Source organism: Etheostoma spectabile, chromosome 2 (assembly GCF_008692095.1).
Source record: "Etheostoma spectabile isolate EspeVRDwgs_2016 chromosome 2, UIUC_Espe_1.0, whole genome shotgun sequence".
Taxonomy (NCBI): Eukaryota; Metazoa; Chordata; class Actinopteri; order Perciformes; family Percidae; genus Etheostoma; species Etheostoma spectabile.
This window is the reverse complement of record NC_045734.1, coordinates 28,682,619-28,750,921: the sequence shown is the minus strand read 5'-3', so window position 1 is coordinate 28,750,921 and position 68,303 is coordinate 28,682,619. Positions and strand designations below refer to the sequence as shown.

Here is a 68,303-nt window from a genome sequence, read left to right as displayed (position 1 = left end):
TCATGGTAAAAAAAACAAAACATATTTGTCATTCTAATGTTCATTGACAACGTTTACAAGTCGGCTCAGCCTCAAACCACAGCACCTGTGGGATGCAATCAGGGGAGCTGAGGCTGTGGCAGTGGGGTGTGGTGTGGTGCATCTGTCTGGGCTGGCATGCAGCTGTAGAGCTGGCATGCTGCTGCAGTCGCAGCTGCAGGTAATTGGGTCGTCAGTGCTAATGTCTATTTACCTCTCCTGCAGTGAAGCTGGCGCGGCTCCCTGCTGCTGTCTTCATGCACTGGCGGAACAGTCTCTGGACCAGACCGCTTCGTGGCACACCATTCACAGTTAGCCTCACAGTTAGCCACTCTCACTCTCTCCAGGTGGAAATTCTGGCGTGCATACATGTGCCTTCTGATGACCTGATCTGGCTGTCTTTTGACTTGCCTGCCTTCTTGCCTCACTGCAGTGATAATTTGCTTGCATGGTCCGCCAGCCATTGTTGACTATCTAGATCATTTTCACACAGACCACTTTTGATTGCACCTCCTGAGTCAGCTTTATGGTACCAGATCTGCGGGCTCCAGAGGATAGCGCATTGTGTTTAAAAGGTTTAGTCAAACTGAAATTAAACTGCATGTTTTTCCTGCTACAGCATACAGATCAACATGTGCTGTCCTTCTTTGTTTTGGTTTTGGAGTTCCCTACCACGTCCATATAGCAGCTAGTCTCGTGGTCTTGCATTGCCAACTCTAGCTCCACAGCGCTGTGGAGTAAGGTCGGGCTCCTCCACATTTACATTGCTGGATAGGAGGGAAAAAAAAACGGCCTGGGTTGTACGCTTTTCTTTAAACCAGTCAAAATCCTCCTGGGTGCAGCAAAGCTTTGGTTTTGGTGGAACATTTGCAGCCCGATAAAGTAAAACGCCACGTAAAATATTAAATAAACTGTTCACAAAATACAGTGACGAGCGATTTAGATTAGTTGGACACATGGTTAAAGGTAGATTGCCCTTACCAGTGTATCGCCATGTGTACTTTATCCATAGCGAATCCCCACCAATCAGTCCCAAAACGTCCCAGTGGGATTGTAAACGCCGTAACGTTAAACACATTCCTTGTAAATCTTTACCAGATTAGAACCAAGCAGGCCTGTAAATGTTGCATGATTTAAATTTTTTTAAAAGAGTGTAGCTCAAACTCTAGTTCAGAGTTTGTTGTTTCCCGAAAGAGAGTTTTGGAAGGCAAGGGACGTCCGGCGGAAGATCTAGTGGTGCCGGAGCTTCCGGCAATTATGCAGTAAACAAACTGTCGTCAATCCAGATAATATATACAGTCAACTGCAGTTGCATTAAGTAAATTTTCATCATTTTATTAATGGCTGTCAGTATCACTGACAACACATACAGAGCAGATTTCAAACCACCATGCCTTGAAGCTTATGTACTGTATCCTTGGTCTATGAGGAAATGCTCTTGGAGCCACAGAGGATTTCTCACATTTTAAACATATTGCAATATTCTGCAAAACATTGCAATTTATAACCTTTAAGTGAGTATACATAGAGCTTAAGTCAGTCAGTCAGTTCATTAGGTAAATAAATTAAAAATTAAACCAAGCTCAGAGAAGAGGTAGAGGAGGCACAGCCTGGCCTTCAGGTCCTCTTAATAAGGGTAAACAGAGATGGAGGTTTTGTCTCCATTGTTACGACCACATTCACACACTTACACACTTGAATCTATACATAGCAGATGAAGGGTGCATGCAACGTGCCAGTGGCGATACAAAATTACAATTAAAACTGAAATTAATGTTAAATGTGTAAAGAAAAAAGAATTAAAAAAAGGCTTAATGCCAGAAGGGCTGATTGTGATTGGTTTAAAGAAATGCCAATGAACCAGAGCACGTTGTTCTCCCATCCATTGTGTGTGGACTAGTCAGACCCTCTATTGCAGTGCTGTGGAGGAAGGTCTGGCAAAGGTCTGCAACATTGTTTTAGCCTGTGTGGTTCTGCACAGCATCACACAGGAAAACAGGGTGCCATATGTGTAGAGCCAGATGACCCAATGCCCAGAGAGCAGTGTCCAGCACAGCCCCAACTGGGGGCTATATGAAGGAGACTGGATATAGCTCCTCGCTTTTAAAAGGTAGGCTAGAGTGTTATGCTTGGCAATGATTTTCAATACAGGAAACATGACAATGCAAAACATTTTTTTTTAAGGTTTTTGTTACTCTCTCAAAGTGTCGTTAATGGACACAAGTGAACGATTTCTTTCTACCCTTCCGACATATTTCGGCTTAGCCCCTCTGTTGTCAAGAGACAAGGTCAGGGTGGTGGTCCAGCACGGGAGGGGGGGGGGGGGGGGTGTAGGAGGATACGCTCTCTCCCTCACAGATGTTGCCTGGCTCTGACTCATGAAAAAAACACACTGCATAAACTCTGCTACTGTGTGCTTATTTATATATAGGAACACCTACATGTAGGTCTGAGAGATTGCACTATACGCCTGTTTATTACTATTAGGAGTGTAGCACACAAACATGTATAGATTAAACAAACTTCAGCTGGAGTCCAATTTACCACAGCAACAATATTGACCGCATCAGTGATCTCTTTCTATTCCGCATTCTTTCTACAGCCTTCAATACCAGTGTTCAGGCTGCCAAACAGGACATGCGTTAGTGCAAATGAACTGGAGATCTCCAATCTCCACCTCTGAAAAGTACCGTCTGGCCGTGTTGTAAACAGTAGGGACGACGCCTCAAAACCCAGAATGTATTGGGGCGTGATATTTAGGGGTAGTTACTGTTCTTGAAAGAGTAACGAATGATTAGTTACCCTTATTCAAAAGGGTAGTTTTCAGAAGGGTAAGTACCCTTTTTCAGAAGGGTAGTTAAAGGGTAGTAAAGGGTTCTCTTTCAAAAACAGTCCTTTTTTGTGTACCTTGTTTTAAGTGTTACCATGCATTGTGTACCTTATTGTAAGTGTTACCATGCATTGTGTACCTTATTGTAAGTGTTACCATGCATTGTCTTCTGTCCAAGCAAAACCATTGCAATATGACCTCCCGGTAATGGTAACTCACTAATACAGCTCGAAAAAAAAAAAAAGACAGAAACTGGAAGTTACAAATAGCAACTACGTGTTAGAGGGTAAAGGAGCGAGTGCCTTACGTTTTTGTTTTTTTAAAGCAAACTGCACGCTTCTCTTGATTTCCTGATGCTTGAGGAAGGCAGGTTTCCTTTCATTTCTCGTCCTCCACAGCCATGGGCGGATTCTGAAAGCTCTTGTTACTTCTCTCAGTTCCTAATCTCCACATCGTATTGTACCTCAACCTTGCTTGAGTCCCTTTACTTGACTTCAATGAAATGAAGAGGCTTTTCTTTTTCTTTCATTCAATGGGACAAGTACAAAGTGCAGAAACCTTGTTTTCACCAGCGTTGGGGAAGTTACTGGAAAAAAAAAGTAGTTACATAAAATTGTGTTCTTAAAGCTATAGTGCGTAGTTTCTGTCTTCCCATGAGCAATCCTAAGTAAAAACACTGTTGTTGCATCCACATGACGCAAGCCTTCCGCAGTGGCACACCACCCCCACCCCTCCTCCAAACAGTTGCCTGTAGCCAAGGAGGACTACACCATTTTGTAAACATAGCCATTCTGAGAAATACAGAGACAGTTTTAAGGAGCTGACGGGCTTAATTAGCTTCATATCAAGTCATTTAGGAATGACATGAATGTAAAGGCTGTTCATTTATATAAAATAGTTAAAATAATATAAAACTGTAAAATATAAAAAAGTGCATTATATCTTTAACAATCAGTCTTTGCTCATTACTCTACCGTTATGTTACTTTTTTCAACCGGTCAACCAACCCTTACCTTTCACTGGTATATAGCATAGAATTTGTCTGACAGATGGTGGTGGCAGCATTTATGCATTCATGAAACTGTTGCACAACTGATCTTGACACCTGATTCCCATTATGTGTAAGGTGAAATTTTTCTTTTGACATCATTTTGGACGTGTGCATGTCTTCTGTTCCGAGTGCTTTGACACAGTGTAGCCTATTGCGTTGGGCGGGTGATTCTGACCCAGCTGACATGTCACTGTAATATTCTTGTCTTGATGTGACATCAATTTTATTTTTTAACAGTGAGAACATCTTTGCTCGTCAAAGCATCCAGCCTTCTTTGTCATTTTGTACATTTCATAAATCGTTCTTCCATGGCAGTTACAGCGACAATGAGCAAAGGCAGAGTCATTTTACCTCGACTGTCATTGACATTAGGGATAAATGTGATGCATCCCAGCACAAATGCGAAGATTTTATATTGTGTAGCATGAAAAGAGAGTGTTCAGCAGTGCAACATATGTAGTATTATTACTGAAAATCTAAATTCTTTACACAGCAGTGCTTTATTCGACTTTTACAGGGTTGAGTATTGTGTGACCCCCAAAACTGATGACACAACAACAAGTTGCACACGTTTAGCAACTGAAATAAATATCCCCCTTCAATGCATTTTGAGACAATTGCATGTATTTGAGATAAAATGAACCAATTATTCACCAAAACATTTGTTAAAACCAATTGGTAATTTTTTTTTTTTTAAAATAATTGATTAGTTCTGCTTGGAAAATCCGCAATTCCTTGAGTTCTGTTAGCTTATGTATTGGTATGTGTGCGTATGTGCTTAATATGCATGTTTATTCGTCTCTCAGGAGGAAGCAGGGGGAAGCAAAGGAGGAAGAAGATATAAAGCATAACATCTGGTGCATCACATCTGCCCCAGGCTTGCTCACCATAGGGAATCATTAGAGAACTCACATAGACACAAACACACGTGACTGACAGAGTCCTTCATCCAACTAATAAAGGAAGGAATCTCTGTGAATGAGTGAGTGAGTCCTTCCGGCGCTTTGTCGTTTTGCATGACCCATGCATGCATGATAGACGTCCCAGTAGGTGTGCGTGAAAAATGTCACACATCACACTGAAGGGCCAGGGAAGTCAGCAGTGAGCCGCCTGCAGCCGGCTACCGGTATCTGTTTGGAAATGAATACCTCTTCTGTGTATTTCATCATTAACCAAACTCACACAAGCAGATATCCTACAAGTTGCAACTCAAATTGTGTAAATTTGGCATGCTTACTAATAATTTCACCATTCCTTATTCAATCAATTTTTTAAGCACGCCAACCTTGTATAACTACTTTACCTTAAACTGACATTATAGCCAGCAGTGGTCAAAGCAAGCGACTAATATGCCTGTTTGGAAATTAATACTGTATGTAGTCCATCTCTCCAAAGGTCCTGACACGGTTCGGCAAATAGTTCAATAGTCAATGAAATCCAACCCATAACAGTCGGTGTGGCTGTCTGTCTCTGGTGCGTGCCAGACATCCCCGGTTCCAGCTCACTACTGCATTTAAAAAGAGAGTATAATTAGTCAATAAGCACCAGCTGTGTCAATCAACTCACCTGACATAGCTCTCATGCTCCCCCCTCCCCCCTCCCCAGACCTCTCTCCCCTGCTGCTGATGCATACCATGCCCAAATCCACAAATAGGCTACCTCCGCTCAGGACTCGGGGTAAATAAAAAGCAGTATTCATAATCATTCAGCCAGGGGTTAACGCGGATCAGAAAGATCTGGAACCTACAATTAGTAAGGAAATCAATCTAATCACACATCAGTGTTTCATTTGTGCACCGCCGTTAGTCTGTTAATGAGGCAAACGTCTGCGTCCCTGCTAAGTCACATGTCTGTTGTTACAGTAGAACAGTCAAGTGTCCCTGCTTAGGTCACATGTCTGTTATTACAGTAGGACAGTTGAGTGTCCCTGCTCAGGTCACATGTTTGTTATTACAGTAGGACAATTGAGTGTCCGTGCTTAGGGCACATGTCTGTTATTACAGTAGGACAGTTGAGTGTCCCTGCTTAGGTCACATGTCTGTTATTACAGTAGGACAGTTGAGTGTCCGTGCTTAGGTCACATGTCTGTTATTACAGTAGGACAATTGAGTGTCCGTGCTTAGGTCACATGTCTGTTATTACAGTAGGACAGTTGAGTGTCCCTGCTCAGGTCACATGTTTGTTATTACAGTAGGACAGTTGAGTGTCCCTGCTCAGGTCACATGTTTGTTATTACAGTAGGACAGTTGAGTGTCCGAGCTTAGGTCACATGTCCGTTATTTTAGTAGGACAGTTGAGTGTCCCTGCTTAGGTCACGTCTGTTATTACAGTAGGACATTGCAGTAGGACATTACTGATAAAACTACAGGTCATGTCAGTACAGTAGGACAATTCATGATCATCATGACATCCTTTAGTACAAGTCATCTTTTCAAATGTTTTCTTCAAGGTGGAGCTATTTTAACCGTGATATTTTGTGAGTAAATCTGCAGCGTAACCAGTAACATTTCTCTGGCAGGTAAATTTAGTAGTACAACATTTCCTTCTGAAGTAGAAGTACACAGAACGTCAGTAGTGGATTGTTGGGTTATTAAGTGCTTTGGGGGCTTTCTCTAAGTTATTTCGGGGTTCTGGAGATACTGCAAACAGCAACACCACAGGCCAAGCAATCAGCCTGTTCTAAACAGGCGCTTTTGAACGGGCTCTGCATTAAGATATCAGATGGTAAACTGGATAGATGGATGGACTGCTGAATGACAAATTCCAAACACACACGCACACAAAGACTAATATCATGCAGGCCTGCTGAGAGTGATGTGTCGCATTGCACATTTCAATGCAGCCACGAGCTATGATCACTATCAACCAAGCTGGCTTTGATGTACAAGCTCTCATTCCCCGTGACTCTGTCTCCGCTTTGTCTCACAGTAATCTAGATGACTACCATTCCATGAGAATGATGAAACATGGTTGTGCGTTTGGGTGTGTGCTGAGCATTTTCTGTTACTGCTCTGTGTGTTTGAGTGAATGTGTTTGCACATTGAGCGGAGATAGTGGCTCATTTGTGGCGTCATTGCCCGGTTGCACAATTAGGCTGGAGTTTTGGAAACATCAAAGGCTTGAGACTAGAGGCAGGAAGACTTTTTTCATCACCCCTTATCATTGTTTTACATAATTGCTTTATCACAGGGCGGGGGAGGGGGGGCTCTAGTGTGTGTCTAATTTGCTGTATGGACTGAAACCAACATATATCACTGAGAAATGGCATTGTGCGTCCCTACTATTCTTTATCAGACAAACATATGCACTACCCCACTGTGCACACAATTGTAGAAATGCAGTCCTTTAGCAAGTGTCAATGGAAGTAGTGGATATTTCTCAGCAGCCAGCCTCAACATATAATTACACAAGTCAAAAGGCACGCATATAACGCACAACCATATTACGCAAGTCTAGGTCTAACCTAAGCTATAACTCATTATTGACTAGGTAATTTAAGTATACACACATATACAAAGGAAGTGCATTGAAATTCTAAGACATTAATAATAATAATAGTTTAGCATTTCGGTGTGACCTGAGACATAGAAAACAATATTAAGCAGCTCAACCAACAGACCTTAAACAGACAAAACATGAATTAGAACAGACTTCAGTGGTCAGGTGTCTGTAGTGTCGCGTCAGACTTGCACCAAAAGAGCAAAACCGACGATATCTGCCAACCACCAAATGGGAGACAGACAAAGTTTGCCACTAGCTAGTGAACATAGAAAAGCATACATAGCATAGGATATTGGAGCTAAAGAGTCACGTATTTCCCTTTGACGTTGGTGGAGAATAAAACAGATCTAAAAGGAGACAAATTGAATAACAGTACATATGCTGGGTGGACACAAACACCATTCCAATGTAAATGTTGCTCAGTATCTGCTAGATGTGTAGAAGGGCAACTGTTTGCTAACAGGTTTGCCATATTAACTTAAAAAAGTGATAATATGTCAGTGTTTGGTTTACATTGCACCCAAGTGGCTGGGTATATTGGGTCTTATATCTGTAGTTTTGGCCAGCCATTCTATCAGTAATTCCGGCCTGCAGATTTAGCTGACAGCCTGTGCTTTTGCAACGCCAATAACAATAAGAATTGTGTCAGAAAGCTACAAAAAATAACTTTTTATGAACCTCTGTTTTCATGGGTCTCGGGAGTTTAGCTGAGTGGTTCCACTTATTTCAAAACACTAAACACTGACTCCCACATTAGAGACACACAAGTCCAATAATGTAAAGACTGACTGTCACATATTGAGCTTGGAGACTTTCACAACCTAATGTATGCTTTGACATGGGGAAGTTCAGCGTTGAGAAAAAGTTTTTCACAAGGTTATGGAAAGGAAAGTTCTTCTTCTTGGCTTTTTTAAATTCTTTATCATGTACAGTGACCCCTGCAGTTCCTCCATGATTCCAAAAAATGCCTCTGACTATTCTATTATTCTATTTCTCTTGCACACAACTGAGCACCAGCAGCTTGCACCATGAAGTAATGCCCCGCTGTCCAACACATGCCCAGATTCATTGATACTTCACATTTTATAATTTCAAACTTAAAGCATCTTCTAGAACACAATTGCTGAAACAATAATAATAATGCATGCGTCTTCTTTGCTGCCTCCATGTTGTGCCTACAGGCTTTTCAAACACATTTTGAACTGCATGGTATCAGCCAATGCCAATGCAAATTATCAACAGTTGAAAACTGCACTTAAGAAAGCTGGGCTAGGCAGTTTTTTTTTACCGTTGACAAAAACTTCTATATCTCGTCTCGGCTCTGTTTTCAGCCTTTAGAAAACCTAGCCTGTGACGGGAGACTTTGGTCAATCACAGGTCATTTTGGCTGAGAGAGAGCGTTCATATTGGCTGTTCTGTTCATGCATATGCCTGTGTGAAAGAGAAGGAGAGCTGCAGGAAGAGGTCTCACTCGACTTCAAATGTTGTTGTTGCTTTAATACACACTTAAAAAAAAGAACAATCTAGACAACTCACTAATACAGACCCACATCAAACCTTCCATTTTCCTCCCCCCTGGGCCAAAAAAGAAAATCACCTACCATTTGTTATATTATGCATTTTTCTTTACTTCCTTCCCTTCTTTATCCTGATTGAAATTATTCCAAGTCAGCACTTACTTTCAATCGCTGATATTGGCCACAAACCAGTCAAGAGATCTAGGTGTAGTCATGGATACATATCTACATTTTAACATCCACATTGAAACAATTATAAAATCAACGTATCATTACCTTGAGAATAAATCAAGAACTGAAGGACTAATGTCTCCACTTCTCCATGTCTATATCTTCAGTAGGCTCGACTATTGTAATTCTTTCTAAAAAAAAAAAGCCAGCTGTGGCTGATTCAGAGCTTTGCTGTCAGAGTCCTCACTGAGACCAGGATAATGGCTCACGTCACTCTAGTTCGTAGATCTGATTACACTGGCTTCCTCCATGTCAAACAAAATGGAATTTAAAATACTACTGTTTATTAAGCACTGTATGATAGGGAGCCATAACATAAGTGTCTTATAAGGGTAATGTCCAAAGGCCCTTTTAGGCCCTCCCTAGACCCAGGGCCCGGGACAATTGACCCTGGTATACAACAGGTGTCGTTGACCCTGGTCCTCAGGGTCAAAAGTAAACATGGAAAAGCAGCATCGTTGGAGCAATTTATTCATATCTTACACTGCACTGTAGCTGCACTTTAATTTGTTGGAGACTATTTCATGTTTTATTGTATTTTAGCTTTTTCGTGTTATTTATTGTATTTTTTAAATTCTTTAAAATCTAATGCATGTCTTTTTTAATTGACTTTTGATTCTTGTCTTAAAGGAGAATTCCGGCCTAAAATGAACCTAGGGGTTAACACTACATGGGCACAGAGTCAACAGTTCTCTGGGATAGGATTTCATGCTAATAGAATATGAACAGTTTTTAGCGCAAACTGCAAATTACCTTATAACATCAGTCGTCGGGGTACGTGAAAGTAATAAGAAATCGCCATTTCTATACACAATAAGAAGGCTCAAAATAGCACCCCACTTCCTCGGTAGCATGATGAGGGTCCTTACATGTTCACCAAAGAGTTGAGAACTTTGTGTGTACAGAATTTGAATTTCCCCTTGGGGATCAATGAAGTATCTATCTATCTATCTATCTATCTATCTATCTATCTATCTATCTATCTATCTATCTATCGACAGTTTATTAAAAAGATATTTTAGAAAGACAGTACCATTCGGATACAGGCAGGCGCCGTCTTGGGAAAACATGACCATGTCATGACCAGCCAAACGACAAAGGCCATGCTTGGGCTATGTTACTGGTTACACTCATGATGACTAGTGTTATATGATAATTAGTTGTTAGAGCTAAACATGGTCACATTCTATTAGCATGACATGTTCCAGAGAACAGTCGACTCTGCGCCCATGTGTTATTAACCCCTAGGTTCATTTTGCGCCGGAATTCTCCTTTAAGACAAGAAATAAAAGTCAATTAAAAAAAAAAGAAGGATTGTCTCAGACTACTTCAAATGTTGTTTTGCTTCATACCCACTGCAGCTTTAAGACACGCTTAAAAAGAACTCACTAGTACAGGCCCACATCATACCTTCCATTTTCCTTCCCCACAGCCAATAAAAAAAAAATCACTTACCATTTGTTAAAATATACATTTTTCTTTATTTCATTCACTTCTTTATCCTGATTGAACTTATTCCAAGTCAGTACTTACTTTCAATCGCTGATATTGGCCACAAACCAGTCAAGAGATCTTGGTGTAGTCATGGACTCAGATCTACATTTTAACATCCACATTAAAACAATTATAAAATCAGCGTACCATTACCTTGAGAATAAATAAAGAACTGAAGGACTAATGTCTCCATGTCTCCACTTCTCCATGTCTATATCTTCAGTAGGCTCGACTATTATAATTCGGTCTTTTTAATAAAACAATCAGGCAGCTGCGGCTGATTCAGAGCTTTGCCTTTATGTCTCTTGTTAAGCACTTTCAATTGCCTTGTTGTTGAAAGCTGCTACACAAAATAAAATTTGCCTTGATACGCACCGCAGATCTCTGAGCCGGTACAACCTAATCTGCTGGATCTGTTAATAACATTCAGTCATTTGGTATTAATGATGAACTGTTAATGTTCCAGTGCTATTGTTTATAATTGAATTATGTAAGTTAAATGTTGTAAGTAATTGCTCCCTTCCTTGTGGTGGTCCAGCCTCCTCTGTGGTTGACAGATGCCTCTCATGTATGTCTCAGCAGTGACTGCTGCTACTCTGTCATCTTTAGTTGACACTGCAGTGGAACTCAGCCCCCCCCCCCCCCCCCCTCCTTTGGCACTGATGTCTCTTGTGTGTGCTGCAATCCTTTTTTTTTTTAATCACTTTCATATAGATCTATTTTCCTTCACCTTCTTCACAGTTGTTATTATGTGTGACAGCGGTTGGTTTAGCAGTACCTCCACCTCAGGAAGGTTATCTGTAATTTATCTCTCACATTTTTTCCCCACAACTCGTTCTATATAAAGGCTTCTATGGCTACCTAAAGACACAGTGAGTGAGGGATTTTGTTTGCCCAGTAATACTTGGACATGTCACTCTCTGCGTGGCTTTCTTGGATTTTTATTTCAAGTCTGAGGCACAAAGGTAGACAGGATGATCCGGAGGAACAGGCGAAGGCATGAGGGTAAGAATGTCAGGGTAAGCTCATCAGTAGTCTCAAATTGCCAGACCTATCTCCACAGCGCTGCGGAGTAAGGAAAAAACACTATAGGTCGTTTTAATTTCATTAGACCAATTACAATCGTCATAGGCGGTGCTAAGCTCCGGACGCAGCGATGGAAGGACTTTGTTTTGGTGGAAAATTGGCACCCTGCAAAAGACAGACCCACATATGTTATGTGAAGTCAACCCGTTCTCACTCCCAACTCAAAAAACATTGAGGCTTGGTCAGTGGTTCTTAGCGTCAGATACCGATGTAAAAATCATGCTTTATCGTCTGCATTGAATGCAGCGGGCCTAGCAACCACTCGACCGCGACACTGTAAGATGACCTAGTATCAAGTTAGCGGGTAATCCGAAAATCTGCGTAAAGGAGGTAGGTTGGAGTGGTGGATGGGTCAAACAAAAACAGGACTTTCAGCCAGGAGACCGGGGTTTGTGTCCCATTCTTGTCCCACGTATCTCTGAAACTTACATGTTGGAACCCCACCAACAATCTTTCCCTAGACCACACTGGTCTTGTTCTGACTAAGCATGTCTGAACATGATTCCAAAGGGCTAGACGCTAAAGGAGAGTTTTTATGTCAATAACAAACAACAAAGGCTCCTGACCAAGCATCGCTTTGGGAGTGATAAAGTGTTGGCTATTTAGATTAGCTGGAAACATGGTTAAATGTAATATGCTCTTAATGGTGTATCCCTGTGTGTATTTTGTCCATAGCCCGTCCCCACCAATTGGTCCCAAAACGTTCAAGTTACATAGTAAATTCCATGAATACATTATTTATGAATCATTTCAATCCTTCCCCAAAAGAACCAAGCAGGCCTGCCTTGTTGCACGATCCAAATTTTCTTCAAAACTTGACATTTTTGTTTGTGGTTCCTCAAGGAAAAAGGATTTTTTAGAAATTCAACACATAGCGAGTGCAAGGTGAGAGCCAAAACCTGACATCAGGCGCACTTTAATAATAATTTATGGTCTTTTCTTGTTTATTTGACGAATGTTCTTATTGTTGTTATTGTAATTTTGTTGTCTTTATGCTGTCTTTTTTATCTATTTTTTATTTCTTTTTCTTGCTAAAACTGCTGCTGGAACTTTCTATTTCCTTGCGGGAGTCATCCCAACAGGATCAATAAAGAGAAGTCTAAGTCTAAAGTCTAAGTCTAAGGCTTTCTACTGGAAATGTAGCCTACTTCCGTTGATCCAGACCAGCACATCTGAGACAGAGTAAGGCTGGTCATGCCTTCACCCAGCCCTCTAGGGCATCAAGCCTCAACCATCCCTGACGTGACTATGTGCGATGTATACAATTTCAGCTCTTAAAGGTGATATCGCTGGTTTCTAGCGAGTTGGTTTATTTCTACATGGTGACAATGTCGACATCTGTCCTATCATGACAGTCAGGAAATGTGTTTTCTGCCTCTCCGCTGCCGGCCCATTCTCATTGGTTTTTGAATGGGAGATTGTTCTATTGTTCTTCTTTCAAGGCAGTCGGTTTAATTCGTCAGTGAAAAGCACAGTTGTACTTCACAACGTAATGATTAATTTAAGCCATAATGCAGCATGTACAACACCAGGGCCACAACTCTGAAGTGCAGCAATAATCATATTAAGGACACCAGGTCTGCAAATATAGTTAAACAAAAATTGTATGCAAAGACTATCTCAGAAATCTTTTTATTATCTGAATGAAATTCAGGAATTAGTATCTTTAAGAATCCAAGGACTCAGTTGGCAATTATATATAATATACTATTATATCAAGTAGGAGCTATGATAACTAATATTACTAGATATTTAAAAAATATAACATTGATAATTAGATGTTTTTCCACACTCTGTATAAGCTTTCTTTGTTCAGAAGGTGAATACCTCATTTTGGAATAGAAACTCTACACTACAACATGATGCCCACCCTGTGTGACAGCCCCCGCCTCCCAGTGGGAACGCCACGAGGTTGATTAAGAATCTGATTTCAGAACACACTATTGCAGTATTATTATGATCAGTAAAACAATTGATGTTATTGGCGTACCTGTGCAAATCCAGTTTATTGTCGTTATAAAGCATCATGTCCAATTTAGTTCCACTAATAGCATCTTTGAAAACGATAAAGGGGTCCTGCACGGTGCAATTACGATGAGAGCAGAGCATAGCACATTTGAAGCGTAAAAGCATTCTATTTGACTATTCTCCAATGTAAACCAAAACCCTGCACAAAGATTGCACTTCAAAAAGACAGCAGTGGCAGAAAATGTCTGTGTATTCTCATATTCCTTTAGAAACAATAAACACCGTCTTTTAACTTCCAAACTCTCCACGGTGGCTAGGCAGCGACTCACGCAGCTCGGGTGAGGCAAGGATCTTTGAAGGAGAGCGAGAGGAAGCGAAAGAGACAGTCTCTGAAAATAAACATTTCTCCTGAGATGCAGTGTTTTTGTGTACGTATCATTTTGATGACAACAATTCTCTTTGACTCTAAATGTGTGCGTGTGTGTGTGTGTGCCACAGTGCAATATTCACCAGCTATTACATCAAATTTTAAACCCTCTTGAAGTGCATGCCTGTATTTGTGTGGCATAGAAACCACATGTTTTGCTTCAATTTACTTCAGTTTATCCATGTAAGTAGATGTAATATTAGTATTTTATGTTTTACACAATACAAAAAAACCCACTCAGTTTACTTCAGCTGAGCAATGTGAATAGTTATATCACTTCAAGGACAGACTGGGAGGAAAAGAAAATGGCCCCAGGCTCTCAAAGTCGTACAGATCCACCTGTTCAAAGACGCACCATCACTCAATCATGCCATGAAACGCTAAACATAAACAACTCCTTGAAGTATTGCAAGGGATTGCACGAAAGAAAGTCAGACCCAAACACTCGCCATTAAACATTTTAACGGTACAACATTCTGAAGTGTTTTTTTTTTTTTTTTTTAAAGAGATATGTGCTCACTAGCAGTAACATGTAGTTTGAATTATTGAAGCCCTCATTGACTATTTTCTCAAACTTCAAATAGATCATGTACTTTTAAAAACCAGGACTACGCAAAGACAACTATTCTTCCAGTAGTGGACTGGTCATCCGGGTAATTCCCAGTCGACTGCTTCACGATTGGGAAGATTCAATGAAAAAAAGCTGCTTCTGTACATTGTTGTAGCAGTGGAAAAATAATCCTTCAACAATAAATTGGATTCTAAATGATTGCGATTGCTGTTGTGACTGACGTTACTGCTTCTAATCTGAACCTTTTTTCAACCGTTCTAAAATATGCGGATTGGCTTTCTTGCCTAGAGTATGGTAAAAACAATTGTTGATGTTAGAGCCAGTAGGTGATTAGCTTAGCATAGCATACATTTGTGAAGCAGTGACATATAGCCTACATACTGTACAGATAGCCTTAAACATCTGCCTTAAATGTTCACGTGTGGGCTTTAAAAGTACATTTTAGTTCAGTTTAATCAATACACCAAAAACAAATCTAAAAATGACAATCTGTGGTTTTAGAGGCATTGATTATGGAACTATTTCTTGACAAGACCTCCACGAAGTCACTGCTGCCAGCCGGTTCCTCCAACAATAGTTAAAGCATGTAACTCCTTGTGAGCATTAGATTCATGGGTAGGCATATTTTTGAACATTGTAAAGAGCCAAGCTGACTGTTTCAGTACAAAGCCCCGTACTTGGTTACATCACGATAAAGCATTGATGTGGTATCAAACCTCTCAACATAGAAAATGTATTGCAAATGTAAATGCAATGTGTGTTCCCAAAAATGCAAAAGAAACAACGAAGTTGTAAAACAACATCACCAGACCATCAAACCAACAGCTGTCTAATTCTGATGTGAATGGTTATTCATGATAACTACTAAGAAGAGCTAGATAGATAGATCTGATAAGGTTGAAAGGGAGATGAGTGGGAAGCTGGGAAAAGAATGAATCAGGGCCAAGACACATGTGGTAATGAATGAGAGAGAACCTGTATTCATGATTCAGTTATATTCAAGGCTTGCCCATTGCACCAGGCAACGCAGTAAACCGCTGGCAGAGAGTAAAGGCGGGAAAGTACACAACCAATTTTTTTCCCCATGTTTCCAGAAATCTAAAATATCTCTACTGCCACTTTTTCAACTCTGAGGGCTTTGATGTACAAGGTCCGCCGGACGTTTTGAGGTCTGCATGACACGCCATCAAAGCCCGGTTTGTTCCTAAGCCCTGGCTGCCACCTCCTGTGTCATTTTTTGCCTGTCCTTGACAGCATGCAGGTGTCAAAACAGAGGGAGAGACACACTTAAAGATACGCGTGAACATCACACAGCTTGGAAAGGGAAAATGTTGGCCCAACTGTAAGAAAGAGTGAGGGGTATGGACAGAGAGAGAGACGTGCTCCGTCCCCATGCATGGTTAACGCATATGTTTTAATAAGTGGGCGCCATACCACAATGCATTGCAAATTTCTCTCACCTAGCAAACAACAATCAACGTGAATTCATTCATAAAGCTCGGGAAATTAATCGATTTGTAGGTAAGGGGATGTCAAATAGCTGGCTCTTGCTGGATTGTTGTTTTGGAAGAATAAGGTAATGCTGCCATAGCAACAATAGTGTAGGTTTAATATTTGCAACATAACTATTGGTGCAGAGAAAATGACGATGTGTAGTGTGGGATGGTATTTCTTTTTCCTTCTGCAGCTGATGACCTCTATATAGTCAGGGGTGTAGCGGTAAAAAAAGAGGTGGGTAAACTATAAATTCTGTGATCAGGTGGACCACAACGCGTTTACCAGTTACGTGGACCACGTCCTATCCTGATGACATCTCTGTGTCTCTCCATTCTCAATTCCTTCGTCCTCTCCTTCTCTCTCAAAATGTCCCGTCTCTGTTTCTTCAGTCTCTGTCTTTCTTACCTCTTTTCCTCCTTGCTCCTCATCTCCATATCCCTCCTCTGTAAATCTCCTCTCTCTGTGCTCTCTGCATCATCTATCTCGCCTCTGTCTGTAACATTAAAGTTACATTGTGTAACGTTAACAGTTGTTCATTCTCAAAATCTGTATTGCTCTTCACAAACCTGTCCTTTTTTATGAATAGTGACCACCGCCATCAATTTCAAGTATTCATATTGGCTTGCAATTTGACATTTACGCTTGCATGAACTGGGGTAGACGCTCCAGAATCACGCGCCATCTTGAAATCCGTTTGCCGGTAAGGGACATACAGGACATACTGCTCCGCCGAGTGCTGTTCACTCAGTGGCCTTGAGAATATTATTTTACTGCCGACAGATTTGAAAGCCTGTTGGCCCATTCTCGAGGACATGTAACGGAGTTTAAAAAGAAAATTAAAAGGACAACACGACAAGACCAAAGTATAATATTGGAGTGGCTTTTCCAAGAAAGAAGCTCATAAGGAACAAGGATTTTAAAAGGGACGCCAAAGTTGCCTGATTTCTTCTCTAAAAAGGTAAATCTGCCTATTTGTGTAAATTAGAAGTTTTATAGTTGCTACTATAACATGGTTGTGCATTAAAATCGAACGTCCTGGATATTTTTCCTCACGTCAATGAGGAAAATGGATTGTCTACCTTGTAACGTAAACGTAATTATAGACTGTGTCATGATTTCCCTGGCAGACATGGAGATACTAAGAGCTAATTTCGGTGTCATTGACATTGTTCATGCTGTTCAGAGAAAGATATTAAACACACAAACCTCCATTGCTTCTCTCCTATGCTGTAAACATTTCCTTACACTATTAAGATACAGTACAAAATATACAGAATAACAATAGCACTGATACTTTACTAACATCAGCTTGCATTTGTTTGGGAACCTGATAGCTGATATTAGCAATGAAATGGTAAGAAAGTGAAATTTCAGTTGTCATGCACAATATCACCGCTAGATTTGAGAAATTCTTGCACAATGTAGCTTAAGTTAAAATGGAGAAAAGGCAGTTTAGCACACCAAATCAAGTAGCCGGACACATTACAAGGCCTATAAGCTAACCCTTTCAGATAAACCATTGAAATAAATGATTTAGTATGCATGCAATGTTTAGGTATCCAGTCTGAATGCCATAACCTATCTACACCTTTACATTAATTGACTTAATACTGTCTCTGTGGCAGTACCATTTCGAGAAGGGCAAGGGGGAGGGGGGGGCTCCCCGTCGATCATTTCAAATGGTAGCCAGTCAGTGAAAAATAGCCCAGTTATTTCTCTAATGACTTTATTATGTCTGTGATTTAAAGCCATGTAGCATCATCCACAATTAGTTGTGAAGACATTGCACTCTAGATTATGTGTTATGGGTGAGCTAATGATGATAAATTAAACTATTTCAGGCTACAGCAAAAACACAGTTGGTTAATTAGCTGACTAGCAAAAGGAGCTTGTTGTCATAAACGTTCAGTGGCTCAAATGCCAGAGAATGCATGGAATTACATCCAGTTATGAATGTGACAATATATCCTGAATTTTACTTGTAACACGGGCTAATGGGAAAAGGTAGAGGTGGCTTGTTTAACTTTGTGTCTGAAAGAGTTAACCTAATCAACGCCGTGGCTTGTTAAGTCAGTGGCATAAATCTACCATGAACCTACATCATCTACAATGAATTAACCTCAAAAACATGAATTTGAGTACCGTTTTCTGAGCTCGCTCACTTTGGGATTGTAACCGAGGCCGTTTGCTGGCATCAGGAGGAGAACGCCGTCTTGACGGTGCTTAGAAAACTGGCGGATATCCATTTTTAAAATCCATTCATACATGAGACGCGATGTAGCGTAGGCTAGTGACAGACGAATCTTTGATTCAGTCTGCTATGCAAGCGATTGGTCAACACTGATAGCAAGCTACCATGATGTATGTCCTCATTCTCATGACAGCTACTAACACAAACAATGAACGCTGGCGGGTATCCTCACAAAATGGAAGAAGCGGGAGGATGCCATGATCTCTGAGGGCGGGGTGCTGTGTCTTGACTACATCTCCTCATTCTCAATACTACAATGCAGCGCAATATGGATATACTTCATCTTAGGTTTCACAACCTACGCAACTAATAATGAACAATGTGAAACCAAAACGACATAAGTTTAATTTAGAATGCTTGTGACTAATATCTGAACACTAGAGGTGAATATACAATTTCCTCAATTAAGAGGTGGATAAACACCCTTTGGAGGTGGGTAAACGCCATTTCCGAATTTCCAGAGGTAAACAGCGTTTAGCCTCCACTACATCCTTGTGTATAGTCCTTTAGATAGAAGTCCCCGATAGTGAGTAGGGAATACTGAACGAGTGAATAATTCCGGACACAGGCCCTGCATTTCATTTCCCTTAAATTGCGTCCCCGGCTCCTTCTCTTGCCTCCCTTCCTCGCATCTTTGTCCATCCCACTGAGGAAGCATGGGAGATACGAGATGAAATCACGCGAGGAGAGAGGAAACGCGGCCGTGTGTTTTGAGAGGGACGGGACGTCCTTTCCTCCGAAACTTCATGTTAATATGTCAGCTGTATGGGCGGGGTTAGCGACGTCTTTCAGGTGCACGACTTCCAGGAAGGCTGCTCTCGTGTGTCCTCTCTCATAGTCTTGTGTATCCTCGCTCTTAGCTCCTCGAAGATCCTTCCTCGACCCTCAATCCTCAGAATATTAGATATCAATCAATCAACATTTATTTATATAGCACTTTACAGCACCAGCAGGTGTCCAAAGTGCTTTACATCATCAAGAAAACAAACACAACATTCACGTAAAAGAAAAACAAACAAAACAAACAAACAGACAAAGCATAAAAAACAGTAAGACAGATGAAGTAACCTATAATCATCAGAAGAAGAGTTGTTACACCACTACTGTGTATTAAAAGCCATTCTAAATAAATAAGTTTTAAGTTTTGATTTAAAATGAACAACATCCGTTATAGTGCGAATGTCTGGTGGGAGCTTGTTCCAGAGTTTTGGGCCAGCAACAGCGAAAGCCCGATCGCCCCACTGCTTGTACCTCAACCTCGGGACTTCTAGAGTCCGTAGATCGGAAGACCGCAACAACCGATTTTGCCCACCCAAAGTTAAAAGCTCGGACAAATACTTTGGGGCAAGGCTATTTAGGGCTTTAAAAACAAACAATGAAATTTTAAAATCAATTCTAAAACGCACCGGAAGCCAGTGTAGAGTAAAAAGAACGGGAGTAATGCGTGCACTCCGAGAAGTATTTGTGAGAAAGCGAGCAGCGGCATTTTGCACAAGCTGCAGACGTGCGATGGATTTTTGATTTAGGCCACCATAAAGAGCGTTGCAATAATCGAGACGTGAACTAATAAAGGCATGAATAGCCCTTTCCAAATCGTGCCTGTTAAGAAAAGGCTTTACTTTAGCCAGGAGACGAAGTTGGAAAAAGCTTGTTTTGACAACATTGCTTATCTGTTTGTCAAATTTCATGCTACAATCAAATCAGATATAAGACCTTTAGGACGGCCTTCACGAAGGAGGGCCAGCAAGGGAAGTGAGATGCAGCCAGGGTCAGTCTAGGGGAGTAGAGGAAGAGCTTGTGACATCAAAAACCTTAGTAATGGCGTCACAAGCATTTCCTCTGTCACAAGCTGAAGGTCGGAAGGCATGAGAGACTGGGGATGATAAAAAGAGACATGGATTTTCAGTAGATGGACATGATAGAATAACAAAGCGAGTTACTGAGTCATTCAATTCAAGTGTCTCTTTAATGTCATATAAAGCATGTTGTACTTACTCAGGTGGGCTAAGCTGCCCACCTGACAGCCACCTACACCTTAAATCTGCTTTTCGTAATCTCCTCAAGCAGAGATGTGTCGCTGGCCTAAAAAAAAAAAATATATATATAAATATATATATATATATGCTGGTCGAGAGGACATTTATTACACACTATACTCCTGATAGTCAGTGTTTGTAACCATAGCAACAGGTGGCTGGCTAAGAACCGTGCTTTTGTAAAAAGGCTGCACAGGCTTGGCGAGAGGATGGCAGGCTGCTTTGATTTCCATAGAGGTAGTGCGATGGTAAGACTACACTCTGCAGTACAAAGTCATCCTTTAATGTTGGAGAGATGTAATTTACATACTATTACCTCAAATGTAAATAAATCCTGGATTTGCAACAATAGATTATAACTTAAAAGTGAGGTTTAATTTATTGATTCAATGTGGACATCAATCTCAACAAATCTTTTTGTCCTTGTTAAATGTCATCACAACAGTTTGAAGGATGCAACTGGAGTAGAATTATTGGAGCAAAATAAAAATAAAAAACACTCATATTACATATCAATGAATAGCATACATCAATAGCATCATATTCATAGGCAAGGCCAGCTGGACATTTGTATAGCACATTTCACCAAGAGGGCAATTCAAAGTGCTTTAAATAAAAAGATCAAAATAAGATACAGTGCAGTACAAGAAATTAAACGTTAAAGAGCAGTTAAAAACAGTTGAAATAAAATACAAAAATTAAAGTTATATTGCAGTAAAATAAATTATACATGAAAGAGCAGTTACATATATAAAAGCAGATAACAGCAGATTTTAGGCTCCTAGTGTGGGACAGTGTATAAGCCGATGCCCCACACACACGTTATTGGAGCCAATAACCATTTTATGGAAACCTAAACTTTGTTGACCAATAACGGTAGGCACTCTATACAGGAAGAACCAAATGTCTTTACCATCTCATCCATCCACCACGGGCCCCGCAGGATCATGGGAGTTTGTACTCTGGTTACCCTTAACCAAGAGTGGAAGTACTTCTCTTTCCACTACAATATAGGCGTCACTATAAGGCTCATAATTACAATTCATACACCCTTTTGTGATACAGTGTCATGCTTATGCATAAACATAACACTGTATCACAAAATAATGATTTTAGAAATGTAAAAGAAGAAAGCTCTGCCGGACACTCTGTAGGTTCTGTTTTCCGCACCATTAACTATGATATGTTGCTCACGTATCTCTACAATTCTGATTGGACTACAGTTCCATGGACAGATCTACTTCCTGTTCTTCTAACGGATCTGGGGGGAGGGTGGGGGGGCAGTATCAGGTAATTAATGGATGACTTGGAGGACCGTCTGATGCTCAGTTAGTCAACCGAGATTATAACATTGTGAAACAAGTCTTCTTATTTTGTAATTTATATTCAATTCCGGCTCCTGATAACTTCTCCTACAAATTGTAATATCATGAAGGAAAAACATTTAAGGCATTGATATAGGTCATGTACACAGCATATTCTGGTTGGTTCGTCCGGTTAAGGCCTTTTTTCTGAATGTAGTATTTTCAGATTAAGACATGGGGTATTCCAGTATTATTCAGGTTTTAGAGGCATTCTTTGGACATATACACAGCACATTCAGAATGTGGGTCTCAATCTGGGTTTTTACACCCAGTTCACGGCCTCTTGTCTGTTTACAGCTTATGGTAAGATCTGTGCGTTGCTATGGTTTCTGTACACAAACCAACCAGCCAACAGTTTGCCAGGCTGCAGACCTGATTAGAAAGAGAAACACAGCTCCTTTTAAACATTCTCGAAGACTGGGACATCAACAGGTTTTGGGATATGAGCACACATCGCTACGCCGACCTTTTCAAGAAGCTGATTGAAGGAATGAAAGAGGGACGCTGTGTTCCCACGGTCCAACATGTCCGCCAGCTGTGGAAAACTTCGAAAAAATTTTTGCACGGCCACATGTGAACGGGAATATTAGCGGAATACACACTTTCATTAGCCATGTAAAACCGCTTAGTCGGAATATTGTCTTTCACGAAACAAAGGCAAAAAACTGAATATTATGTGCATGTAAACATAGTCAGTGTCTATGTTCTGATCACTATGAAGTGGACTATGCCGGGGTCTGCATGAGGATCCTTAAACACACACCCCCCCACACACACACACTGAGCACATGAATAGGGGGTCCTTTCTGCTGAGTAACATGGGAGGTGGTGGCTACCCCACTGCCGGATTGATTTATCCAACAGCCTGCTCCTGTTTAAAGCCCAGCTGTCACTGTCAACACAGACACATGTAGTATGTGACCACACACACACACCACACACACACACACACACACACACACACATACACACACACACACACACACACACACACACACACACGCTGATATTCTGCCAACTGCTGCTTCTGTCACTTTACCCCATCGCAGCTGAGTTTGGCCTTGCACCAGAGGTGCAGTGAGCGTCTGTGTGAGTGTGTTTTTGCGTGCGCGCGTGTGTGTGTGTTTGTGGGGACAAGAATATCTGCCGGGCATCATCTCCACTTCACGCTGACTCTGTTTATTATGGTCACACAAACTCTACTGACCCATCATCTCTGCTGATGGTTGTGTTGATGGCTCCAATCGGGGGTGAACCTGACTGTTCACATCCATGCGCTGCCAACATTTTACTGCCGGGACATTTTTCTCTCACGTTGTCAGTCGTGGATAAAGGTCTTTAGTTGCTGAGTTTTTTTTTTTTTTTCATGTATATGTGGCCTCAGTTTGGCTTTCAGAGATGGATATAAAGACCTAAGCAGCTGCAGAATCACCAGGCTTGCATTCGCCTACAGGGAATAAGCAATCAACAAAATATTATGAAATATTATCATGTTAAATATGGAGGCCTTTGGTAACCGTAGCCCACAGGAACATTTCCCTCTTCCATATTTAGATGCCAGGTTAGTCCTAATCGCGTTATGAGGATGTGAGATCGCCAAGGTTACTCAGTTCTACATTCTGCCTTGCCTTTCATTCGTTCTGCCACCTCTTTCTTTCTTTCCGCACCTCTACCCCGTCACACAGATTATGCTGTTCTCCCTCTATCCAAAGCGTAGATGCAGGAATCGCACACCGAGCTTTGAACATGAAAGGCAAGGCAGAAAAACAACAACAACAGATCACTGCCTGTGTTTGTGTGTTTCTGTATGCAAAGAAATCTTGCCTCTGACATGTACATGTGTGCATATTTTAGATGTAATTTGGAGGTGTAAGTCTGAGGGCTTTCATGTTTACCTTTGCATTTACCTGCATGTCTTAGTGCATGTAGATGTGAAAGCTTTGATGTGTGCTGGTGTAGGTAACCTTTTTTAGTATGTTCACAGACAGCCATTCACCAGTATATCAGCAGTCTTGTACGACAGTAAAGTCGTTAAAACCTTGGCTCTGCTCGACACGAGACTCAGTCCAAATCTCAAAAAAGCTTATTTTGTATAAACTGTCCCTTAAAAAGGTTCACAACCGGGGGACTCATTTATAAAAATGTGGGTAGATTCTATTGTGAAAAATGTCATGTGCCAAAAATGTTCATACGCAAAAACCCGTCTGATTTATAACACCATGTGGCGCACACCTGTACAGACTCTTCTTGTTATACATACGGACACGCTCCTCCCAAGGCCGTCCCATAATTCCCCTGATAATGTCCATATCAATCAATCAATGAATTTTCCAGCCTTGTAAAGGAGCACTTGATGAAACAGAAAAATGGGGGAAAAAACAGTGAGATTTTGAGATTGAGGTGCTCTTGTTAAATCTTCAATTAATACCAAATCTCCCATGCTGTTGATTGGTTGCAATACACAGGCCATCGGGAACTGTAGGGCTATTTGTTTATTGTCTCAATAGGTTAACCTTTGTGTTGTCTTCCCGCTGACCTGGACATTTTTGTTTTTCTGAGTCAAAATCAAAACTTTTTTTTTTTTATCAAGGTTATGGTGGTCTTTTTCGACCCTTTTGTGGCTTTCCTCCAATGATTTTGTCACTTATTCAACGTTTGTCGACTTTTTCTGAGCCTTTTGAAATTTTCGTGGGTTTTCCCCAATTTTCTTTTTACATTTGTCTTTTTTTTTTTTTTTTTTGACCCTTTTTTGACATCCTTTCACATTTTTGTCACTTTATTTGAGATTTGTTCACATTTTTGTCACTTTACTTGAAATTTTTCTCTCTTTTTTTTTTAAGTACCATTACTAATTGATTTTTTTCTCCAAATGCTATAAAATTGAAAAAAAACAACACAAATTCACTGGAAGTAGTGTAGATTATTTATTTGACTTGTGAGGAGCGTTGTTGGGAATCATCCACGTTACCTTTTTTGAAAATTTGTTTGAAAGAAACCCAAATTTCTGATATAGAAACTTTTTGGAAAGGGGTCAAATTTGACCCATAGACAACAGGAAGGTTAATAAAGTCCAATGAACCGGTGGTGAATTGGAGTCATATTGGCTTCCTCAGGGTAATTAAGTGGTGCAGGTGTTCTGGATGCAGGCTCTGAGTACTTTATCCATGTGATATTGTATGTTACCACTGTAAAACAAAGTCTACAAAGCCTTGGGAGCGTTACGCACCATCACACACACGGTCAAAAGGTTGCAGAAAACTGAGCACATTTTTACGCATTGAAATTCTTCTTAAATCCTGACTTCTGCAAAGAATGTTGCAACTGCAAATTTCACTCAGCTTAACGTAACTTTTTCTTGCGTAACAGGTTTTATAAATGAGGCCCCAGAAGTTTGAACTAAGTCCAAAGAGTTTGATTTGTTCTCAGTGTATAGTGAAAACATCAGCTCAGTACTTGTAATGTATTCTGCTCAGGGCCTCACCTAACCAAAGATAAAGCGCTGTGTGAATATGATTAAGGGTAGGCTGGAGGTACAATGCTCACCATATAATTTAGACAGTTCTGGCGCACAAAAGAGCAACCCAGAAAGAAGTTTGACAGAATAAAGCTCGCCATAAAATGACACTCAGTGGGCTGTCAGTTAAAATGAGCCTCTGGATGAAAGAGAAAAGCACATAGGGAATGCTGAGCACACAGCGAGTGCAGGTAAAACAGTATTTCTTCTGCATACTGACACAATCAGATTGGAGAAAGCCATAAGCCATCAATGTGAGAACAAACTTGTGTGTTTGGTCACGTATAGGCGTGCCGAAGACCTCACGGCCTGAGCTGACATACAATAAACTCAGCTGGACTCAGATACCTGCATCCATTCTCCATTTGGCCACACAAAAGCTTGCCAGTTGACAGTGGAACAGCATTATCTCTTGTAAGGGTAGCTGTGTTGTGTTGCGGTTGCCAAAAAGTAACATCAGCACTGTATTTGTGTCTGCCCTTCTGTTGACCCCCATTTAAAAGGAACAAAACTACGTGAAGCTGTTGTTTATTGTATCCTTTTCTGCGTGGACATATTTCTTTTTTGTAAACAATACTGACAGTTGAAGTGAAAAATCGAACAACCCCTGGTTTCAGTGAGCCCTGGTTAGTGATATATCGTCAGCTCTGTCTCTTTCATTCCGAGCCTCTCTTTCTCCCTATAGAAAGATTTTCTCTCTCATTTTCCCTTCTCTTTCTCTCTCTCAGAAATTGCTTTTTTCTTCTGTAAAGCAGGATAAAACCTGCTCTTGTGTGACTTGGCAATGATGCCTCGGCGAGAAGAAAAGAGAGTAAATGAGCAGAGTACAGGGGGAAATATGGATTTATTGGTATTGGGGCGCGTCCTGCTGTCATCTCAGGACACGTTGTTGTTGTCATCAAGTGTAATGTATTACAGTGTTCAGGCGAGGCCAGATTTAGTTTTACATGTAGCATCAATCACAAGGACTGTCGTTCAGCTTTTTACGCACTCGCACACAAGAGGCACACCCACACAATCTCACACACACACACACACTTTTACACACAGATTCTGCTTTTAGGCAAAAAAATGACCACTGCAAACAACCATCCATCAGGCCTGCAAAATAACAACAGAGGCAACACTGAGCTGATGTATAAAAACCTGCAATATCTGCAATCCCCCGGAGTACACAGACAATCAGCAATCACAGGAAACAATGCTCCCGCTCTGTCTGCAGCTGAGCTTTACAAGAAGTCTAGCCGGCTTGTTTTCCTGAGCTGAGGTCCCCCACTGGATGTTTTAGGGCAGGCTTTACTCTTGCTGGTTTATTGTACAACTTTGATTGGCTTAGAGACACACTGTGCAGTTCATAGTACTTCTCTTTTGGTTTTGGCATAATCATCTTCAGCACCTTTACCCTCACTGTGCAACCAACCACACAATCTGATTAGATTGACATTTTCCTCATGGTTTGTTCACGTATGTATACAAAAAAGAATTTTTTAAGCTACAGTGGTTAAACTATTTCAAAAGTAACTAATTTTCACATTTGCACAAACTGCCGCTACATCCCTAAACCCGTTCCTCTGCTTCCTCCTGGTGCTCCCAAGGCCAGAAGGGAAACCAACTAATCAGAGTCGAGCAGTCTCTAATGCAGTCTCTAATGTAGTGTCAAGGACTGCTAAACCATTTTTCACATAGTATCCATCCAGTTTCACCAAATATGACAAAATATGAAAAATTGTTACCTTTACACACAAAAATAGACACACAAGAGACTATGCAAGCAACTCTTAGAGTACAGTTTTAAAGTATAAATGGAATTTTACCAATTACAATGATATTGCAGCTAATGTGCATACATTTGGACATATTTGTAGGGTATGGGTCTGTGAGTACTTGTGTTCTGTCTGTACTCAACAGCTCTCTGCAATCTGGTGGTGGTCCCTTCATATTTTAAACATGCAGCTGTTCAGCCACTACTGAAGAAAACCAACCTGGATCCATCCATTTCTGCAAATTATAAGCCAATTCCCAAGATGCCTTTTACTACCTAAATGTTTGAAAAAGTTGTTGCCAAACAGCTCACTGCTGTCTTGAATACACAACATTGTAGACAAATTTCAATCTGGCTTGCGTTAGAAACCCTAAACAGAAACCACTCTTCTCAGAGTGTCCAACAATTTATTAATGTCCTCTGATATGGGTGAATGCTAGTTTTCTGTGCTGCTGGAACTTAGCACAGCTTTTGGTACAGTGGATCACAACATCTTTCTTGAAAGACTTAAGTACTGCGTTGGTATCTCAGGGAGCGCCCTGGATTGGTTCACCTCTTGTCTTTCAGATAGATGTTTTTGTGTGTCACTTGGTCCCTATTTTTCATAAACTGCTGCCTTTTCTTGTGGGGTGCCTCAGGTTTCTGTGTTAGGTCCCATTTTATTTGCATTGTATATGCTTCATATGATTAGCAAATTTGGCAATATAATTTCTTACTTTTATGCAGATGACGTCTCTTTTGACCCGAGACTGACAAGTGTTGGAAGTGCTAAAATGTTTGACTTCCATCAAGGAATGGCTAGCAAACTTCCCACAGCTTAATGAACATAAGACCTAAGTCCTTATTGCTGCTTTGGACACTACAGCTTCAGAGGTTGTTCGGCTTTTGGGGTCCATTTCTTCAGCTGTACAGTCCAAACTGCGACATCTTGGTGTTACACTTATATTTGATCATAACATGTATTTTGATCCACATATCAAATTACTGATCCGTGCATGTTTCTTTTAATTAAGAAACATTGCCAAACCTAAAGCTGTTGTTTCACATGCTGAGCTTGATATCATTCATGGATTTAAATCATCTGATATAAAACTGAAACTCCATTTTCACTTGTCTCAGCAAGTTGTCCCAGGACCATATACAACTGGTCCAGAAGTCTGCTGTACTCTGAACTCTGCTTGGTTTAATTCAGTTATTTATTTTGTCGGTGATATGTACTTGTCAAATCCACTCTGTTCCTCAGGTAAACTATACAAGTTGTGGGGATCAAGGGAGAGAATGTGAAGTTAATTTTAAAGAACATTAATATTACAGGAGAAAACTACGCTTTTTGTTCTTCCAAGTTGGGGTGAAACTCATATCTTTACATACAAATATGGGACTAAAGACATTTTTTCAGGTACAGATGGAATTGATAGGTGTACCTCAACTGTAGCCAATCATTTCACAGCGCTGTGGGTCATGGACTGCTTTGTTATCACCCCTGGGAGTTCAGAATACAACACAGGTTTGACTCCACGCAGTGATTAGCTCAGTGTTGTTTGGTCTGAATGAAAAAACTGCAGTTTTTAGAATGCTTGAATCATCGCCTAAAACTGACAAACTCACAAAGAGGTATCAGTTCTGTTTCACGGCATACTTAATTAATGAACACCCTTCAAGCAATAATACCCACATTAGTGATTCCTCAAGATGAAATGAAACAGAAAGAACACCACCTCTTCATCATTCAGAATGTAGATAATCCAAGTCTTTAAAGGAGTTTTGAGAATGTGCCAGTTTTTCAAATGCTAGACTCACTTTGGAATACATGTCACAATAAAATAGAATGTAATGCATTTAATCAGTCACAGAAACGAAAATATCGTACTACTTATCAAGCACCAACAGCATCACAACAAGCAATTATTTTTCACAGTTTTATTAAAATGTCCAAACAGCTTTCCAAAAACAGCTGTCTCCCACTTCAACACCAACAGTGTCTTTAAAAAAAATGTATGTGGCTTTTCTTTTTAAAATATGGTTTCAGTAAAACATTGCCATATGTGCAAAGGCTTTGCGACTTTGCGTCATGTAGTCTACTTTGAACCATGCTATGAAGCAAGGCAACAGATAGAAAAGTAGCAGGTAAAAAAACTCCAAAAAACATGTTCCATTAAGAGGACAGCACTCATTCGGTGCAAATACTTCTGGCTTCATACTTTTAAAACTATTCCCTCTCTATTGGACTTTTTCTTGTCTTTTGAGAAAAAATACTTTTGTCTTGTTCGCTCAAAAGAAATCAATGAATGCTTCAAATACATCAACAAAAATGTCCCGGCTACTAGTGCAGTTTGCTATGGTTACACATTTTGATTACTGCACTGTGGTCACATTATGCATGAATGGGATGTATTAATGCAAGGTGGTAGTTATATAAAAGTTATTGACAACCAAACTGAATGTAACATAGGCTCTTGCCATTGACAATGACTTGTCATCAAATCTAGATTGTATATTGAACTGTGCAAAAGTTCATACACCTTAATTTATTGCATCTTCTATTCTAAGACTGACATAGGAGAAGGGAGTTAGTTTGAGGACAATGCAGCTTCAAATTTCAAACTGACAGACAGGCACCATCATGTAATATATTTTGAGTATACCATCTGTTTGCATCCCAGTGTCTATGCATGCCTGACTGGGCTACTGTTTGACTGGTTGGATAAAAGTGATTTTGGCCACTTTGTGATAATTATGGGTGTTTTTCCATAGCATTTGGGGGCTGTCACCAAGGGAAAAGTTATTGGCTTTATTTTAGATCAAACCAATGTCTCCTATTAGAACAGGTATCCTTAAGATTGATGCGATGAGTTAATTAGGCTTAATACAAAAAAAAAGCGCCAGGCACGGCGTCATGGGTGGGCCTGACGGGCCTAGGCCCACCCACTTTTCAACAGGCCCACCCACAAATTTTCATTAAAAAAAATAATATATTTTAATTATAAAGAATTATTAAAAAATAGCAAATTATCTCATAATTTGTGCTAAAATAGTCTAAATCTTAAATAGTTTATAACTTAATTTAAAAAAAAGTTGTTTGTCTATTAAGTGACAGTGATCTGCGCAACATTTCCAACGCGCTAATAGACTCTCAGCTTAATAAACACTGGATTCCACAGTGACACAAATGGCCTCATGGCATCTGCAGCAGTCCTGATGTCTCCTAGCCTTCAGACTAATGACATATGCAATGAGGACGTTTTCCCAAACACCCATGCTGAACGCGTCTTTCCAGTGTCAACCGGATTAAAACACCAAACAGGAGCACCATGCTTACGTCTCGCCTTATGTCTCTGTGTCTGTTGACATATGAAAGAGAGCTTATAGTAACTCTCGACTTCGATGAAATCATTGATATTTTCAAGAGCAAACCCCGCCGACTACTGCTGTAATTTGTGTCAGTGTGTGTGCGAGGCGACCTAAAAACTAAAAAAGCTATACATGTTGAAAGTTAGTAACATAGCAGAGAGAAAAAGAGGAACTGAGTCGTTCCCTGTTCGCTTCTTCTAGGCCTATTTTAGCAAGTTTAGTTGTGTACCATGAGGGGATAAGATTAAGGTATGTGAAGGCTACTCTGTATTGAGATATATTAAAATAATCGATTCATAACCCGTTACAAATCTACAGGCGCATTTCTATTTCTATATCAGCTTGTTACTGTTGTTCTTTTTCCCTCATGGGTTCCCCTTGTTATCGTCGCTGTCTGTTGTTAATGTGATTTATTTCCTTTTGTTAAATATGTTTATAACATGAATCACACTAAAGTAACAGTTTGTCTCTTTCGGAAATAACTTGAGTTTTACACGACAGATGACGTCAATGAACCAGTTCTGTGCCCGAGTGTTGAATGAAACTGTCGGGCAGTGTTGTTGATCTGTAGTGTTGAAAACATAAAAACAATTAAACAGAATTGTGAAATATTATGTTATACGAGCAGAACTAAATTATGTTTTGGGGAAATATTAAATGCACGACCACTGTTCCAGTCTTAGGTCTATGGAGCTTTGCGTAATAGCGCAGCCAGGTATGGTGCGTAATGGAGATTCCAAAGCTCTCCTCTCTGGGCAGAACCAAGGAGAGCGGTCCGATAGGGTCGTCCTATACAACCAAACGTTTGTACAATGTTTTTTTACAACATATTTAAAGAGCATCAAGCTATTGAAATCTCTATTATGTTAGCACAGATAATATAACAGTATAGTAGTCATTTGTATTAGGTTAAACAGTGATTTGATAACACGTTTTAATTTAAGGCCCACCCAAAATTGGTCTGGCCCATCCAAAACTGGAATCCTGGCGCCGTGCCTGGTCAGCGCAACCACTAAACACACCCAAAAATGACCCGTATACAGTTAGTATGCACACAATTAGTAACATAAAGCAAGATGAAACTGTTTCCTCCCACCCATACGATCACATAAGTTCTTTCTTCTTACTCTAAAATGACCTAAAGGAGCATTTCCTACACTAGCACCCCTACCAGTGGCAGGGAATCAACTCTTTTTAACATGTGGTTAACTTTGTAAAATGGTTACAGTTTGGTTGGGTTTAGGGGTCTAGGGTTGGACTAATAAACTACTTAGCAAGGTGTAAGAAAAGATCATGGTTTGGCTTAAAATCATTTTTTCTTACGTAACTTCAGTTACATATACGTAGATATGTTAAAAGTTAAACTAAATCAAAGTTGACTTTTGGTTACACACGGGACACGATGGCGGTCTCCTGGGTTAAAGTCCTGTGTTTATTTGACTTTGTCGCTCTATGACCTTCATCACCTGACTTTGCTCCCGTCACAGTTACTCCAGCCACTAGGGGTCGCTGTCACAATAAACGTATATATGGGTCGTAATAAGCTGCTTGCAAAAGCACCCTCTGGGATTGTTTATTTGGGGAGGAGGGTCTTGTTTATTGTTGACTTGCTGCAGGCATTTGGCTTATTTTAGCAACTGACTTTCAAAGTCAAGCTACTATTGGGGCAATGACGATAGAATCACCAGTAGAAAAAACTGTAACAAAGAGGGCTACACAAAAGGCAAAATGTAAAAAAAAGTAAAGCTGGAAAAGCGGCTAATGACCTCTGTAAAATGTAAATGATCATTGGTATTCCATTTTATTTCTTTGATTTACAGAATGTGGGTGGGGGGGGGAGGGGTGGCCATTAGCCAGTGCAGCAACAAATACAAACATTGCATTACTTTAAGTGGCAGCTCAGATCCAATTCTATACTGGAGATAAGCACTATCCCAATTAACATTGGTTGAACTTTAGACATTCAAAACATTTTATGTAAAACACAAATGTCCATTACAACCGCAGACATATAGTATGCACGGATAATGATCAAGCATCAAGCAAGTCTCAAATTCTACTGGGCAAACATGATGAATCCAAGCCTTTATTTAACATACGACCCTGTCTAGTTGTTGCTGACACCAGCAGAGAAAAACAATTTTATCTTGATATGTCACCATAATTGTAATTATCTTTAGCTACGTTACACAGGTTGACTAATGGATTGGATTTTGGCTATTAATTAACAGTCGAGTAATGTGAAATAAATGACTTTCTTCCTTGTACACCTATGAGTCCTGGTGTTGAGTTGATTTCATGTCACCCACGCTGAGGATGTGTTTGTTTCTCTCTGCATTTTGTAGGCAGTAATAGGGAGGAGATGTGTGATTGGCAGGTGGTAGACATGCATTCTCACACAGAGTTATCCAGATGGGTTTCTAAATAAACAAACCTTACAGTGTGTGTCTGCCCGCAACACACACATCGGGTTGATTGTTAAGTGAATAAGAGTACCTTCATTTTTTGTCATCTTTCTGCATGGAAAACACATTACTGTTTAGTATTAATAGATATGCATATCTATCAGTAATAAGTAGTAGAAATTACGTTCTGGTGTGTACAATTAAACTATTGCAATAATTACAGTTCAATTGCAATAAAGACAAAGTGACAATTCCTGTATTTCACTTATTATTTTAGAATGTGTTGTTGGCTGTGTGTTTTTTTACTCAGGCTTTTTTATATAGTTGATTTGTCCTGTCTTTAAATGCACTATAACCATAGACTGTGAAAATAATGGACGAAGCTTCCAGGCTTGAAAAGTGAAGCCGATGCGGCATTCTATCTAATTTCCAGCAGGGGGCGACTGCGCTGGTTGCATAACAAAAGTCAGTTTCTACAAAGGTCTATGGGGAGATGACCCTACTTCTAGATGTATCACAATGAGTTTATGGTCCCAATCTCTACTTTAAAGTCTTCTTTAATACAGCATGATGTTCATTTAGGAAATTATGGTCCCCTTTATTTTAAAATAGACAAAAAAGCAGGGGATGCTTTAGGGGTGTGGCTACACGCTGACTTGCCAATCATGATAGAGGCTTAGCAATGCTAACCACCACCACCCGAGAGAGAGAGAGTCATCATGGATTTCAATCGAGCAAAGCGGCAGTTGGTCAAGGCCACCCGCCCCCCCCCCAATAGCTACAGACACAGAAATGGGAGCTCATTGTGGGACTGGCTCTAGTGGCTGTAATTCTGTAATTCTGCACCAAGGCTGAATTTTGGGAAAGAGACTTCAGATACAGTATTAGGTAAGGTGACCAGATTTCTCAGACGAAATCCGGGGACATTTTCAGCTCAGAAGCGTATTTACCTCCAAAACAAGTAATGTTTTTATTTTTGTAAAACTTAAACGGGGGCACTAGACCTAGAGCTGTTCTTATTAGGGGCTGAGCCCCCCCCCCCCCCCCCCCCAAGGTATGATCCTAGACCCACCCCTGCTGCTACTTCCTACTCCACTACACCTCAAGATAGAAAGTCCTAATATTTCAAGATTAAAAAAAATCCATCCTTATACTTCAAGATAAAAAGTCCTAATATTTCAAGATAAAAATCCATCCACTCATAACTCTACAGATAAAAATTCCTAATATTCAATAATCAATCAGATAAAAAGTCCTAATATTTCAAGATAAAAGTCCTAATATTTCAAGATAAAAAGTCCTAATATTTCAAGATAGAAAGTCTAATATTTCAAATAAAAGTCCTATAGTCCTAATATTTCAAGATAGAAAGTCCTTAATATTTCAAGCATAGAAAGTCCTAGTAGTCCTAATATTTCAAGATAGAAAGTCTTAATATTTCAAGATAGAAAGTCCTTATAGTCCTAATATTTCAGAATAGAAATCTTTATTTCAAGATAGAAAGTCTCAATATTTCATAATGTGTAATTTATGAACTACTGACAGTTTTCTTTACTGCTCAGCTTGTTCTGCAAAGTTTGAGAATAGATACAACAAAATACTGAGACATAATTTTCCTTTGCTTAGATCAGTATTAACGAGATCGCTACAATGGAAGTTATTAGGATACTTGTCCAGCTGTATTTACGTTCATAAAAGTTCTTGTTTAGCTTCTAACAGACTCAGATTAATATTCTAAGTGTCTGACAACATTATGGGAAGGATTTCGAAGGAGGTCGACCTTTCTGTTAAAGATTAGATCCTTTTTAAAACATAAAAGTCCGCGAAATTGCGTTCGCTAAACGCACCAGACTCCATGTAAATAATCAGTGATTTTAGCATCGTAAAACACGGCTTCTAAAACGTCTCTGAGCACCGCTGGCTCTGGCGGTCTGGAGCCTGCGTATGTTGGGTGTGCGATTATCGGCTACGTTTTTTCTTTCTTTCATTCCAATTTCGGGTCTTTCAGTCACAGTGAAAATCGGGGACATTTCCGGGGACAGATCCAGCCGGGGACAGGTAGCCAAAATCGGGGACTGTCCCCGGAAACCGGGGACGTCTGGTCACCCTAGTATTAGGGGACCACTAAGGTCTACATAAAAGAGACTTCAGATACAGTATTAGGAAACCACTAAGGTCTAGATAAAAGAGACTTCAGATACATTATTAGGGACCACTAAGGTCTATATAAAAGAGACTTCAGATACAGTATTAGAGAACCACTAAGGTCTATATAAAGAGACTTCAGATACAGTATTAGGGACCACTAAGGTCTATATAAAATGAAATTCAGATACAGTATTAGGGGACCACTAAGGTCTATATAAAAGAGACTTCAGATACAGTATTAGGGACCACTAAGGTCTATATAAAAGAGACTTCAGATCCAGTATTAGAGGACCACTAAGGTCTATATAAAAGAGACTTCAGATACATAATTAGGGGACCACTGAAAACATCCAAAGAGCACCATTTTAGTTAAAGAAAATAATTCTCATCTAAACAGAATTCACCGCCTTTTCAGTATTCTGCCCTCGTACATCAGTTTCTCAGGTTTCTCAGCAGTAATCTTAGAAAAGAGTATCGTCAATTATTCTGGCCAATTTTAGAGTCACACTGAAGGAACACTACCTTCATTCTCTAGATTTCCTATCTGTTCTTTTACTTCTGTGTCTTATGCATAATTTCCTCCAATTTCTGATTCTGTGTCTGGTCTTCCAGACTGGGGTCTGGTGATGTCATTTTAGCGAAATGACAACTGGGCCAATCTCCGGCAGAGCCTTCATTTTTGCAATTAAGTTTTTTACAAATGTTTCTCAACAGTATCATAAAAAAATAGTAGGCTCAGAACATGAAAGGATAGGATCGTTTGTCTTTCTTGAAAAGGTATGCAATCATGCAATCACTTTTTCCAAAATGACTTAATATCATCACATTCCTGATAATAATAATGGAGTCAGGGACATCACGAAAAAGCAAAGATAGTCTCCACTTATATGTAAATGGTTTATATTGGTACACAAGGTAAGTCAAACTTTATTTACACAGCACTTTTCAAAATAAAGTTTGCTTGACACTTTGGCAAAAAGTGTGTATGAATAAAAAGAAATCAGGGCAAATAAGCAAAATCCTTTTGAGAAAATAGGTCTTAAGATGAGATCTAAAACACTCAACCGAGCATGCTGACCTGACCACAATTGGGAGACTGCTTAACAAGTTCAGGACAGCAAACGCTTTGCCACCTCAAATCTTTGAAAAAGAGAAAGGCTTCGTAGCCCGTTAAGGGATCAGCAACTAATACGGGGGAGCCAAACTTTGTAATGCCTGAAAAGTAGGATTCTAAATGAAATCCTAAATTTAATAGGAAGCCAGTGTGTTGAAGCCAGCACTGATGTAATATAGACCACTGAGGAGTTATAAGCCATTTTCTCATGAACTCCAGACAATATCCATCATATCAGGTCTGGAAATTCCAGAGTTTCCCTTTGTCACATGTAGCTAGAGATTGTCAGTGTCAGATGCCTTCTCACTTACTGGAAATAGTCTTGTTGGTTTAGGCGATGCACGGCGCCGGCAGGAGGCCAGACATGACCCGGATTACATTAGCCGGCTTGTAATTTAGTCATAAACTACTGAGACTCTTCCCTTTCCATGAATTTGTCTGATGATGTTGTCCCTTTTCTTGAGAAGTCACCTCTCCAGTCAGACATTTGCATTGGCATCATTGTGTAAATTACATTACATGTCATTAAGCTTATGCTTTTGCCCAAAGCAACTTACAATTGCTATACATGACAGAGGTTGCACGCCTCTGGAGCAACTAGGGGTTAAGTGTCTTGCTCAGAGACACATTGGTTGATGTATCGCAGTGGGAATCAAACCCAGATCTCCAACACTAAAGGCATGTGTCAAATCCACTGCGCCCCCACCACCCTAAATGACCCTTCTTATTTACCCTCAGATGTTTGTATTATTTGAGTTTCTCTTCAGCCGCATGATAGAAACCTCACCAACACGCCCACTCACTCGCTGGGACTTCTCCGGACAAATTCACACATTGGCTGAATCAGACATTACGCAGACTTTGCACCAGGGAGCTGGTCCAACTGATTCGGACATTTGCGTTCTCACATGCAGCTCCTCCGGGGAATGTCTAGGTAATTTCAGAATCGCATTGCACTGTGTAAAAGGGGCTTTAGTGTTTATCCATCCATCCATCTTCATCCGCTTATCCGGTATCGGGTCGCGGGGGCCGCAGCTCCAGTAGGGGACCCCAAACTTCCCTTTCCCGAGCCACATCAACCAGCTCCGACTGGGGGATCCCGAGGCGTTCCCAGGCCAGGTTGGAGATATAATCTCTCCACCTAGTCCTGGGTCTTCCCCGAGGCCTCCTCCCAGCTGGACGTGCCTGGAACACCTCCCTAGGGAGGCGCCCAGGAGGCATCCTTACCAGATGCCCGAACCACCTCAACTGGCTCCTTTCGACGCGAAGGAGCAGCGGCTCTACTCCGAGCTCCTCTCACGCTCCATGGTCCCCTCACTCACGAACAAGACCCCAAGGTACTTAAACTCCTTCACTTGGGGTAAGGACTCACTCCCCACCCGAAGAAAGCACTCCATCGGTTTCCTGCTGAGAACCATGGCCTCAGATTTAGAGGTGCTGATCCTCATCCCAGCCGCTTTACACTCGGCTGCGAACCGATCCAGAGAGTGCCGAAGGTCACAGACCGATGATGCCATCAGGACCACATCATCTGCAAAAAGCAGCGATGAGATGAGGCTTTAGTGTTTAGTGAAAAAGAATTTCCAACTCATTGTAATCTTGCTACAGGTTATTGGCTAAAATAAGAAGACATCATCAAGACATGAGGATACAAAGAGGGGGATTGTGTTTTTGAGCAATGCTCTGTTGTTTGTTCTCAAAGATTCATTGGAAACAAAAAACGCTCGAAGCCCGGGAACTTACTGTGACGGGATGACGAGGTGAGGACCCAAATGCAGAGATGCCGAGGCAGGCGGGAGCAGGTAAACAAGGCTTTATTGCAGCAGGGAGATCAGGACCATCGCACAAACACGTGGGACAGGCAGGCCGACAAACAAGAATGAGCCAACAAGAGACAAAGGAAACACTGGGGTTAAATACAAGAGGCAATGAGGTAACGGGAAACAGGTGAGACATCAGATGTATCACATTATGGCGGGGCTGGGCAATCAGACAGACACAAAGCAAAGCTGGACAAGACAGAACAAGACAGGAAACCATACTATCAAAATAAAGTGGGAAGTAGAACAAACAGACACAGGGGGAACACAAGACAGGATCAGCAACACAAGACCACGGAGAAAACTGAGACAAAAACACAAGGAGGCCAAGGAAAGGGAAAAATTAACCCAAATCACAACACTTACGGGTGGATGTAACATGTAAAAGGCCTGGTTTAGGGCAATGAGCAACACAAACTTCATTCTCATCAGATCATTATCTAAAATATCCAAATTGGGTCCCCTCGTTGGTATCACACATACATAAAGCTGGACGTCATTAGCATATAGCAAAATGTCAGCGTCAATCTATTATTTGCTTACTCCTGAATAACAAAATCCTGTGGTGAACATACTGTATGTATTGTAAATAATACCCTAGATGTTCTTCCATGTGTGGAGAATAGAATTGAAGTAACCAGAAACATCCCTTTTTGGTTGCTGCCATTGCTGGGATATTTCTTCTTCTGTGTTAAAAGTAGAACAAGAAAGAAGGTCAGTCCCCTCTGCCTTTTGAGACTGTGATAAACTGCAGCCGCAATAAGGAACTGGAAACACGTTGAAGCCCACTGCCTGGGATGACTATATGTGGGGGGGGACCATTAGTCTTAAACGTTGTCCTTGTCAGGGGTGTTTGTCGACAAATGTAAGTGGTTTGATTTGTATTTTAAATACTCTAATCAATTATTCGTTAAGGATGTTTTTTTTGTCTGCCTTTGCCCTTTAGCTCACCTGAAAGCGGTGCGAGGGGCCGTGGAGGTGAGCTGTTTATTGGCAATTGTCTTCTCTGGCATTAGTCCTGGAACTAATTGGACTAAATTAATACACTGTGGACTAATTTGATTCAATTGTGTTCGGTGTCCGTCAATATGTCCGCTCTTCAATTACTACCCTGACTGAATTCCTCTTGTTGGCTTGGTGTCTCTTCCCTTAGGTTAACTGACTGATGGAGACAGGTGGAAAGGTTGTCTTTAAAATGAGGCAAAACGAGGTGGAATCAGGCAGTCCTTGCACGGAGCAGCCAAAATGGAAACACACTCAATCTCTCTTACAGAGAGAGACAAACCCCCAGAAGTTTACACACACACACACACACACACACACCACACACACACACACACACACGCGCACATAAATACATGCGCACAAACACTCAGTCATGCAGGAATTGACTCCAATTAGCCGACCGCTAGTCTCTCTCCTTCCATCATCAATGCAGGAGTGAGAGGCTCATCATTAAGAGAGCATGCTTAATGACGGAAGGCCTAACCCTTTCTGATGCAGGCTCTCTTTGATATTCCAGAGGTAATCCTGCACACCTTCACTGTGCCTGCCCCATCACACAGTATTTGCCTTTTCTCCTTGTTCTTTCATTCCTCATTAATCTGAGTACGTGTTGGCTTTATATATGGACACGCAACTCAGACGAAATTTAAAAAAAAAAGTATTCCTGCTCCTATTTGATAACGCTACACATACTTTTTAATGAAATATTTACCAGTTTCTCAGAATAGGCAGCTTTATTTTGCAGGGCTTTATTGTCAGGATATACAATGACAAGATAAGCAAGAGAAATGGAACATGGACTTTGTATGCTGGAGCTTACTACCAACCTGTGAACACACCACATTCCCAGACTTTCGTAATCAATTGTAATAAATGGGTGAAAATAATCTCTGCAAGTTTTGTATATTTTCTTTTCATGAAGTAACATAATTATAAAAAGGTGTTGTATTGTAGACTGGTCTTTCATTGCAAAATAAACTCACCACGGATAACTTACATATTCAGTCCTGTCTCCTAAAAAGTACGTTCCCATGCAACTAAATTGTAATCCCCATGACGTTTTGAGGGAAACGTGTTTTGTCCCGGATGACACTTGTTTTTGATGCATCACAAATGTGTTTCTCATCAACGTCAGCGTAGAGATTTATTTCACCTAAGTATGTAAGTTAACTTATGTAACCTACTTAATTCACATTCTGTAGCCTACATAGCGTACTCAACATCGTACATACATGAAGTTAGTTAACAAACATGGGCTGCTTATTTAAAGCCAAACCAAGATATGTTTTCCTATACCTAACAAAGTAGTTTCTTTTATTTTTTAAGATATTTTTTGGGCAACTTCCTTTATTTTTTGACAGGACAGCCTTCGACATGGACGGCTGCTCTACCAACTGAGCTATCTGACCACCCAACCAACTGACAAATAATACTAATGTATACATGTAATATTTATTAATCCTGCAAGGGGAAATTACAATTTACACTCTGTTGTTAATACACACAAATGCACTAAATGGAGAGATGAGTGGGGGGGGTTGCACATGGAAAGGCACCCCGAGCAGTTAAGGGTTCGGTGCCTTGCTCAAGAGCACCTTGGCAGTGCCCAGGAGGTGAACCGGCCCCTCCACAGCTACCAGTCCACCACCATACACTGTCAGAAATAGGGGTCCAGTAGGGGTCCATTTCTGTCCCCCAAGGTACAATCTATACTAACGTACCCCATCATTGTTGGACCTCAAGGAACATATATGGACCTTTTTGAGGGTCAAAAGGTACATATATGTTCCCAAGCATTAAAAGGTACATATATGTACCGTTTATTTTAAAAGTTAAGGTCCAATATCAAGAGACAGCCTCTGCCAAGCCAAATTTGTTGTAAAAGTTGTTTAAAGGTTTTAATTCTACCTTAATTATTTAAGGTAGATTTAAAATTATCACTATATTTGAGTGGCCTTGAAATAAAGGAAATAAAAGTTTTGTAAGTCAATGATTGGCTGATTGGCTGCTTGATCTCAACTTAAAACACAAGGGTACAAATATGTACCCTGTACCAAGGGTACAAAAACTGTACCCTTTGAGGGTACAGCCCTAGTGACAAGCCATTGTACCCCTAAAGGTACAATTATGTACTTTATTTCTGAGAGTGTACTTTGGTCCTTATGGTGACTTGAACCAGCGACCCTCTGGTTCCCATCCCACCTCCCTACTGACATATTTAAACTGCGGCCGTTTCCCAATGTGAGAGAATGTCTTGAAACAAAAGTAACCCAATCCACTGAAATATTTCAACTCAAGTTCTTTTGAGTGAGGAGTGAACGCAGCACAAAGCCCATTCATATGACGGGTGCGAACACCAAACTAAGCTTATTCACACCTATTCAATTTATTCATATGTTATTTTCCTATTTTTATTATTCCTTTCCCGAGCGACACATGATTGTGCCCTGCTAAGCTCTAATAGCGACAGAGAGCTTTACTTTTCAAAAGCCTGAGATAGCCTGAGGTATAAGAAGACACGACACAAACCCACATCCAAATACACACACAAATGTGAGTGCACACAGACACACACCAACCCATGGAGCAGTGGTTCCACTTGACCTGTTATTGTGCCATTTTCCAGCCTGTGTAACAATCGAATACTCCTCTGCAATTTACTCTTCTTTTCATACATCATATAATTAGGGTCCAATTATTGTTAATACCTTTGGGCAGAAAGCTTTTGTTACCAAGGTCAGCACGGTCTGACAAAGCTTTAAAGCTGCCCTACCCTCATCGTACTCACAGCACCATCCAGTTAATCATGTTCAACATGCACATATGCACACTGCTGTCTTTCTCCCTACCTCTCTGTCCCTCTTCTGCACACACGTAAACACACACACAGCGAAATCAGTGGACATTTTAAAGGTCCTTTCCCACACACTCTCTTGGTTGATCATTTTGACAAAAGAGTGTTTTTGGTACGTATGGCATGGCAATGAATGACCAACTGAAAAGTGCCGTCTCACTGGTCTTTAACCCCGCGTGTTGTCCTCGGGTCAAATTGACCCGTTTCAAAGTGTTTTATATCAGAAATATGCATTTCTTTCAACCAAATTGCCCAAAAATAACATGAATGAGTCCATACAACCTTCTTCAGGTAAAATTGAATTTTTCGAGTGTTTTATTTAACCTTATAGCGTTTTAATTCTTTTTTTTTGTAATGGTTTCAAAACAGTATCCGGACTAAACGTTGACATATACCCATCTGAGATCCTCTCAACATCCTCCAATCTTATTTATTTGTCAAAATAATTTATAATTTTTGCCTTTTTAACTAAAACTCATGTTTTAATTGATATAAATGAGGTTTGTTGACCATGGAGTTCTAGAATAAGTGTAAACCCTGTTATTAAACCAGCTCAGGTTTTTAAAAAGAAAAAGCGCCAAAAGCTGGAAACAGTGCCAAATAAATCAGAAAAAAACGGCAAAAACATCGGAAAAGCACAAAGTAAAATTCAATTTTGACCTGGAAATGCAAGTTCAACAGGGAGACAACCCAAGGGTTAAGGAGGTCAAGTTAAGTGTGAGAAGCAGCTACACATTCTTTCATGTTACGCTCAATCCGTTTGCACTTCAGAAAAAAAAAGAAAAGAAAGGATGACATTTGAGGAGACAATCATTGAAACAGATAGTCGTGGTGGCTTTCGATGGCTTTATCATAGACCTCAATAATAAACAATGAATGATAAGAAATCTTCCTTTGCTTTGGAAGATGGTGATTAAACCGAGCAGGATCAAAAAGGTGTCATGCAAAGCACTGCCTTACTCTCACTATGAAATATTAATAGATGAAGTTTGTCAAAGTTTGGACAAGTGGAGGAACTGGTCCTCATTCTTAATTGCATGTTGAAAAGAAACTTTTCCCACTGAAGTTCTGCCGTTCTATCTCTTTCTTGAAAGGGGATCTATAGTAAGTAAAAGTAAAAGTAAATGAAGGAATTGCCGTGTAACTTGTCCTAGCGCTGCCATGTCCTCTCACCCTTCCTGTTGCTGTACACCCATGCCATGAGTCAACCCTGCCAGTAAACGTTAATGCTCCTGTAGCTCGAATATCAATTTTTAACCCATGAACAAATTCTCAGTAGGATTAGCAAAGTAATGACCTACCCCTCTACCCCATTTCAGTCCACGGCCACTGCTTCACTGAGCTGCTTAATGTGGCTGCAACACCATTTTCTGTTTCTATTTGAATTGCGGATTGCCGCTTTCAACAGAGGCCACTAAGACCTAGAGAGTGAGTGGCAGCGAGAATGATTAACACAGCTACTTAGATGATGAAGGAGACTTTCACATGGATACACACAAGCTCCCAGCTGCGGATCAAGACTGGATATGCTCAAACGTTCTAAAGGGATTTATGTCCCACAATTGTAATGGCAGCAATGAGTTGGCATTGTAGATGACAGCAGGGTTGGTAGATGCACAGAAAACCAAATAAAGAGATGTACTTTTTGTCAATGGGGCTGTAGCAGCTTTACAAAATAAAACACATGCAGCCATAGTGACCAAAATAATCCCATTCTACCTTGTATTGTCAGAGCAGACATTGCTCTTAATGTGTTAATAATTCCAAGGAATAAGGCTGCAGTTATAGTAACATTTTATCATTATTAAGTCCCAAAACCAACAGCGAATTCATCTCCCTACTGAGTTTTGTCTGTCGCCACACCCTGATGCAGTAGTTTATGGCTCTGTGCTATGGAACACTGTTGAGAACACATTAAAGAGTCATACTGTTCCATTCTAGTGACCTATTCCTTCATTACAATGAAAACTGAAAGTGTAGTTCATATTTAAATAGAACACTGTAATGACTTAACTACACTTCCTGTGTCCATTCTAATGAATGATACAGCTCTTTATGCGTAGGCCACACTTTATGGATGACAGAGGAGGTCCATTGTGCACAGACGCAATTTAAGGCTTTGGCTGCACAGATAATACTTGTTAGTAAATTCGTTGGTTTTGCAAATACAAACACATAGTCCCAACAGCCTTAAAGGGATTTCATTTTATGAAGTGGGGTTGAATCAGGGACGTGTATTACCTACGGTAGATGGCGGTCCCAGTTTGGAGAAGCCGGCAGGAGTACTGACACGTAAGCTGAGCAATGTATAAAGTTGCGTTCAATAGGCGACCTAATGAACGGCTGCAGGCTTTTTGCAAATCTATTAGAAAAGTCACAGTTATGGCCATTTTGGAGGGCTGGATGAACCAAAAGGTATTCATAAGATGTATACATTTCATGAATGTACCAGTTTAAAGTGCAGTTAAAGGTATTGGATGATTTTGCTAAACAACAAAGACGTAAGTGGCTAGCACTTCTGCCTCATAGCAAGGGGGTTCTTGGTTCCATTCCAGGTCTTTTCTGGAGTTTGTATGTTCTCCCCATGCTTGCGTGGGTTTCATCCGGGTGCTCTGGTTTCTTCCCACCATGAAGGGACTTTGTGTCACTTCTTCAACGTTTGTCATCTTTCTCTGAGCCTTTTAAAATTTATGTGGATTTTCCCCCAAATTTGTCACTTTTTAGACACATTTGTTACTTTTTTCTACATCCTTTCATATTTTAGTCACTTAATTTGACATTTGTTCATATTTTAGTCACTTGTATTGACATTTTTCTCTCTTTTATTTCAGTTTTTTGCTTAAGTTCTTTTACCAATTGCTTTTTTTCCCAAATGCTCTAAAATTGATTAAAAAAAACCACCCAAATTCAATGAAAGTAGTGAACTGATTATTCATTTAACTTGTGAGGAGTGTTGTTGGAAAACCATCCACGTTACTTTTTTGGAAAATTTGTTTGAAAGAAGCCCAAATTTATGATATAGAAACTTTCATGGAAACGGGTCAAATTTGAATCGAAGACAACAAGAGGGTTAACTGGCCTTCATGACGTCAGACATATTATAGTTAAATAGTCTTTAACTCAAAATAACCCTTACATTTAGGTCCACGTATAAGCTTTTTCAAGAGCATTCATCTCATCTCATTTGCTATTGCCCAGGGGTCATCAAGCGTTCAGGCTGTTCTCATGACACATTCATACAAATGGTAAAATTCATAGTTCTGGATTTTGTAAGCATTCCATGTATTTTTTGCTGTACAAGCCACATTGACTGTATAAGAACGCTGTGGCCCACGCAGGGAGGTCTAAACATAGCTGTCTTTATCGCCTTAACCCCTGAAACCACCTGCAGCTCGGGGTGCCATGTACCCAGCTCAAAGTCACCTTTCACTAGGTAGAGTGAACTCCCAACTGCTGCTATGGTTTTGGCCCTGCTTTAGTCTCTATCTGTGCCGCCCTGAGTAGCAAGCTTTGCATACAAACACAGCTTCTGTCCTCAGACTGGCATTGTCCGTCCAATCAGAGCTTCCCACAGGAGAGCAAACATGACAATGATTAAGAAACTGAGGGACAATAAACAGCAAGTGAGTTTTCTCCTACAGCACTTTCCGAAAATTGAACAAAAGCCACATAGAGCAACTATACACATAGCTACGGCTTTCCGATGTCCCGTATGTTTTATGATTTGTACTCACAACCAAATGCCAGCACTTGTGAGTGCGTGTTTATCTTTCTGAAGTTGAGGCCCTCCCAAATGTTGATGTTAATAGTTGTTTTCAGAGGCTGAATGTCCCCCTCGGTGAATGTTATCTGTTTCTCTGGCTCGTTCTCTCTCCACTGGTGCAGTGCAGATTAGTCAGCTTCTACCAGTTGGTACAGTCTGGGGCTCCAAACGTTCACTTAATGAATTGGCAGTCATCTCTGTGTGTGTGTGCATGTGTATGTGGGGGGGGGGGGGGGGGGACAGAGAGAGAGTAAGAGCAAGGGAGGCCAGTGAGATGCTAAATTAATAGCAGTCATCTTTACATGCTTCCCTCTGGTAGCTAAGCCCGCTAATGAACAGACTCGGACGCCTGCGGTTAGTATAACACACAAATACCCAGACACACACACAGACATGTTAAAAAAAAATGCCTGTGGATTTGATCATGATACCGCGCACACACGCACACACACACATGCACACACACACACTCTCAGACACAAATAGATGCAACACAAATGTAACTCCTTGACATTCAGGCTAAAACAGCGTGCAGGGCAGCCTTTAGGTCTGGAGCTGGTTTCCCCACTCTATCCTTGTTTATCTGTTTTCAATTTTTCTGGCTGGAAGCTTAAAATGGAGTCACTACACACACAATAACAAACCCACATCCTCAGACACACTCCTACACAGGGGTGCTAGGAGCATTATGCAAGCACGACAGGTACTGTGGTGGTGATCGGAGGGGACAACTTCACACATTCCCCTTTGCACACAAATTTGCCAGCACACAAACACGCAGCTTAACACCTACACAAATGCTCAAGCAGTCGCAAAGTGTTAAGATAGGGTTAGGGGATGCCTTTGGGGTGCTACAGTTTCTGCAGAGGAGCAAAGGGACCCCCCCAGCTGCTGCTTGCCATTCCTCGCTGTCATCCCAACGGGGCCGAGTGTGTGCGTCTGTGAGTGTCTGTCGGTGTGTAGAGGCAAGATTACAGAGCTTTCACGGTGGGGTGAAATGAGCCAAGTTTGTGTGTATGTATGTGTGTCGTCCCATTGGGGGAGACTCAAGCCAACTCCAGGAAATGGATTGGCATGGAAGGCCTCACCAGGGATTCTGGGGTGAAGATGAAAGAGTTCTTTCACACACAGAAACTGTCTCTCTCTCTCTCTCTCTCTCTCTCTCTCTCTCTCGCTCTCTCTCTCCACCCCCCTTTTTCTTTCTCCTTCTCACTCTCTTTCTGCACTCTTTAGCTCTGCCACTTAGGCATCGCCAACACATGTTCACATGCAAACACACGCCTAGGGTATTCAAAACCACACCCCCATGCGCTTACATTCACACAAACATGGACAAACCTAAAAAATACCAAATATTGCACACCCTTCAACCAAAAAAAAACCTGATTCTTAAAAGTCCCATAGTATGCTCATTCTTAAGTTCATACTGTTTTTGTATTTTGGTACTATCTATGGTATATACTATGTTACTAAATGTAAACGGAATGCTTTTATATTGCACTTTTCTAGTCTTAACAAATACTCAAAGTGCTTTTATATAGTACAGGAACATTCGAACACCGTGGGGCGCAGTATCGGGGGCAATTCGGGGATCAGTGTCTTGCCCAAGGACACTTCGACGTAGGACTGCATGGCCAGGGAAGTACCAACCTTCTGATTGGCAGGCGACCGCTCTACCACTGATCCACAGCCGCCCCATGACTACTACTAGAACATGTTTGCACGCTTTCATTTAAAAATAAAACAGAAATTCCACCGGATGTCACTCTTTTCTGGCGGAAGTCCGTCAAACTCCGGTGGATTTCTAAAGGACTATGGTTACCTGGTCCTCAGATCTCTGCAGGGTAAATCCAGACAGCTAGCTAGACTATCTGTCCAATCTGAGGACTATGGTTACCTGGTCCTCAGATCTCTGCAGGGTAAATCCAGACAGCTAGCTAGACTATCTGTCCAATCTGAGGACTATGGTTACCTGGTCCTCAGGTCTCTGCAGGGTAAATCCAGACAGCTAGCTAGACTATCTGTCCAATCTGAGGACTATGGTTACCTGGTCCTCAGATCTCTGCAGGGTAAATCCAGACAGCTAGCTAGACTATCTGTCCAATCTGAGGACTATGGTTACCTGGTCCTCAGATCTTTGCAGGGTAAATCCAGACAGCTAGCTAGACTATCTGTCCAATCTGAGGACTATGGTTACCTGGTCCTCAGATCTTTGCAGGGTAAATCCAGACAGCTAGCTAGACTATCTGTCCAATCTGAGGACTATGGTTACCTGGTCCTCAGATCTCTGCAGGGTAAATCCAGACAGCTAGCTAGACTATCTGTCCAATCTGAGGACTATGGTTACCTGGTCCTCAGATCTTTGCAGGGTAAATCCAGACAGCTAGCTAGACTATCTGTCCAATCTGAGGACTATGGTTACCTGGTCCTCAGATCTCTGCAGGGTAAATCCAGACAGCTAGCTAGACTATCTGTCCAATCTGAGGACTATGGTTACCTGGTCCTCAGATCTTTGCAGGGTAAATCCAGACAGCTAGCTAGACTATCTGTCCAATCTAAAACAATTTTTGAACGTACACATGTTTCACCAAAACAACTTCCTTCCTGAGGCTATTTTGCAGAGGCACCGTTGCTATCTCTGGCGCTACCAAGTTGGAAACCCTGGTTTTGACATAATACTTTAACAGTATTTATGTAGCGCCTATATTCACCTGCTTTATAATCAAAAAAGACATGGACATCTCATTTTCTTTTAACATGGGACCTTTAAATGATAGCTGTTTCCATCTGCTTTCAGTATAAGGCTAAGCTAGGCTTACCACGTCCTTACTCTGTTTCTGTTCTCAATCTGCAGACATGACAGGATATCAATCTTCTCATCCGACTCTCATTAGAATGCAAATATGCACATGTCCCCAAACGTAACTATTCAGTATGTAACTCAGTGTTATTGTATATGCAAGAACAACTGCTGTATATTTAGAACATACATGAAATAATTCCACTGTTTACAGGAGCACCTGTTCTTCTCCCAGACTAGACGTTGCAATAATGGGATTGTAATTCCCTAATATATACTGTACTCAAGATTTCTGTATGGAGCTGGTGCAATCTGAAAAAAAAAAAATCCTGATGGGAAAGATATGTATGTGAATGTTTATTCACTACAAAAAGCAGGTGTGAGTGCTTGGGTAAAGGAAGGAGCGGGGGGCAAGCTAGTGAAAACCGTTTGATGTAATTTTATTCCTTTTTTTGCTCCTCTAAATGACATGTTTTGATCCAGCTGGATAGAGCTGGTTGCATATCAGATACTGTGAAACATGCTGGGAGCAACATTCAGTCATGAGATTTGTGTGTGGGTGTGTGGATGTGTGTTTGAGCGTATCTGGATATGCATTTGCATCTGGATATGGATATGCATTTATGATGTTTTCTCCTGGATTGGCATGTAAAAAAAACACTGAGGGGGGGGGTGGGGTAGTTCTTTGATTGAGCGAAAGCATTGAAGAAGCTGTTGCATCCAATGTTTTCATTTCACCAATTTTAAAATTATTCCTGTAAGCATTGATGTATAAGTATGTTAAATTGGTTTGGAAACAAAACGCTTCTCTGAAAACCTTCAATTTTACTCACAATATGCTACAGCCACTTCATACTGCAAGGTCACACAAACATTTGGACAAAATGCAGTATGCAAATGAAGAACGTAGGAGTCAAAAATAACAGACGTTGAGGCAACAACTTCCAACTTTGTTCGTCATTTGAAGTTGCACAAAGGTTTGGGGCAGTTACTGAACAAGCCAACACGTCTTTATCTTGTGCTTTAAGTCAGTTTTGATTTTTTTTCAATATTTAACCCGGTCCACTATCTTTACCAGAGTGCTTTGAGTTGCCATAACAACCAAAATGCAGAATACTACGATTTAAAGATGTTCCAATACCAATACCAGTAGATACCAAAAAATGGTATCGGACCATCTCTACTACAAATGATACTATATGGTAAACAAATGGAAACATGTGGTCAGTGAATGTATTTCAGGTACGTTCAGTGTAAATATTTTGCAGCTTTATTGATGTATTTGCTGTTGGAAATTAGTAGTACATACATTTTAATTTTTGGCAATGATCACTAATGCAGTGGCCAAACAGATGCCCAATATCTCTGGTGCAACCATGAGGTTAACATTTTTGTTTTTAGTGATATGTCTTGACAAATAGTGGATGGAAAGCCATGGAATTTGGTACAGCTATCCATGGTGCTTGGAGGATGAAATATGCCACCGTGCTTTTGATTTCCACATCTACGCTGTGGAGTGGCACAAATGGTATGCAGCTGCTCTCTGTGTTTAGTGCTAATTAGCAACTGTTAGCACCCTGACATGCTAAACAAAGAGGGTGCACATGGCAAAAATGAAATCTGCTAAACATCAGCATGCCCACTGCTTCTAAAACTTAGGATGGGTTAAATGCAGTAATTGTGGAACATTTTACCGCCAATTGCTTGTGACAAATGAAAAATAAAGATTCTTTTATCTCCGTTAGCAGTTAATGTGAGCCAGTTATTGTGCTGATATTAGCATTTAGCGCGCGCGCACACACACACACACACACACACACACACACACACACACACACACACACACACACACACACAGTCCATCTCTCGGGGCCAGGCTGGCAGAGGCAAACGCGAGTACAGATGGCTTGTTTGGGGCCTGTGGCATAAAGTGGTGAGAGATGCAACTGTTAGCAGGCAAGCAAGCGGAGCATCTGTGTTTGTGCATGTGTGTGCATGTGTGTGTGTGTGTGTGTGTGTATGTAAGTGGGGGGTGAGTCTACAAAGCATAGGATATCTATAATAGTGTGTGTTTTACAGACTCACACAAGATGAAGAAAACATACACATGCACAATGCGACCACACACTTTTCAAATCAGAAGAGAGAAAGCAAGATGGCGACATTGTTCATGTGGGTGGTTATGCCACACAAGACTCAAGATGGCAGGGAAAGCCACGAGAGTTGAGCTACATGCTTCCAGTAGCGGTTCAGGTCTACTTTAGCAACCTGGTCTCAGGCCAGTTTGTGAAAAGATTTCACAACTTTTTAGGGTGGCAGTAGCTCAGTCCGTAGGGAGTTGGGTCGGGAACTGGAGGGTCACTGGTACAAGTCCCCGTATGGACCAAAAAGTACGGAGTGTGGGTTGGTGGCTGGAGAGATGCCACTTCACCTCCTGGGCACTGCCAGGTGCTCTTGAGCAAGGCACTGACCCCCCACACCAGCTCAGGGCGCTGGTTTGGCTGGCAGCCCACTCACTCTGACATCTCTCCATTAGTGCATGAATAGATCCTGAGCGTGTGTGTGTAGTTCAGGACTGTGTGTAAACTAACCAAGTGTGGACACAGAGTGTAAATTGTAATTTCCCCATAGGGGATCAATAAACAGATTAAAATTAAATTAAATTAAAAATAACACTGAGCTGGTCTGTGGGGCGCAACAACAGGAAAATCAAACGCCACATGCGGGATGATGATAATATATGTATCATGTGATGTTCATAGTGTCCAAAGCATGGACGTCTTATAAGACTTGGATACAACATAAATGGACCTGTTTATTCCTATGATGCATGCTCAGTGGTACATCCGCCAAAAGAAAATTCTAAGCTTTTGGGTTGAATTCAGAAACCTGAATGAAAAAAAGAATCTGAATAGCTAGCCATAACTGACTTTGTTTGCAGTGGAAGTTATCCTGGCAGCAGTTTTACAGATATCTCTTTTACAAGGAAAAATCCTTAGCAGATGGATCTTTTTGTTGCAATACTGCCAGTGGCCACTTGACAAACTCAGTGGAAAGGGGAAAGGCTGAGCACTGTTTGTGGGGGTCTGGTCCAAAGGCATAAATCCAGCCATGGCAAGAATAGGCACATTTTCAGTTGGGCCGGTTCAACTATGGAGTCAACAAGAACATGCGGAAAAAAGAAAATACCATGCATTCTTAAGATCATTAGAACAAGTCAGAATATACAAACCCGATTCCAAAAAAGTTGGGACACTGTACAAATTGTGAGTAAAAAAGGAATGGAATAATTTATAAATCTCATAAACATATATTTTATTCACAATAGAATATAAATGACATATCAAATGTTGAAAGTGAGACATATTGAATTGCAATGCCAAATATTGGCTCCTTTTTGATTTCATGAGAGCTACAAATTCCAAAAAAGTTGGGACAGGTAGCAATAAGAGGCCAGAAAAGTTAAATGTACAAATAGGCACAGCTGGAGGACCAATTTGCAACTTATTGGGTCAATTGGCAACATGATTAGGTATAAAAAGAGCCTCTCAGAGTGGCAGTGTCTCTCAGAAGTCAAGATGGGCAGAGGATCACCAATTCCCCCAATGCTGCGACAAAAAAATAGTGGAGCAATATCAAAAAGGAGTTCTCAGAGAAAAATTGCCAAGAGTTTGAAGTTATCATCATCTACAGGCATAATATCATCCAAAGATCAGAGAATCTGGAACAATCTCTGTGCGTAAGGGTCAAGGCCGGGAAAACCATACTGAATGCCCGTGATCTTCGGGCCCTTAGACGGCATTGCATCACACACAGGAATGCTACTGTAATGGAAAATCACAACATGGGCTCAAGAATACTTCCAGAAAACATTGTCAGTGAACACAATCCACCGTGCCATTCGCCGTTGCCGGCTAAAACTTATAGGTCAAAAAAGAAGCCATATCTAAACGGGAACCAGAAGCGCAGGCGTTTTCTCTGGGCCAAGCTCATTTTAAGTGGACTGTAGCAAAGTGGAAAACTGTTCTGTGGTCAGACGAATCAAAATTGAAGTTCATTTTGGAAAACTGGGACGCCATGTCATCGGACTAAAGAGGACAAGGACAACCCAAGTTGTTATCAGCGCTCAGTTCAGAAGCCTGCATCTCTGATGGTAGGGGTTGCATGAGTGCGTGTGGCATGGGCGGGTGCACATCTGGAAAGGCACCATCAACGCTGAAAGGTATATCCAAGTTCTAGAAAAAACATATGCTCCCATCCAGACTCGTCTTTTTCAGGGAGGACCTTGCATTTTCCAAAAGACAATGCCAAACACATACTGCATCAATACAACATCATGGTGCGTAGAAGAAGGATCCGGGAAATGAAAGGGGCCAGCCGCAGTCCGATCTTTCCCCAAATAGAAACATTGGCGCATCATAAAGAGGAAGATGCAACAAAGAAGACCTAAGACAGTGAGCAGCTAGAAAGCCTGTATCAGACAAGAAGGGACAACATTCCTATTCCTAAATTTTGAGCAACTGTCTCCTCAGTCCCAGACGTTGCAGAGTTTAGTAAAAGAAGAGGGATGCCAACAGTGGAAAAAAAAGGGCCCTTGTCCCAATTTTTTTGACATGTGTTGATGCCAATGAAATTAAAATTTCAACTTTTTCGCTTAAAATTAGCATTTTCTCAGTTTAAACTTTGATATGTCATCATGTTGTATTCTAAAAAAATTTTGAAATTTGAAACTTCTACATCATTGCATTCTGTTTTTTATTCACAATTGTACAGTGTCCCAACTTTTTTGGAATCGGGTTTGTATTATTGAATTTAAATGAATGGCCTGTGATACACATTGAATCTCAGCAATTACAAATTACAAATCTTGTTTGAATGAGAGTAGATTGCCTATAAGATCTACTGTGAAGCCATTGAGGAATCCCAGTCCGTCTGACCACATGTGATTCCCGGCTGTACTTTAGTCCTCTGGATACCTGCGATTAAAACTGCTCTCTGCAACTGACACCCATGGGACTGCTCTCTACTGCTGACATTCTTACTCGCTGCCTGCTTGACCTTGTTCAGCAAAATCAACAACCAGTTTTTATGATTACAGCGGTCTTGAGTCTTGTTCAGTAGCTGAGGAAGACTCGCTATGACCCACTACAGGGAGAAACTCCAACAAAGAGTATGAAGTGCATCCAATATCTCAGTCCTCACAGAAAATTGCAGCACTACTCAAACTATGTTTAAGGGCAGCTGGTCGGGAAAAGCATATCACAGATAAACAATGGCAGATGCTATTGATGAATGCCTTAAGTGTTATTTTGCCCAAATAATACCTTATGGAAGCATCAGAAATGATTATCTGATGAAAACAGCTGTTTGTGTAGGCAGCATGCTTTCCGTAAATCCAACATGCATCTGTCATGCTGCACAGTAATGATACTAATATTATTAAAATAATAACAAAGAACATTTTAGAGGAAGTTTGGGAAATGCTGGCTTCAAATATCTTTCTGCATTCTCGGGACTGTATGGTTGGAATGCAAAACAGATGGACCCAAGATAAAAGTCTCAGACAGATGTGGGCGGTGTTCTAGACATGCCGTAGAGTGACAGCTCTATCATCTGTTGTGATCCGAAACCCCATTAAGTGAGTGAGCCACCATAATGTGAGAATAGTATATCTTAAGTAGATCTGTTTTCTTTTGCAGAGAGCATATATCATCATTCACTCGTACACTCAAACAATATAAAAGGCAAGTGCAGACTTCTTAGCCTCCCAGACTTAAAGCATGGAGTTAAGCATGGAGTTACTTGTTGACACGCGTTGGGTGGCGTCAGTCCGAATGTGCTTGGAAGTGGCGGGACACGACTGCCGCAGCATGCTTGCAGCGGCGCACGTCCATTATAATCAACGAAAGCTGTTGAACTGGAGACAGAAGCCACACATGGCGGAGGGGAGCACAGGAGAGACCAGACCCCCAGGAACAGCACTCCAACTTTCTGCCAATGGTTTTCCAGTGGTAGTGCAATGAAAACCCCCCTGCAACTCAGAAAGGATTTTCCCCAAAGGCCACCACTGTAAAAGAGACGTCTCTCAAACCAATGCCAGGACGTCTCGAACTGCAAGCAAGGTCGGTTATGACTCTTCCTAGTCTGTTCTATTTCCAGACTGCGCATATTCAATGGGTCACCTGTAATGGAAGTAAACCCGGAAGCTTTTTTGACGAATGTGCGACTGTAAGCAACTTTCACAGGAATGAAAGAGGCTCCGCCTCTAACGCTGTATCCAGGTCTTATAAAACATGCATGGGTAGGGCTGGGCACCGAATTCAATACTTTTTAAGCACCGACCAAATTGCCTCTGAAGTATCGAGTATTGAAAAATGCCTCGTCATTCAATACCCAATTTCAATAACTAAGGAGAAAATATGGTCTGAGTCAGTGAGCGAATGAGCTTGCAGCAGGCTTCACACACATGTTCAAAAAGTTACGGAAAAATGGGCAAATTTTCACGCATTGAAATTCTTCATAAATCCTGACTTTTGCTAAGAATGTTGCAACCGCCTATTTCACTCTGCAGGTTTTCACTTAAGAGGTTTTGTCGGTGTTTGCCAGTTCCACAATAGTAAACGCAAATATGAGGACAAGGACAAACTGCACTCTGATGGAAGACAGACAGAAAGTGCAAGCTAGGATTTTTTGGTCAAACCTGGTTAATTATTTAGCCCCCTTCCCTGCTTTTTAGCACGTTTAGAGTCGTACCAATACATGCCTGATGTTTTCCCATTCAATTAAATACCATAGTTTTCATCCTAACAGGTAAACTGAGCTCACTACAACCTCCTCCTCTCATATACAACCAAGTGAAATCATGATCAACCCGCGTTTCATTTCTAACACATTCAAATGTTCTCAAACTGAAATTATTAAACACGTTAAGTTTGACATTAAACATTTTCACAATGGTGACGCACACCCATGTTGATATCTGAGTATGCAGTTCACTATGATAGGGATAAAGGCAGCCTAGTATAACGTGTCCTGCTCCTGGCAGTAGTAGTAGCCTACCTCTTTATGGTGGGAAATTAACTCTCCAGAGACTCCGCCCTTTTTACCAATCCACCTTTCACCTTGTTATTTCTACTAGCCATTGTCAAGTCTAATGATGAAAGTCTATATTGATTTTGCCCTGTAATGTTCAATCCTAAAAGACCGAGCTTGGTCTGGTGATAGCCAGACTATTAGGCCTACTCTTCTTCCTCAGTTTTTTTTTTTTTTTTACACGAAGCGTACAAGTGATTGCATCAGCGCCCCCTGCTGTTGGCTGTTAATATCGCTTTATTAGACCTTTCTTGTGCGGACGTTTTGGACTTTTCCAGTCCGTCCCTGTGTATAACCCACGGCTGAATATCAGGGTAATTAACCCTCCTCCACTATCCATATTGCCGTGCTCACCTCTGCACCTAGGAGAGAACAATACACCTTCTTTTAATTTAATCACTTCTAAATAACGTTCAACACGGCACTGTTATCTAATGATTTCATCTAACACTGAATGTTCACCATTTGTCATGACATAATAAGCACTTTGAAGAGCTTTACTCTTGCTTTTCTAAAGTAGCATATAACTGTGTTCTGGCTGCATTTAACCACATTTAACCACTTATGATATGCACACATACATTACATCGGTAGAAACTGCTTCAAAACAAATTATGTAATTACTAAAAAATCCCCTACTTTGACTATGGTGACTATGACATTCTTTGTAGAATAAAGACAGTACACTCTAAGAAATATATCCGTACATTAAGAGAAAAAGTACTCGCAGCTCATTACCCGGACTTTCTACCGTAATTAAAAAACAGAATTTTTCAGTTAAATAACTGTGTCAATGGTAAAAAAACATAACACTTATTGTTATATTGGATATTAACAGAAATATCCCTGTGAATCATGTCCAAGGGACAATTCCTGTTCAAATTTAACGTCATACAACTGTTTCCAGATATTTCTTAGAGTGTAGAGTGGATCTGCTCCTGCACATATATTGCCAGGTCAGGCTCCCCCTATGTTAAACCAATGAATAATCCCATATCCTAAAACTAAAGTAAATAGTAAGTGAACAAAGGAATATCTTGTGGGGTTTTAGTGAAAACAACCCTTAATTGAATTATGTATGTATTGTTACAGCTAATATAGACATATTCACACTCTAATCATTGCTATGCGGGTTTATTTGTTGTGTGGCTTGGTGTTTGCATGTGCAAACAATAACAGCAAAAAAAGAAAAGTAACCACAAAAGCAGCAGGTGTGTATTTGACGTAATTTTCATCGGCACATCGGGTCACACTCACACTGCATGGCACAGTGCAAGCACAGGAGTTTGATGTGGTGCACCGACATGCAAACGCAGACAGACCCACACATTCACACGCACACACAAGTGTAGCTCGTGACAGTGCCAGCTCGTGACATTTCTGAGCATGCCATAGGGACGAGTGGTTGAGGGTTGGCGGAGGGCTAAGTGTCTGTCTGTAGGCCTAAGATAACGGCTGTCACCTCCCCGGGCCCTCTCGTCCACACACACACACACACACACACACAACCTCACACTCTCCACTTTTTTTCCTCATACCAGTCCACAATTAAACCATCCATCCGCTATGACACTAAATGCCAGTCAGCCGACCATTCAGCAGAGCTCGATATCAATACAGTCCCTCAGTCTCTCTCTCTGTTGCGCATCTATTGTTGCTCTGTGGAGATGGGAATGGCTTTAACAGTTGGTAGAACGACATAGCCTGTGAATAGAGCTGGCTTATGGCTGTGTTTATGCATTGTGCTGCCGAGATCTTTAAAAGTGCTGTGATTACGGCGAGAGCTGATGAAGCATTGTTTTCAGGCTATCAACTTTGGCACATGCAGTGTGTGTGGATTGTCTTTCCTGTGAGCATTTGCAGTGTACCTCTATTATGTTGATGGCTCATTGTTCCACGGTGTGCGCAGGTGTGTGCGTGCGTGGTTACGGTCGAGTCGAAACAAGAGGGAGCTAGATAAGGCAGCCAGGAGACGTGCAGAGGTGCAACAGCCATACACAGGTCTTTTTATAGAGACAGCAGACACACAACGGCCACCTTTCACCAACGTACTAAGCCCTTTTCTTTCTTAGGTAATCACTTTTTTGCATTCAAGCATGAGCAAAGGCAGGCGTAGAGAGAGAGAGAAAGAGGGGGGGTGGTGGAGAGTGAAGGGGATGGAGAGAGAGAATGAACTATTGAAAGAATAATACCAATTTCTGGGCTCCATTGATTTCGACAAATGGCTACACATCATGGCGCGGATGGCACAATAGGGACAATTTCCAACAGAACAAATGCAGAGCAGTTTTGTTTTAGATCTGCTGGGGAAATAAAGTGTGTGGTGTGTGTGTTGGTGTGTGTGGTGTGTGTGTGTGTGTGGTGTGTGTGTGAGAGCGAAGTGTAGGTGTGTGCATCGTCTAAATACAGGGTCTGAGTCCAAAAAGAACAGTGGCACTTCTAATCAACAAAACAGCGCATCTCTATTCCTCTTTGTTAGTGTCTGTTTGTGTGTGTGTGTGTGTGTGGTGTGTGTGTGTGTGTGTGTGTGTGTGTGTGTGTGTGTGTGTGTGTGTGTGTGCCTTTGCATCACCAAGCAGTTCCATTTGTCAGTGCAGATTGTAATTATGGGGGGAGGGGGTCAGGAGCAAAGCAACCCAGAAACAATCAGACTCTCATTTGTGTGCCTTGTGTGTGTGTGTGTGGGGGGGGGGGGGTTTACAGTATCCATGTGTATGTGTTTGTGCGTGTGAGATTGTATGCATGCTAACATATGTGTTGACATCCAGTAGGAATCCATTTTAAAGCCAAGGCCACTCTACCTCTCTAAATTTGTCTCCCTCTTGCACCCTAGCCGCAATCAGCAATCACTCCGCAGGCACGTTCTTTTTCCCACCATCCCTCTGTCGCTCTCTTATTAATCCACATCCCGTCCGTCCTTATCATTCATCCCTCCTCTCCTCCCCATTTCATTTTGACTTCCTTAGCTCTCCGAATACAGAGCTGTCTAGGAACTCTCAGGTGGTTCAAGTCCATTACTTTGGGAGATAGAAAAACACTGCTGAGGTGTTCTGATTGAGGCCTATTAAAATTCATAAGCTGTGGAATAAGGCCAGAGATAAAAAATAAAAAAAATAAAAAAAATGCAGCTGTGCGGATGAAGGGAGGAGTGGTGTATATGGGTGTTCATGTGTGGATGTGTGTGAATTTGTCAAGTGTTTATGAAGAAAGACGGGAGGCGAGTAAAGAGAGTGAGAGTGATAAATGCTTGGTGATCCCATGAGCCTTTTAGCTCTTTAAATTACCTCCATGCCTGGTATTTTCCTCCTTCCCTTCAGTTTAATAATACTTTGCATGTATCCTCACACCCTGCTTAAGTCTATTGTCCATATTTTCCCTCATTTTCCGTCCCACCTCCACGCACACATTCCACTCTGTGAAGTACTTTCTGTAGGCAGCTATCTTCTTTTCTTTAGCGAGTTGCTCCTGATAAAACAGAATATTCCCTACTGGTTTTTTATGGTTGTGAAGGCACTTACTGAAGATTATCAGATGCTGACACACGCAATTGCACGTACATACACACATGACACTTTCCTGTTTCTCCCTGCCTCTTCTTAAAACACACAAAACACGCATGGAGTACATTAAGAGAGGGTGGATCGATAAAGGGCAGAGGTCAATAGAGAACGCGCTCTGACTGGAAAACCTCTGATTTCACTGGGAGACAGAGACTAGCTCATAACCACCCATCGCTCTCACCTCTCTTCGTTATTCTTCCTCTTCCTTGTTCTCCGCCTCCTCTACAATAGACTCATCCCTCAGCCTTGCCGCCTGGGATAGATATTCACAGACTGTAAAGAACGAAGGAATGAAAGTGGAGCGAGAGAATGCCTTTGCTTAACTGGCAAAAGCAAGTCAAAACAACAAAACAAAAACAAGTGGTAACAGTGGTGTAGCAGTGTTGTGCCAGCTGGCTCTTTTTAAGCTAAAACCAGCCTAGTCAGAGGGAGCACACCTGTTCTTTTACCATACAAGATGAAAATATGATTGCATGGTTACATACTGTAACCCTAACTCTGTGAGGTGGACTCCTCTAACAGGTTTGTTAAGGCATGGATGCTTTTATTGATGAAATGAAAACTGGCCTTACACCACAGCCATCAGAGTGAGCCTAGAGAATTGTGTAATGGCTGTCATTATAAAAAGAGTAGCAGTAATCAATTTCCACCAGTAGTTTGGTAGACTCAGTCTGACTCCGAGGTTAAGTTGCAACAATTTTCTCAATTGTTATTTGGTTCGGTTAGCTTTCACACTGCACTTTCTCAAAAGTGTTAAACATCGTAAACCAATGTTACACGGTGGAAACGGGCACTGTCTATAGGACGTAATATCAGAGGGACACTTCTGGTCTCAGAACTGATGGAACGTAATCTCTGCCGGAATATGCACTGAACATAGCTCAAAGTCACCTATTCTTGGGTAACTGAACCACCAACAACGACAGGCAGTTCACGGTGCTCTGTACCCAGCTCAAAGTCCCTTATTCTTGGGTAACTGAACCAACAACTACCGCTGATCTGACAGAGCATTATGCGGAGCACCGTTGCAGAGCACTTTAGCGGCTGACGACATCTACTAACTGCCGCTGATATGACGAGCTGTGACAAAGGTCTGTAGAGGCTTAAACAGCTAGCAACTGCTGCTCTATTGCAGGGAGCTCTGTAGCCGATGTCACCTAGTTTCCATTTGATATCACACGTTTTAGCGTGCATAACATTTCACATGAACCCATTCATGAGAACGTGTTCCCTGACATTATGCAGGCTTTGACAGCACTGCAGTCTCTTCTGTTTTCATTGACCACCACATTACAGAACCCCCCCCCCCCTTTTTTTATTCCTTTTCTGTCTCCATCCCTTCCTCCTTTTCTGTCACCTCATTCTTTGTCCCTCTACAGCATTGGGATCACGCCATCTGGGTTTGACACACACATTTGTTTAGTCTCTATTGCGCTAAGTGGATTCACGCGGAATAAAGATTGCCTGTAAGATATGGAAAAGGAGTGGGATGCTTGGGGGGAGGTAGGGCGAGCAAATGGCATGGGAACAGGAACTGAAGAAGAGCAGAGAGATTGATGATTGATCCAGATAGACCGCACTAAAGCAGTGACAATAAGAGAGTGAAATAGAGAGTAAGGAGAGAGAGAGATGACAAAACATATGCTGCTCTGTCTACACCATCAATCTAAAGTTGTGAGCTCACCTGGAAATTGTCAAGCATTAGCGTGCTTGTGTCGGTGTGTGTGTGTATGTGTGTGTGAGAGAGAGTGACTGGCTGTGACTATGATGAGTTTCCTCACAACCAATATACATATTCAGAGAAAGCGCACCACTCCATCATCTCTTTTTTTCCCCCTGTGTTCCTCAGATCAGTGCCTGAGCTGGCGTTGATGTGTGATGCCTGTGTGTGCAACTGTGTCTTTTTGACTGTGTTTGTGGATGTATGCATGCATGCAATGGAGCCATGGCACCTACAGAATCAATAACGCAAACAAGCAATCATGAATGCCGTCAGAAATGGAAAAGAAAAATATATTAAAAAAAAAAGCGGTGCAGTATTCACTGTAGCTCCATCACTTGGATGGATGTGGTGATATACACAATCAACACAATGTAAATTGTCTTCAACCAAATCTGGCAGGTGGGGGTACCCTATGATCCGCCACAGACATTTCACACAAAAACGTACTGGGACTGCAAGATTAATGGGGGCGAAACAGCATCACTGATTTGTTTTAACTCAATGTTCTCCGTCTAGCTCAGCTAAAAACATGGGGGGCGTCTGATAAACTTCACCTGTTCAACTTTTTGGCGGTTTAGACAGTATGCAACTGTCCTACTATTGTTATAGACATGTGAACCAACCACAGACACTTGTGAATGCACTCACAGCAGGGCACTCCTGGGAATGAATGGTGGAAACAATGAAATGGATATCTTATTTTACACAAAACTGATGTATGAAACTGGCAAATAGATTAATTAATTTAATCAAAGGGGGAGGAATGCCGTTCCGGATCGTTCGGGCCCACTTTAACATCTAGCCTGGCTCCGCCCTCCTACGTACTTCCGTTCAATTATCATTTTCCGTCTGTACTACATCTGGGTTTGCGGTGTATTCTTGGTTTTTTCCAGTCCGATATTTACCGGTCCAATCAGCGAACAGAGAGAGTGGCTGAGAACGATGACGTTGAGGTTGTGTGTTAGTTTGAGTTGAAGTTTTGTCATGGTGGCGGAGAAAGATGCGAGCGGAGCCATTCGGGTCTTTTGTGGCAACGCTGCCGAATACCCAGAAGTTAAAGCCTGAGCAAGAACAATCGTTGCTGAGTTCTGTTGGCGGCCATGATGTTGTGGCCCTCCTCCCCACGGGGTTCGGGAATAGTTAGATTTGCCAGCTCGCTCCGTTAGTGGTGAAGGAGTTGGCTAAGGCTAACGCTAGCGATGCTAAGCCGACATCACCGCCAAATGTTACCGATTGGTTATGGCAGATTCAGAGTGGCTCTGGGCAGAGCCAATAGTTTTAAACTTTAACAGAGTACCCAAGTTAACACTTGTCAATGGAGAGGGGCTAATGGACCAGAGTCTGGTAGGACCGGGTTAATGGACCAGAGTCTGGTAAGACAGGTCTAATGGACCAGAGTCTGGTAGGACAAGGCTAATGGTGCAGAGTCTGGTAGGACCAGGCTAATGGACCAGAGTCTGGTAGGACGGGGCTAATTGACCAGAGTCTGGTAGGACCAGGTTAATGGAGCAGAGTCTGGTAGGACCGGGCTAATGGACCAGAGTCTGGTAGGACCAGGCTAATGGACCAGAGTCTGGTAGGACCAGGCTAATGGACCAGAGTCTGGTAGGACGGGGCTAATTGACCAGAGTCTGGTAGGACCAGGTTAATGGAGCAGAGTCTGGTAGGACCGGGCTAATGGACCAGAGTCTGGTAGGACCAGGCTAATGGACCAGAGTCTGGTAGGACCAGGCTAATGGACCAGAGTCTGGTAGGACGGGGCTAATGACCAGAGTCTGGTAGGACCAGGTTAATGGAGCAGAGTCTGGTAGGACCGGGCTAATGGACCAGAGTCTGGTAGGACCAGGCTAAGGACCAGAGTCTGGTAGGACCAGGCTAATGGACCAGAGTCGGTAGGACGGGGCTAATGACCAGAGTCTGGTAGGACCAGGTTAATGGAGCAGAGTCTGATAGGACCGGGCTAATTGACCAGAGTCTGGTAGGACCAGGCTAATGGTACAAAGTCTAGTAGGACCAGGCTAATGGACCAGAGTCTGGTAGGACCAGGCTAATGGACCAGAGTCTGGTGGGACCGGGCTAATGGACCAGAGTATGGTGGGACAGGGCTAGTGTACCAGAGTCTGGTAGGACCAGGCTATTTAACCCCTGCCTTCAGCCCACAAAGGATCACTAGAGAAGACTTTCAAAGTGACATTAGAAGAGAGGACATAGTTAAAGAAAGTCCAAACAAAAAGTTGTAAACGTACAAATTGAATAGTTAAAAGTGTCGTTTGTCTACTTGCAACTTATTCAACGCATGCTTTAACTCTAAATTTGTTTTTCTTTCAAATAAATGCAAATGATAATTTCCACGCTAAATATGCTTGCTTATGTAGTAAGGGCTTTGCACCATATTTTACATTTAATATACTATGTTCTTCAGAAGAGTACATCACTCTATTCTTCAATGCACAGCACATTTAATTTGTAGATAACATACCCCATTGACTTTGTGCAGCCGTGTCAGAGAATCCCCCCCACCCCCTTTTACACCATTTTTCTTTCTGTGTCTCTATGCAGAAGCCAATGAGCCCTAATATGTTAAGCCAATAATGACGAAGAACGAAAAGAAAGCAGTCTTAAATCAAGCTGCTAAAGTAAGCTAAAAACCTGCCTTTTGATCAAAATCCATAATAATGGTCGATTAAAAATGACTCAGCTAGTTATGTTTTCATTATAGAAAAGAGACGAAGGGGAGAGAAAAACGTGAGGGGTAAACGAAGGAGAATAAGAAGGAAATCTATCATAATTAAGCAACAGCATAAAGAATGGAAATGTGTGTCTTTTAATAGATGACTACTAATTGAGGAGAGAGCACAGAGCCGATTCTGCTGCATATTAGCTTTTAATTATGCCTAAACGAAAGCAAAACACACATTGATGAGTAAATGCACATGCACACACACGCACACACACACACACACACACACACACACACACACACACACACCACAACACAACCACACACACACAGAAAGGCTCTGGCTCGAGCCTTTACTCACATTCCACACTCTTATTCACACATACTTTGTTCAAGGATTTCAGTCCCTAGGCGGCCTCATAGTTTTTAGTGTGAGCCCGTCCCTGGCGAGATGATTACTTTACTTTGGAGGCTTGCATGCTCAGAATCTTAACCAGCTCATTATCGAGTATACCAATGTTTAACAGCATACTTATTACATATTTCATACCGCTTGCTGATGGAACCTCTAGCTAAATTGTGCTGCAATTTTACATGTTTGAGGGTCCGCGCTTGATGCAAGCTGATGTTTGTCAGCTTCTATTATATATTTGGGACTAACAAGTCAAACTGCATCGGCTGAGAAAAACACCATCAACACCAGATAGAAATTCATTACTTCATGTGACAAGATGGCACAGCAGCATCTGCTGAGGAAGACAGTGATCGGCAGCAAAGGGGTTCCATGATTTCAATTTAGCAACTGGATTGGCTGAAGATTACAGTTGTTTATGCCTGTGGACGTTCACCAAGACAGCTAGAAGGTTGATAAGGTTGTGGTCAGGAATCCAAAAGAAGTACATTTTCACTGGATCAATAAGGGAGGATATGTCAAGCTATATTAATCCCAGTTTACAGTTGACCCCTGTTTTAGCTGGTATAGCAAGGCACTCATCATTTGCTTCATCTGTATACAAAGTGTTTCCTTATCTAGTGGACGGCAGCCAGTGAACCGCGACCTGCCCTGAGGTACATGATGTACACAAAGGCACAGGCCTCTTCTCTCTCTCTTTCTGTATCACTTCCATTCTCTCTCTCTTTCTTTCTTTAAAATTATTGTCAACCACCAGACGCCCCTCCGCCTGGATTAGCAGTCTGTTATGAAAGTCCAGACAGCTATAATGGCGGTTAAAATGATATGCAGCGGGGCTGTCACTAGCTCCATAGGAGGATAATTAACCTCTGTGTCCTCTGGCATACATTTACAGGAAACTCACACAGCTAGCGTGATACATAACTGGGCCGCGTTCTTTGAAAGTTGCTTATTAAATTCAGGCTTGCGTGACATTAGCCGGCTAAAGTGATTTTGTCAAAGAGTTCAACTCGGTTCCTGAAATGAAACTGGATGATTGATTTGTCCAGATCATAAATTGGATAACGGCACACCATCGTTTTCAAATGTTAGCATAGCATGACTACATTTGAAGCCATGAGCAGCACTCACGTAATTGGTCACATGGTAATTAGTTGCACTCTCATGATTGGTTGGAATAGTGCTACACAGAGATGGCTAATTTGAGCCTGGCTTATATCTGTAAAATATACACACAAAAGAAAAAAATACATTGATAAAATTAAATAAAAAACACATATACAGTATATACATATAGTGATATATGTATCCATGCCTATATCTTCATACTGTATATATATATATATGTATATAGGAAGCAGATTTCCATCTTAAGGGACAGTCTGGTTGAATAAAAGTTGAATAAATAAATAGATAAGAAAATGAAGAAAATGAAGAAAATAAATGACCTGAGAGAAAACAAATGTTTGAGAGAAAAACATGTGATACCCATAGCAAAAAATAATATTTGAGACTAAAAAAGTTTAAATAGAAATTTGAAATTTTTAAATTATTTCTGAGCGAAACAAAATCTCTCTCAAAATTCTTTTTTAAACTCTCAAATATATAAATGTTCTTTTCTTACTTTCAATACCTAAGTCTTTCCTCTCGGTTCAACTCTTGGCTCAGGATTTTTCTTTAATTGTGAAAATAGTGTCACGGGCGGGGCCACGTTCCCATTGGTGAGTCGGGTGAGCACCGTCTTGTCTTGGGAGTCCATCGAATCATTACACCAATGTCACCGCCATAGATGCGCTGGCCAGCCCACTTCTAAAAAAAATACATTTTAATGATCTAAACCCTGTTAAACAGTCCAACTGAAATACTGGTGGTGAGCTCCAGGTCCTGCAGCTGCAGACGGACCTCCATCAGTGAGGCTTGGCCGGCTCGGAAACATCACTAAAAAGCTCCGCTGCCGACCTGGACCTGATCTGATCAGAGCTCCTGCGGGACACGGAGAGCCCCACAACCCCCGGAGCTCACCTCCAGTGTTGGTGGAACAGCAAGCTAGCGTTAGCAAACCAACCAACCAGCCCGCTTTTAAATCGATACATTACAATAATGATAATAATACAATAATACATGTTATACGAACAGTTTTTAACAGTCAAACTGAAACACTGGCGGTGAGTTCCAGGTCCTGCAGCCGTAGACGCAGATGAACGCACAACAGCAGCAGGAGCATGTAAACCCTTTCAAGGCCATGCCTTAATAAAGGACTGAATAAAAGTCTTCAACTTTTTGTATGACAGGCTTTGCCATACAGCAAAGTAAGTTAGTATTAAGTGCCTCTCTCACAGTGGCGGTCATACTTGCAGTGCTGAATAACACCATGGCTCTCGCTCTGTCTCTCCATCTGACTGTTCAAAGGCAACATTCACTGAACCTCTCTCCAGCCCAGTACTAAATCAACTCTGCGGGTGTGTCATGTTTTCAATTTTAAAATGCATGTGCTCCACCCACACTACCAAACACACACACACCATAGCTCTTACTGATGCTTAGAGTGGAAGCATCCTTTTCAATAATACACTTACATTTGGTAGAGGGACCATAATTTACAGCCCATACATAAAAAATTGTCAGGTACCCAAATGAATCCTTAGTGCTCTCTGCTTCCATTCGGCCCAGTCCATTAATCATGCCACTGATAAACACAGGCATAGTCTGATTGTGTAATAAGGTGCTAGTATGCACTGAATACCACATGCGCGTAAAATCACCCACATGAAAATGCACGCTCACACATGCCAGTACAAACACAACCCTTGACCCCCTTGTGCAGACACGATGAACAGCAGTGGACAGAACAATTGTGGCATTTGTCGTTGTTCAAGCACACCGTTGAAAAACAACACAGGTTAAGTCAAGGACTTTCCGGAAGATCCACCAATGTATCAATAGAGTATTGTTTCAATAATGATACTCCTACACACAACAGTGAAAGGAGTGGAGAGTGCAGGCGGTTTTCCAAATCCACTCTAGATGCTATCTTGTAGAGCAAGGTTGGAGCATGAACGTCATCAAATCTGTAGCTTTTGAAATAGCAAAAGTTTCAAAGCAAAATGTATTCACCTCAATAAATCGTTACGATTAGTTGGTTCCAGCTTTGCAAAAGGAATCTGAGCTGGACAGACTAGCGCTAGCATGTTTCCTGTTAGCTAGCATGGGCCAAGCAATGCCAACTTAGCAACTTTCCCTCTAGATTTGGCAACACTTTCTTAATTTCTTTACTTAATTTCTGGATTTGAAAGATGGTTTTGCATAACAAGTGAACTGGTTCTTAGTTAAGAGAGAGAGAGGATGTGGGGAAGGCATTTGGTCTAGTCTGGGTTTGCGTGTATTTTTGGGTTTTCTCCAGTCAAATCTTTACTGGTCCAATCAGGGAACAGAGGGGGGGGGGGGGGCTGAGAACGATACAATGAGAACGATACCGTAATGGTGGCAGAGAAATATGCGTTGTTGGTCATTGTTGTTTGTGGCCATGATGTTGTGGCCCTCCCCCCAAACAGATATAATAGATAAATTAAAGCTGCAAGCAGCGATGGAGGGCCCTCGCTAACCCGCGCCAGTCGGGGTTACTGGCGGACGCCTCCCCTTGCGACCGCGCATTTGCGCGTCACTCACACGCTGAAAATCGTCGCCAATGAAAAGGGAACTTCCCGCTGAGTTCATTGATACCTCACACAAGCCTATACGTCATACAAGTCATTATCTGGGAAAGGGGGCGTGGCCGCATCATAAAGGGGCGGGTCAAACATCACCAATAAAAAAGGAAGTCTCTGCTGAGTTCATTGATACCTCACACAAGCCTATACGTCATACACATCAATATCTGTGAAAGGGGGCATGGCCGCATCATAGGGGGGCGGGTCAAACATCACCAATAAAAAAGGAAGTCTCTGCTGAGTTCATTGATATCTCACACAAGACTATACATCATACAGCTCCTTATCTGGGAAAGGGGGCGTGGCCGCATCATAGGGGGGCGGGTCAAACATCACCAATAAAAAGGAAAGTCTCTGCTGAGTTCAATGACACCTCACATAAGTATCTACGTTAAATGGTTCAATGTTATGGAAGGGGGGTGGTCTGATGTGGCTGGGCGTGGTCATAATATAGGGTGCCGCCTCACTATCACATGTAGACCACACGTTCTAAGTTTCATGTAAATCGGATGATGTTTGTCATATAAGGCTTATTCCTGTTGCCAGGTGGGTGGCGCTATCTCCAAAACTCCATATTGGCCTGTAGGTGTCCTCAGCCTGGACCTCTTGGTGTTGTGGGAATTTCAAGCAGATACGACAGTACACTGTAGTTACAGCCACTTAATTCTTCATTGCTAAACACTCAAGATGGCCGCCATGCCCCGCCCACACCGTTTAACGAAAAGTTTTTTTTTTTAATAACTTTTCATCT

The 68,303-nt window shown here is 41.4% G+C and overlaps 2 long non-coding RNA genes across 2 annotated transcripts; one reads left to right on the top strand and one right to left on the bottom strand.

Annotated features, from left to right (window-relative positions):
• The first annotated feature begins 8,715 nt into the window (after positions 1–8,715).
• Positions 8,716–31,592, top strand: LOC116702355 (uncharacterized). The gene is made up of 3 exons (XR_004335135.1): positions 8,716–8,886; positions 24,325–24,332; positions 31,583–31,592. It is a non-coding gene; the product is annotated as an uncharacterized LOC116702355 (long non-coding RNA).
• Positions 31,593–54,972: 23,380 nt separating this feature from the next.
• Positions 54,973–66,428, bottom strand: LOC116702393 (uncharacterized). Its single transcript, XR_004335146.1, has 3 exons — positions 66,418–66,428; positions 65,503–65,508; positions 54,973–55,078 (listed from the first exon to the last, which is right to left on the bottom strand). It is a non-coding gene; the product is annotated as an uncharacterized LOC116702393 (long non-coding RNA).
• Positions 66,429–68,303: the final 1,875 nt, after the last annotated feature.